At 34.9% G+C, this 72,089-nt stretch overlaps 2 protein-coding genes across 2 annotated transcripts; one reads left to right on the top strand and one right to left on the bottom strand.

The window, feature by feature from the left end:
• The first annotated feature begins 15,246 nt into the window (after nucleotides 1–15,246).
• On the top strand, nucleotides 15,247–19,141 carry LOC120085589 (Ribosomal protein S5/Elongation factor G/III/V family protein). Its single transcript, XM_039041645.2, has 2 exons — nucleotides 15,247–15,511; nucleotides 15,602–19,141. Exon 2 carries the CDS (start codon nucleotides 15,807–15,809, stop codon nucleotides 18,918–18,920), a length of 3,114 nt encoding a protein of 1,037 aa, XP_038897573.1. The 5' UTR covers nucleotides 15,247–15,511; nucleotides 15,602–15,806; the 3' UTR covers nucleotides 18,921–19,141.
• Nucleotides 19,142–35,916: 16,775 nt separating this feature from the next.
• Nucleotides 35,917–39,956, bottom strand: LOC120087310 (Exostosin family protein). Its single transcript, XM_039044274.2, has 3 exons — nucleotides 39,156–39,956; nucleotides 38,109–38,362; nucleotides 35,917–36,633 (listed from the first exon to the last, which is right to left on the bottom strand). The coding sequence occupies exons 1-3, from the start codon at nucleotides 39,832–39,834 to the stop codon at nucleotides 36,082–36,084; spliced, it is 1,485 nt and encodes a 494-aa protein (XP_038900202.1). The 5' UTR covers nucleotides 39,835–39,956; the 3' UTR covers nucleotides 35,917–36,081.
• Between the last annotated feature and the right edge of the window lie 32,133 nt (nucleotides 39,957–72,089).

Genomic DNA, 72,089 nt, shown 5'->3' with positions numbered 1-72,089 from the left:
TGTAATTTAATATTTAAATATTTTAAACTCTCTAATTTCGTTTAATTTCGATTAAACGTTAATTATATCGAATATAATTATGCAAACCCTAATTTGAAATTGAACATTTCAAATTCAAACTCTAAATCTATTTTGAACATTTTAAATTAAAATTCAATTTGAACATTTCAAATTGAAATCTTATTTTTTTTTAACATTTCAAAATCACTCAATTCACTAATCCAAGGTGTTCATGTTATACGAGGTAGTAGAGGGACCTTATGGACCTACAGATCATGAGCTCCAACAATTTGAGATTAATTGGCTAAACTCTTTAGACTGAATTAATCAATATTCGTTAACTACTGAGACACACCACTATAGCTCGATAATAAAACTCTCCTCACTGTAGATATATTTCTATCTACTTGATTTAACCATAATCAGTAACTTGCCCTTTCACAGGTTGCTCGTAATAATGGTTGGGCCAATTGTTGTTTTACCCTCGAAATTACATCTTGCTTCTTAAGTTTCACTGATCTTCTAATGAATAATTGGTTTGTGATCCAATCACTAAACCGAATCCCTCTCGAGCTAATGAGAGGGTGGGGCCTGTTGTTCAAGACCTGGATTCAGTACTTAAGAGAACAAGCTTTCTCCTATCCCTTAATTGGGTAATTGTAAATTCCGTCTTGCACCCTAAGTCCCCAGCTATCTACCCGATCTTACCCATAAAATGAGAGGTTTATTGAGTCGGTGCTATTGAGCCAATCTTCACCTATGTAAATCTAAGGATAATCCTAAATAAAAGGAATTCATAGTTAGCTCAGGGTTAAGGTTGAGTCTATTGGGGTTGATGCCCGAAAGTCTCGTGTCCTGTAGTTTGTAAACAGTATATACGAACACCAGTGATTGTTAATATATGATATTTACTTCACATCTTGTTGTTTTGCTCGGTTATTTGTTTTATTTGCTTTACCACAAACCAATAAACATAAAATCCCTGGTTATCTATATGTGACTCAAACATGTATGTGGTGACATACAAGTGGATGATTTCTTGAGTGATAACCAAAATGGTCTGTAGTATATGGATATAGGAGGGAAACCTTATCCTGGTAATGTTACGAACGCGGCCTGCTTTGTGGAATGGTCACAAATGTTGTGACTTGCCACAGATGGTCTGATCCTGATTATTCGTGTTGGGGACATGCGAGCGGGGGCGTCCTATACAAAGAGTTTGTATAAGACTTGACCACGAAGTGTCAATGTCTCATTATATAACACCGTTCATGACAGAGACTTCACTTCATTAGGATGACCATAGGTAACATGACCTCAATCCTGAGTGAGTTGGGAACTCCTGCCATTGAGGGCAGTCCTTTGATTTGTATGGGTGCAAGTGGCCAAGTTGTCAATTCAAACCTACCATTTTGAGGATTCGTCTGATTTGGGAGCTAGGAACTCAGCTACACAAGATGGAATTCACTCCTTCCCTGAGGAAGGGGTAAGTAATAAATGGCCCCCTTAAGGGCTGATTTCGGAGCTTGAACGATGTGGCGCCGCACACCTTTTCTTGGCCCGAGAGGTGTTCACACATAGTTGGACTATGTTGTATTGTTCATTAGAGGAATCAGTGGTACTTAAGGAGTGATATGTAACTACAGGGAAAAAATGGTAAATATGCCCAGCTGTACTTACGAGCATCTGTGAAGAGTCATTGTACTTACGAGCATCTGACATCGTGGCCAAGAAACATGAGCCTATGGTCTTAGCCCGTATGATCATCGAGTTCTTGTGGGGGATGTTTGGACAACTGTCTGAACAGCTAATGCATGAGGCTTTTAAATGCATATTCAATTCCAAAATGCAAGAAGGCACCTCTGTTCGTGAACATGTGCTAAACATGATGGTCCACTTTAATGTAGCGGAGTTGAATGAGTCTACCATTGATGAAGGCAGCCAAATTAGCATAATCCTGCATTCATTGCCGGAGAGCTTCCTGCACTTTGCTAGCAATGTGATTCTTAACAAAGTGAAATATAACCTTACAACTCTCCTCAACGATTTGCAGACATATCAATCTTTACTTAAAAGTAAGGAAAGGCAGAAGGGTGAGGCAAATGTTCCTTCATCTTCAAGGGCGTTCCATAGAAGTTCGGCCTCAGGAACGAAGTCTGCACCTTCTACTTCTAACTCTGCAAAGGGGAAGAAGAAGAAGGGTGGTAAGGGAAAAGGGAAGGCACCTGCTAACCCACTGCCTATCGCCCCGAGGAGGCGTCCACCAGTTGCTAAGGGAAAATGTTTCCATTGCAATCAAGATGGACATTGGAAGATAAACTGTCCTTGGTATCTGAAGGAGAAGAAAGCAGCCAAGGCTAAGGCCAAGGCGAATAAAGGTAAATGTGATTTACTTGTGCTCGAAACTTATTTAGCGGAGAATGATAATTTAGCTTGGATAATTGATTCAGGTGCCACTAACCATGTTTGTTCTTCTTTTCAGTTGATTAGATCTTGGCGACAGCTGGAGGCTGGTGAGATGATGATGCGAGTAGGTACCGGACACGTCGTCTCAGCTGTGGCAGTGGGAGGACTCCAGTTGACTTTACAGAATAGATTTCTAATTTTAAATGATGCATATATTGCTCCTGAACTAAAAAAGAACCTTATTTCTATAAAGTGCTTATTGCAATGTAAATACACTGTTTCTTTTAATTTGAGTAAAGCGTTTATTCATAAAGATGGTGTTTTTATTTGCACAACAAATATGGAATCGAATTTATATGTGCTAAGGCCGTTAGCCATTAATTCCCTCCATAATACTGAAATGTTCAAAACTGTCATAACTCAATCAAAACGTCAACGAATTCCTCCAAAAAAAATGTCCAACTTTTGCATCTACGTTTAGGGCACATCATTCTCAATAGGATTGAGAGATTGGTGAAGAATGGACTTCTAACTGAGTTAGAAGAAAATTCTTTACCTGTGTGCAAATCTTGCCTTGAGGTAAGATGACTAAACGACCTTTTACTGGAAAAGGTTTTAGAGCCAAGGAGCCTCTTGAGTTAGTACATTTTGACCTTTGTGGTTCTATGAATGTGCGAGCCCGAGGTGGCTATGAGTATTTTATCAGTTTTACTGATGATTATTCCTGGTACGGGTATGTTTATCTTTTGCAACGGAAATCTGAATCATTTGAAAAGTTCAAAGAGTTCAAGGCTACAGTTGAAAACGTATTGGATAGACGGATTAAAACACTTCGATCATATCAAGGTGGAGAGTTTTTGGACTTTGCATTCCAGGACTATTTGATAGAACGTGGAATCGTTTTTCAACTCTCAGCGTCAGGTACACCTCAGCAGAATAGTGTAGCGGAGAGGAGAAATAGGACCTTGTTAGACATGGTTCGTTCGATGATGAGTTAAGCTTCCTTACCAGACTCGTTTTGGGGTTTCGCAGTGGAGACTGCAGTGTACATACTCAACTGTGTTCCCTCCAAGAGTGTTGCCAGAACACCTCTGGAGTTGTGGAACAGGCGTAAAGCTAGTTTAGGTCATTTCCGCATTTGGGGTTGCCCTGCACATGTGCTTGAGGCTAATCCCAAGAATTTGGAACCACGGTCGAGGTGATGCCTCTTTGTAAGCTACCCCAAAGGTACATGAGGGGGTTATTTTTATGATCCAACGGAAAATAGGGTGTTTGTTTCAACAAACACTACTTTCCTGGAGGAGGATCATATAAGGGAGCACAGTCCACGAAGCAAAGTCGTGTTGTGTGAGCTTTCCAATGAAACTACTGAAACTCCAACAAGAGTTGTTGAAGAGCCTGCTACATCAACAAGAGTTGTTGATGGGAGTTCATCCAGTAGGTCGGTTCCACCTCAAGAGTTGAGGGAACCTCGATGTAGTGGGAGGGTTGCGAACCCACCTATTCGATATCTGGGTTTCACGAAAATCCTTGCTATGATAGTAGATAGCGACATTGAGGATCTTTTATCTTTTACGAAGGAAATGGAGGATGTTAATCGGGATGAATGGGTCAAGGCCATGGATCTCGAGATGGAGTCGATGTACTTAAACTCAGTATCGGATCTTGTAGATTAGCCTAATAGGGTTCGCCCTATAGGTTGTAAATGGATCTACAAGCGCAAATGGGGTGCTGATGAGAAGGTATAGACCTTCAAGGCTCGACTTGTGGAAAAGGGTTATACCCAGGTAGAGGAAGTCGACTATGAGGAGACTTTCTCGCCTGTTGCCATGTTAAAGTTGATCTGCATCCTCATGTCCATTGCAACTTATTATAATTATGAGATCTGGAAAATGGACGTCAAGACGGCCTTTTTGAATGGCAATCTTGAGGAGACCATTTATATGGTGCAGTCTGAGGGATTCATAGCCCAAGGTCAAGAGCAAAAGGTTTGCAAACTGAATCGGTCCATTTATGGACTGAAACAGGCATCTCGATCTTGGAACATACGATTTGATGCTGCGATTAAGTCGTATGGCTTTGAGCAAAACGTTGATGAACCTTGTGTCTACAAGAAGATCATCAATGCTTCAGTAGTCTTCTTAGTGTTGTATGTAGACGACATCCTACTCACTGGGAATGATGTAGTTCTACTGACTGTAGTTAAGAACTAGCTAGCGACCCAATTCCAAATGAAAGATTTGGGAGAGGCTCAGTTTATTCTAGGTATCTAGATCTTTTGGGATTGTAAGAACAAAATGCTAGCATTGTCTCAGGTATCGTACATTGACAAGATGTTGCTCAAGTACTCAATGCAGGACTCCAAGAGGGGCCTACTGCCGTTAGGCATGGAATCACTTTGTCTAAGGAAATGTGTCCTAAGACGCCTCAAGAGGTTGAGGAGATGAGACGGGTCCCATATGCGTCTGCCGTTGGCAGTTTGATGTACGCGATGCTCTGTACTCATTCAGACATCTGCTACGTTGTGGGCATAGTCAATAGGTATCAATCTAACCCAGGTGTTCGTTGCTATCGTGATTCGAGCTAGGAGTGTATTGTATAAAATAATTTGGAAAAATAAGTTCTAAGTATGAATGATGCATTGATGCTTTGATGCGTTGATGTATTTGTAACGCGTTGGTGCGTTAGAGATGTGCAACAGAACATACGACACTCCTCTATTGACGTTCAAGTTTTCCTAAATCAGACCCAAGTATAAATCCAATTTAGGTTCCTGGTAAGTCCAGGGTCGAACTAAGGGATTCAGATTAAGCTAACGTAGACCTTGAATTGTAGCTGTTGTAGGGATTTCCTAAGTGTATGAAGAAATGTGTTATTTATACTAAGGTGTTGTGTGTGTGCAAAAAGATACAAAAGGGTTGAGCAGAGAATGATGAATCGTGTGGAAATGGATTTTAGTGCAAGTGGTATGCGTCGATCTAAGATGAATGTACACGAACTAGAATGTGATGGATGAGATGATTTGTTTATCTTTGTTTATGCGTTAGACTCTTATTCAACACTTCTCAATGCGAATAACATACAAAACTTATCTCTACGGTGCATGCGTCAAACACAGGATGCAGAAAAACACCAGTAAGTCTATCTCTAGAAGTACTAGCATTCTAACTCGATGCTCGCTTACTTATTCTCTCGAATGGTTTAAGCTAAAGATGCTCTTACCAACTAATTTAGTGGTTTAAGCGTTTGAAATAGAATTTTGCATGAAGTATAGATGCATCCAACATGAACAAGAAATAAACAATAGCAAAGTGTGATAGATCAAATATATGAATTCATAAAGAAGTAGATTGTCTTTACAAAAGCAACACTTAATCAGATGAAAGGATGAAAGCGATAAATAAGATGAAAAGAACTGAGTTAAGCCGCAGAGTACAATCTCTCGTCCTCTTTGGCTTAATTCTAGTTGTGCAATATCACTTGTATAAGAATTTGACGAAGTGTCTCTCTCAAGCTCGGCTTCCTTCGCTCCTTGATCGGCGGTGGTAGTGGTTCTCTTCCCTTCTGCTCTTCTTGGCACCACAACACAACTCTAAAGATCTAAAACTACAACTAAGCTAATACCGCGAGTTGGAACTTGAAATTTTTCTGAACTTCGAACTCTGGAGGGATTTCTTCTATGTATAGGCATTGGTCTTTTCCAGCTTAATGATGGGCAGCATTAAAGTCCATGCCCTGGTCAGTCGCCTGACACTCAGAAGATTTTTAGACGCTGCCCGCTGCAGGTGCCCATACTTGCAAGTGGTGATTTGACACAAACATGCTAAATCAATGAATCTTCCTTGCGTTGAATCCTTCCGACGCATGGCCCATGCGTTAGCCTTTGCCTGCGACACTTTTCTTAATCATGCATTAGCCTCTTGTTGAAATCCTGCAATATAATCGTTAATGCCGCAGTATTTTAGTAATAAACATTATTTTGCATAAGTTTGCTAATGTTTGAGTAATTCCATGTGTTTCTTCTAAAAATGAGGAGAATTTATCATTAAAAATCTTAATTGTTCCAACTTAAGAGCCTTAATAACTTGTATTTCTGCAAGTTATCACCAAGCCAGGGTCACTGGACCGTAGTGAAGAACATCCTCAAGTATCTTCAGAGAACGAGGGACTACATGCTCGTGTATGATTTGAGGGATTTGATCCTTACAGGATACACGGATTTTGACTTTCAGACTGATAAGGACTCTCGTAAGTCCACACCAAGGTCAGTCTTTACTCTTAATGGAGGAGCTGTAGTGTGGCGAAGCACTAAGCAAGGGTGCATCATCGACTCCACTATGGATGCGGAGTACATAGCGGCTTGCGAAGCTGCTAAAAGGTCGTCTGACTCAGAAAGTTGTTGACAGACCTGGAATTTGTTTCAGATATGTTTAGGCCCATTACCCTCTATTGTGATAATAGTGGGGCAGTGGCGAACTCCAAAGAGCCAATGAATCATCGGCACGGTAAACACATAAAGCGAAAGTATCATCTAATCCGCGAGATAGTGCATCGAGGGGACGTGATCGTCACGCAGATTGCTTCGGAGCACAATATTGCTGACCTGTTTATGAAGGCTCTCACGACTACAATTTGAGGGTCATCTACGGAGCATGGGTCTACAGGATCGCCTGCGGCTGAACTAGGGCAAGTGGGAGATTTTATTATACTGGGCTTTTATGCCCTAGTTTTTTTTTTGTACTAAGTTTTTTGTATACCCCACATCGCTTTAGGACAAGTGGGAGATTGTTGGGGTTGATGCCCTAAAGTCTCGTGTCTTGTAGTTTATAAACAGTATGTAGGAACACCAGTGATTGTTAATATATGATATTTACTTCACATCTTGTTGTTTTGCTCGGTTATTTGTTTTATTTGCTTTACCATAAACCAATAAATATAAAATCCCTGGTTATCTATATGTGACTCAAGCATGTATGTGGTGACATACAAGTGGATGATTTCTTGAGTGATAACCAAAATGGTCTGTAGTATATGGATATAGGAGGGAAACCTTATCCTGGTAATGCTATGGACGCGGCCTGCTTTGTGGAATGGTCACAAGTGTTGTGACTTGCCACAGATGATCTGATCCTGATCATTCGTGTTGGGGACATGCGAGCGGAGGCGTCCTATACAAAGAGTTTGTATAATACTTGACCACGAAGTGTCAATGTTTCAATATATAACACCGTTCATGACAGAGACTTCACTTCATTAAGATGACTATAGGTAACATGACCTCAATCCTGAGTGAGTTGGGAACTCCTGCCATTAAGGGCGGTTCTTTGATTTGTATGGGTGCAAGTGGCCAAGTCGCCAATTCAAACCTACCATTTTGAGGATTCGTCTGATTTGGGAGCTAGGAACTCAGCTACACAAGATGAAATTCATTCCTTCCCTGAGGAAAGGGTAAGTAATAGATGGCCCCCTTAAGGGCTAATTCCGAGGCTTGAACGATGTGGCGCCGCACACCTTCTCTTGGCCCGAGAGGTGTTCACACATAGTTGGACTATGTTGTATTGTTCATTAGAGGAATCAGTGGTACTTAAGGAGTGAGATGTAACTACAGGGGCAAAATGGTAAATTGGCCTAGCTGTACTTACGAGCATCTATGAAGGGTCATCGTACTCATGATTGGTTATATCCGATGGACATAGAAATATATATGTGATAAGAAGAGTTCAGCTGTTGGTCTTTAGTGGAATCACTGATAGTTAACGGATGGTGAATCTCATGGCTAAAGAGTTTAGTTAGCTATTCACATACCGTTAGAGCTTTGAGTCACAGGTCCATTAGGTCACCTGGGTAGCTTGGATAAAGTTGAGAACCAGTGTTTGGGTTAATTTGAAATGTTCAAATTGACAAGAGAAAGTTCAATTATATATGATATAATTGGACTGGTTAATTATATATGATATAATTGGCTAAATGTATGAGATACATTATTTTGGAGGAAATATGATTTATATCAAATAGAGGAGAAAATATTATAGTAGATATATGATATCAAACTATAGGATATAAATATAATATGATTATATTTATTAATTAAATTAATTGATTAATTATTTGATAATTAACTGATTAATGCACGTTCGAACGTGGGAAGTGGGCTGCGAAGGTTATTGTAACCAGCTATGAAAATCGTTTTCATTTTATAATTTCAATCGTGCGTTCGTATCGCCTGCGCCCAAAAGAATCCGTGAAAGAGCGATCGCGAGAGCCTATACGATAGAAGCTCGTTCGTCTAGTTCATGCATTCTCTAAACAATCGTATACATCTTTTCTAAACGATCGATCAGTTTTTCCTAAACGATCGTGTAGCTCTACTATACGATAAGCATATCCACTATACGATAACAAAGTTCATCTCCCACTTGCTTATCGTCTACACGACGTCTTCTCCTCCGTCCTCTACGAAACTCACCAGAGCCCACTCTTTGGGTTTTTGACACCGAGGATACCGGGGTTTCTCTTGTGGTGGTGTTGTCCCCGCGGTATTGTTCGTGTACATTTGGATCGTGTTGTTACAGTCGACAGACTCACCGGGTGCTGGTAGATCGGTGGGAGGTTTTCTGTTGCTTTGGGTTCACACATACGAAGACAGTCTTCATTTAGTATGAACATTTTTCCTTGTTAATGTTTGTATTCTGAGCATGCCGATTATGAGTTTAATATGCATAACTGTTTGTATGGAATGTATATCGTTTATGTTTCGGTCCCTGTGAAATCGGAGCGATCTAAGCCCGCTCATGAAACTCTCGGTATGAGATCCTTCAGAGTTATCTAAGTCATCTATTCAAAATAGTCAGAATTAAACAATAAACAACATTATAAAGTATGGGTGACTTATTTCTTGGTCTAATCTTATGCGAACTCATTGCATAGGATGCCCCCACTCCTCATGTCAACACATGAATGAATCAGGATCACTTCGTTTGTAGCACTTTACAACAAATTGTAATAATTACTGAGTGGACCACATTTGATAGTGTTACTAGAATAAGGTACCAAACCTTATTCATATACAAAAGACCGTTTTGGCTTTTTACTTGAACTTGATCCATCTTTATGTCTCCACATAAAGTTCAAGTATTCATATAATAGCCATGGATCTTTAGTTTACTGGATTTAGCAATTTACATATTCAACAACAACTTTATTAAATAAATGTCAATAACATCTTTTATTGATTATAGAAAATGTTTAACTTTACAAATTGCGAGTTTTAAGACATACCCAATAAAGAAAGCTTGATAAAGATCAACTAAATGTTTTTATGTACGACATATATATGTCCTATGCCCAGTCATACCACATCAGAAGCATTTCTGTTCAACATTTCTTAAATTCTTATCTTGTGGAGTTTTCCTTTATGATCATCATTTCATGTGGTTCTTTTGAAATTCGGATGATTATAATGACCATCATGAAATGAATAATTATTTATTCCTCTTCATGATCATGACCCCAACCAAGATCACGACCTCAACTAGGATTATTAAAATTTATAGCATTCAGTTTAAGGAATGGTGTTGTTTCCATTGGTCGAGATTCATGATTTTTCATAAATAAGTCGTTATTTTGTCCAGCCACGAGAAGACATGAAATTAATTCAGAATGCTGTATAAAACCTTTGTCTCAATATTGCTGTTGTAGGAGCATATTCAAAATATGAAATATGGAAAATGTCTTCTCTAACATATCAACATTAGTAATTTTTCCTACACATAACAATAGCTTTAAACTAATTTTAAATAATGCAAAGTTGTAATCACTTACCGATTTAAAAATTTAGAGCCTCAAATGCATCCATTTATAACGAGGTTTAGGAAGAATAACTGTTTTTTGGTGATTATACCTCTCTTTCAAATTCTTCCACAAGATATGATGATCTTTTACTATTAGATATTCCATCTTCAATCTCTTGTGGAGGTGATGACAAAGGAAAATCATAGCTTTTTCCTTTTCCTGACTGGATATGATATTCTCTTCTTTAATTGTCTCCCCAAGGTTCATGACATCCAGGTATATTTTGGCATTAAGCACCCATGACAAATAATTATTACCCTTAATATCAATGGTGGCGAATTCTAGTTTAGTAAGATTTATTATGGTACCACTATCACAAAACATTGTATTTATATTAGAAATTTAATATATATAAAACATGCAAAATAATTTTTAATTTATTAATTATAAGAAAGAGAAAAAAAAGACCAACCTTTATAACCTACATTCAGCGGAGGAAATGTTAGAAGCTCGTTCTGATAACATGTTGTAAATTTGAGGAGCAAAACAAGGCATCAAGAAAACATAACCGAAAATATAATATAATTATAAATAAAATAAGACAAAATAAATAATAATAAAAATGAAAAGTGGAAATATAAAAATGATAGAATTTCCTTGAATTTTCTCTCCAAAAATCATCACCAATATTTTCCACCAATGTGCATTTTTTTTAAAACCCACCATATGTCACTATTTATAGGCAAATTGGCAAAAGGATGTGGCACTACATGGATACTAATGGGCTATCTAGAGCGTTGAGTTGAGATAAGATGTCTAGTGTAACGACCTGACCCCCTAGGACTCAAGTTAGGCCGTTACTAAACACATGCATGCATGGAACTTAAAACAACATCCTTTTATAGTGAAATAAATGCTAAATAAATAAGTTGAACTCAAAAGACCTTCATTAAATTCAGATATTAAAAATAGATGATAGGGTACCCATAAATCATAAATGATATAAATAGGTCTGAAAATAAATCTTAATAGTAAGTTTCAAACATCAAATTGAAAGTTGAAAAACATGGAAAGAAATCTAAATATCATGAATAGAAGCATAAAACTGGTCCCCAGTGACTCGTTCAAGGATTCCTCTTGTCATTCGCCAGTGCGTCCTTGCCCTTACCTGAAACATAAACACGAGAAAGGTTGAGTATAAAATATTTAATATGTAACCCCACTACTGGGGTCGGGCTAGGCATCTATGTCCTTTAGATGCCTACCTCTGGTGGAACATAAAAATTGCTCTAGTCCTCATGGGACACATACATACATGCAAAACTAGTTTCTATCCTAATGTAGTTAAGTATGCCCACTACCTTTGGTGAATCCCGAAGGAAACACAATATCTGGTGAATCCTAAAGGAAACACAATCTGGTGAATCTCGATGGAAACAAAATACCTAATGGGCATCTAACTAATCAGTAAAGACACTATCACAGTCTCAACATCACATTTATTACAATATGATTTTATAACATACATATACACCTTAATATCATGGCTATACACCATGCATATATGCCTCTATATCCTCATATCAAATACACCCTTAGTGAATCAAGTATCATCTCTTACTAGCATGCAAGTATCTACGTGCACAAATAAATCTTTCAGATTCTCATACAAGAACGTATATCGGTCATACTATACTATTCGTTTATCATGTTTTCATTCTGTCATAATATTCATCTATCATGCTGGCATATATCTAGTGTCTGGCCCGTGGGCAGTTCCAGTAGTAAGATTACTTACTTTGATATTAGGTTGAACCAAAAAGCAATTGAATCTTTGTGAAATTCTTGAATCCTTAATCGAGCCAAATATTTGAGCAACTAATCCCTTTTAATCTCCACAATCTTTGAATTAAATCCTAGTACATAAACCAAAATAAAATTTAACCTTTAGATTCACATCTAAGCGTTTAATCACGCCAAAATCAGCAACAAAACTTAATAACTTAATTCGTATAAATTACATTCGAACTAAACAAATCACAGAGCCCCAAATCTTACCAAAATTCTTGTTGAAATCACCTTAACTTTGCTTGACATCATGCTAACGACCTTTTAAACTCCTTCAAACTTTCAAATTCAACCTCCAAAATCATGATTGAAATGATTATTAAACACGTTATTTATTGGGTATTCAAGATCCTCAACAAAACCATGAAAATCATTTAGATCTTATCCCAAAACTACGAACCTCACGACGACGTTCGACACAGGACAACGACTGGATGAGAGGAAGACCAACGACGAGCAGATCCGACGACATGAAGGTCGGAGCAGCGCGGTTGCAACTTGACAGAGGAAGAGATGTGGACGTCGACGGTGCGGCAGCCAAAGTTCGTCTAAACCAGAGAGAGAGTGAGAAAGTGGGGGTTTGAAAATTTCATATTTCTTTTCTTTTTAATTCTCCACCACACAAATACATAAGTAATATATATATATATATATATATATATATATATATCTTTTTCCTTTCCTTAATAAACATATCACATCAAACTCAAATCTTTCACTTCTTCTCCAATTAATTAAATAAACCTCAAACTAAATTCATCAATTTTAATTAACTTTTTTCCAAAAATCCTAAATCCCAAAATTAAATTCTAACTTTCCAAATTAACTTAAATTCAAATTAAAATCTTTTTAGATAGATTTAATAATTTCCAAATAAACCAATTATCTTTTCCTAATTCTTTACTTGAATTTTGGATTCAAGTTACAAAATTAAAGAGGGTAAAATTTTAAAACCATAATTCCCCTTTTCTCTTTCAAATTTCACAGAACTCAAAATTTCTTATCCAAATAATTCAATTATCCCATCCAATTAATTTAAAACTCTACTCAAAGAATTCATATAACCAATAGAACTTCTTCAACCGTAACAATTTGATTCCAAATTCCAAAGATTAGGAAACTAAAACTCAATAATTTGAAATAATTAATGTAAATTTTCCTTAAAAAAAATCGAGATGTTACATCTAGAATTTTTATGTCTGTGGAGTTCATATGTTTGTGTTTTGGGATGCATAGTTATTTGAACTGAGTGTTTGGGGTGTAGAGTTGAGTTTATATGTCTGTGTTTGGGTTGTAGAGTTGAGTTCATATGTCTGTGTTTGGGGTGTAGAGTTGAGTTCATATGTGTGAGGTATCTGGTGCAATTTTTTGGACTCTAAATAATCTGCTTTTATTGCTTGAATAAAATATTGATTGCAATTCTTTCTTTGTAATGAACAACAATTAACCCACTACATTTCTTACACAATATGGTAATATAAAATGAGAAACCAAAGAGAAATCAAAACTTTTGATTCCTAATTTTTCTCTATGAATTTTATCATCATCTTCTTTTTTTTTCCTTCCTATTGTTGCTTTGTATTTTTACTCTGACATGATTTTTTTAAAATTGAAAATTTCTCATCTTCTTAATAGTTAATGGATGCCACCACATTTCTTCAATAATTTTACTTTCAATTCCTCCAAATTTAGAGGATTATCAAGAACAAATATTCATTTTTCACTAATTCTTTTCATAAAATGTTCCAGGAAAAAATAAATCTCCATTTTATGGTTTTTTTTTGTTATATGTTATATACTTTTAGTTTTCAACTACATACATATTTTTCCAAATATTCTAAAACTCATTTGATATGTGAATCCAATTAAATAAAAATATATTTTACAAAATTTTATATATAAATTTTTCACTTAATGTAGACAAAATATCATTATTTATGTAATCAACAACCCTACAACATACAATCATCCGTCTTATAATATTCAGAAATGATTTTCAAAGTTGATTATTGAAAATGATTTTCGCTGGAGTTTGTAGTCGGAGGTGGTTGTCGGAGTTTGACATTGGTCGCATGAAGGTGGTGTTGGAGTTGGTTGCTGGAGTTTGTCATTAGAGGTGGTTGTTGAAGCCCGAAGTTGGTCATTGGAGTTGCTCATTTGAAGATGGTCATCAAAGTTGATAATTGAAGGTATTTTTGTTAGAGGTGGTTTGTCGGAGTTTGACCTCGAAATTTGCTGTTGGAGGTGGTTGTCAGAGCTTGAACTTGGTTGTCGGAGTTAGTTGCACGAAGGTAGTTGTCAGAGTTGGGTCACTGGACTTGTCATCAGAGGTGATTGTTGAGGCTCGGAATTGGTCGTTGAAGTTAGTCGTATGAAGGTGGCTATTGGAATTGTCATCAGAAGTGGTTGTCGGAGCTCAGAGTTGTCATCAGAGGAGGTTTTCGGAGCTCGGAGTTGGTTATTAGAATGACAACGATAATCGTCGACAGTGGCCGATAGATGGAGCCACTAAAACATTGGAAGAAAGGGAGAGTTGGTAATATATACAAACTCAACTCCACCAACATTTAAAGTTGGTGAGCCAAACATTGAGTTGATATAATATACTATACCATCTCAACTTAACTCAACTAATGTTAGTGAGCCAAACCCATAAAAGTATGAAATTGTAGGAAATATGGACAACATGTATAAACGCCCACGCGGTTAGTGGGAAAATGTCATTTGGTTTTTGAACACTAGGCATGAGCATCCATCTAATACTTATATTGTAATATTTATAATACATTCCTCTTTCTAATCGTTTCTCTCTCAACTTAAAACTTTTGTCCTTTTTTTTTTTTTTTTTTCTGGATTCAAAATTTTTATAACTTTGTTATCTCCAAAATATTTATTCTACTTTATTGTTTCTCCATAAATTATTTGTGCTAACATTTTCCAAACTTTATTTTATAAATTTACTTAGAATTTTAGAAAAAGAAATTGAAAACTCAATTTTTGTTTATAAATTTGTTTCCAATTTTATTTATTTATTTAAAGTTTATTTTACTTTCAAAGTCTTGTATCTCATAATTTTTCTTTTGCTCTTGTATCTAAACTTGGATAACATAATTTTTTTTTTTTTAAGAACGTAAAGAAATGCATGAATATATACATATCTTTTTTCCATTATACATGCATCTCACCCAACCACCGAAAAGTACATACATATTTAATTAATGATATAAAGAAAAAAGAAAAAAAGAAAAAAACACCCTAAATTCTACTCTCCCTTCTTCCAAACCCTTTTTCTTTCTTCTCCCTCCCATTGCCGCCGGCGGCAGGCTCAAAACCTTTTAACACAATTCTCATTTACCCTTTTCCATCTTCTCCACATCTCCATCGGCATCGCGCCGCCACGCACGACTGCCCACCGTTCTTCTGCTTGTCGCCGACTGCTCACTGCATGCCTCTGCTCGACGCCAAGGTCCCGCTACCCCAATCTCCTCCCCCTACTTTTTTTTTCTATTCATACCAAACACAGGGACTGATTTTGAATGCGTTCTGATTTATTCAGGGTTTCAAACAGAGGGATAGCCTGTGTGCAGCAACAGGATAAAACGCGCAGCTCATTCGCTTTTGTATTTGGAGGTCTGAGAAGCAACACGAGGGAACAAGATAAGCAATAATCTGCATATTGTAGAGTAAAAGAGAAGAATTTTTTGTTAATTTGATTTGTACGGATTTGTAATTTTAGGGTTCCCCCCTCAGCTCTAGATAAAATGGGTGATCTCGAAACTCAAAGAATTAGAAACATATGTATATTAGCACACGTCGATCATGGCAAAACGACACTTGCCGACCATCTTATCGCCGCCTCGGGGGGTGGTTTGATCCACCCAAAGATGGCGGGCCGCCTTCGTTTCATGGATTATCTTGATGAGGAACAAAGGCGGGCGATTACTATGAAGAGCTCTTCGATTGGTTTAAGGTACAAGGAATACTCTATCAATCTCATTGATTCGCCTGGCCATATGGATTTTTGTAGTGAAGTGTCGACTGCTGCTAGATTGAGTGATGGGGCATTGGTTTTAGTTGATGCTGTGGAGGGTGTGCACATTCAAACCCATGCCGTTTTACGACAGGCTTGGATTGAGAAGCTTACGCCGTGTTTGGTTCTTAATAAGATTGATAGGTTGATATGTGAGTTGAAGTTGAGTCCTATGGAAGCGTATACTCGTTTGTTGAGGATTGTTCATGAAGTTAATGGGATAATGAGTGCATACAAGTCCGAGAAATATTTGTCCGATGTGGATTCAATACTTGCAGGTTCTTCAGGTGATGTAAATGACGAGAACCTTGAGTTTGTTGAGGATGACGAAGAAGATACATTTCAACCACAGAAAGGGAATGTGGTGTTTGTGTGTGCTTTAGATGGGTGGGGTTTTGGAATTAATGAGTTTGCGGAGTTTTATGCTTCAAAGCTTGGGGCCAATGTATCGGCATTGAAGAAGGCGTTGTGGGGTCCACGGTATTTTAATCCAAAGACCAAGATGATCGTTGGAAAGAAGGCCATGGCTGGAGGAAGTAAAGCTCGGCCTATGTTTGTACAATTTGTGCTTGAAAGACTTTGGGAAGTTTATGGGGCTGCTTTAGAAACTGATGGGAATAAGGAGGTACTTCAAAAGGTTAATAGTACATTTAATTTGAATATACCAGCTCGAGAACTTTCGAACAAGGATCCGAAGGTGGTTCTTCAAGCTATTATGAGTCATTGGCTTCCTCTTTCAGATGCAATATTGTCAATGGTTGTAAACTGTATGCCTGACCCAATTACTGCCCAATCATTTCGAATATCACGGTTGCTTCCAAAGAGGGATATAGTTGATACTGGAGTTGACATCAATGTACTAACTGAAGCAGCTCTTGTTAAGAAATCCATTGAAGCTTGTGATTCGAGGCCTGAAGCTCCATTTGTTGCTTTTGTGTCTAAGATGTTTGCAGTTCCAGTTAAAATGCTTCCACGGAGGGAAAACTATGGTGAGAGTACTAATATTTCAGCTGAAGATGGTGGAGATGGTGAATCAGATGAGTGCTTTCTTGCATTTGCAAGGGTATTTAGTGGGGTTCTTTATTCTGGACAGAGAGTTTTTGTGCTTTCAGCTTTATATGACCCGACAAAAGGGGAATCAATGCACAAGCACATTCAGGAGGCTGAATTGCATTCATTTTATCTAATGATGGGCCAAGGCTTGAAACCAGTGACCTCAGTAAAAGCAGGAAACCTTGTAGCAATTCGTGGTCTTAGCCATCACATATTGAAAAGTGCAACTCTTTCATCCACAAGAAATTGCTGGCCTTTCTCAAGTATGGCATTCCAGGTTGCTCCTACTCTTAGAGTTGCACTTGAGCCATCTGATCCTGGAGATATAGGTGCATTGTTGAAAGGCTTAAGGCTTTTAAATCGAGCGGACCCTTTTGTAGAGGTAACTGTTTCAGCAAGGGGAGAGCATGTACTTGCTGCAGCAGGAGAAGTTCATCTCGAGAGATGCATAAAGGATTTGAAGGATAGGTTTGCCAGGGTAAGCTTGGAAGTCTCTCCACCTCTTGTATCGTATAAAGAGACGATTGAAGGAGAGGCTTCTAGCGTGTTGGACTATTTTAAGGTGTTGTCCGAAAGCACAGACTGTGTTACTAAGAAAACCCCAAATGGTAGATGTACCGTCAGAGTGCAGGTACTGAAACTTCCACCTGATCTTGCTAAAGTACTTGATGAAAATTCTGACGTATTGGGAGATATTGTTGGAGTCAAATTGGGGCAGAACTATAAAAACTTGGAAACAAAGAGATCAAGTATGAGGGAAAATGAGAATTTAATGGAAGTAGTAAAAAAACTAATAGCAGATGCAACATGTAGTGATATATCTTCAAAGGATGACCATGAAAGCAGTCGGGCTGACAAACACAATGCACTATGGTCGAAACTTCTTAAGCGAATTTGGGCACTTGGACCACAGCAGATTGGTCCTAACATTCTGATTAATCCAGATCCCAAAGTAAAGGATCCTGATTGTTCTGTTCTTATTCGGGGCTCACCTTATGCATCACAGAGATTGGGTTTTGTGGACGATTCCTTAAATGGTAACTTGGATCCTGAAACATCGTTGGAAGATGATACATCTTCTGCAGCATCACCGGAAGGAACTCAGACACTATGCATGGAAGCAGCATCTCTCGAGAACAGTGTTCTATCTGGGTTTCAGCTCGCTACATCAGCTGGGCCCTTATGTGATGAACCTATGTGGGGGTTGGCATTTATTGTTGAAGCCTCTATTTCTTCATTGTCTGGGAATTCAGATGAATTTGAATCTCCCTTTCAACCAGAGAACAATGCTATCTTTTCTGGTCAAGTTATGGCCGCTGTAAAGGATGCCTGTAGAGCAGCTGTACTTCAAAAGAAACCACGGCTTGTTGAAGCCATGTACTTCTGTGAATTGAATACTCCCACTGAGTATTTGGGTCCAATGTATGCTGTACTTGCACGAAGGCGAGCCAGAGTTTTGAAAGAAGAAATGCAGGAAGGTTCATCTTTGTTTACTGTGCATGCATATGTGCCCGTTTCAGAAAGCTTTGGTTTTGCAGATGAATTAAGGAGATGGACTTCTGGAGCAGCAAGTGCTCTTCTAGTTCTTAGCCATTGGGAAGAATTATGTGAAGATCCTTTTTTTATCCCCAAGACGGAAGAAGAAATAGAAGAGTTTGGAGATGGTTCAAGCGTGCTTCCTAACACAGCAAGAAAGCTCATTGATACTGTAAGACGGCGCAAGGGTCTTCCAGTGGAAGAAAAAGTTGTACAACATGCAACAAAGCAGAGAACTTTGGCCCGGAAAGTATAAAGATATTATTTGATTGTTTGTAGGAGTACTATAAGGCAATACATCTTTAGATCCTTATTTGAACATCATTTCTCTCTTTCTTCTTCTTTTCCTTTTGGGTGCCTGGAGAGTAGTGGGTGGACATAGTAGATGATACTTGTTGATTGTAAAATTATTGTTTGTGGAACACTTCCAACTTCCAATACGTTTTCATTTATAAAGTTTTGATCAGTTTTGAAACACTTTCAACTCCTCTCTCTTTTTTTTTCTTTTTTTTTTAAAGACAATTCTTTTTATTAATATTGTTTCCTTCAATACTATATAATTTAAGCATATGTTGTAACATCAATTTTGTTTCTTTTCCATAAGATTTTTTTCTTTTGTTAGCTAGGAAAGGTACAAAAGAAAAAAGAGGAGACAAATATTATCTCACTCCAGGCGAATGGAGTTTATAACTTCAGTTGGCATCTATCAAGGAAATTATAAATCCAATCTTTTTTATTTATACAGTAGCCATAAAATGTTCCTAGGCTTCAACTTTCCTGACTGACAGATTCCTGCTTACATGAGAGATTTTCAATCCTAATCCAAGATACTTCGTTTGTATGCGACCTGGTCAGTCTGGAGTCTGCTTCAAAATAATTTTTGGAGGTTGCTTCCTGGTATGTGGCCATCTGAGTCTTACTGAGGTTCGGAGTACAACACCTTTACCAGGTTGAAAGGTATAAATTGCGTTCATTTATTGCTTATGTTTGGAACATGTGTTCTTATTCCTTGGTTTTCTTTTCTTTTCTTTTTTCTTGGTTTTGCATTTTTTGTTTTGAGTGTAGTTGTGATATGCAATTGTAATTACAAATGGCTGCATTGTTTGTCCCCTCGTGTTTTTATAGGTTAATTTTAGTTACCAATTTGTAATTTAATTTTTCTGTGTTCTTTGGAATGGCTGCTTTCTGTGATGGCTATTGGATGCCTATAAAATTTATGTAAATAGAGAGAAACATTAGACAATTAGTACGAGACAGTTATTACATCAAAGAAATTTCTTGTTTAATATCAATAGAAGAAAACGTGAGATATTTTAAAGGTTTATGAAAGAATGATCGATCCAACAATGCTAAGCTAGATAGTCTTTACTGAGCTCAACAGTATGTTATCTTGTTCTCTATCACCCATTTAACGGCACATTGTTTTTTTTTTTGAGAAACTTGGTCTCCAGTTTGCTAGAAAGAGGGTTTGCAGAAGGACGATCGAGGAGTTATTTCATTTTTTTTTTTCCACCACTCCGAGTGAAATTAAGGTGTCTGCGGGAAAGCTAGTGTTTGTGCGGTTTTGTGGGTACTTTAGGAGGAGGAATAATAGGACCTTTAGAAGGCTTGATAGGGATGCGAGTGATGTTTAGTCTTTCATGAGGTTTTATACTTCTATTTGGGCCCTATCGATTAAGATTTTTTTGTAATTATTCTCTAGGTTTTATTTTACTCCAGTGGGGGAGCCCTTTCTTTTGTTACTCTCTTTTTATATATAGAAAACGTTCCTTTTGTATGTTGCCAAAGCATACCAGAAGCATGCTGTAAATTTATGGTGCTTTCCTATTTATTGAAATACATTTGATCATTTGATGGACTCTGCATAATTTCATGTCTTCAATGTGTTAGGAAATCCTTCCTAACAAGTGCAATACTCAAGAATATAGAATAAACTCAATAACAATTCAATTATAGAATTATAGTAAAATATATTGCATAATACTATAATGTTGCAAGCAAAATAAAATTACCCAGTAGAACAATGTCAAACCAGCACTTTCAAGAGGGCTGGAAATCCTCTCCCAATATTTCCAAAACTAGGAAATCCCACTAAATTCTTCACACCCTCCTACCACTCCCACTCCTTCTATTTATAGCCATATTCACTAACTAACTTCCAATCTAATTACTCTTATACCCCTTACTAATACTAATACCAATATTCTCCTAATAGTCCTACTATTTCTATACAAGGGGCCTTACACAATGTTGTTGCTGCTGCTCAACATTACTTTTTCTCTTTTTCTTCCTTTTCTTTTTCATTTCATTAAATTGATTTTTAAAGTAAAAAAACGGAAATAGGTTGGTTATACACAAGTAAATACACATTCTTCTAGTTTGTACTGGTTTCACAATTTCTTTTTCTATCAGAACGATGATTAGTGCCGACAAAGATAAAAAGTCCTGAGAATTCTGTGTTTGTCTTTGATAGAAGAATATGTGCTTTGTGGGTTACTTTTGTTCCTGAGGCTGTTGGCAGAGGCCATTGCTCACTATTTGGTTAATACTCTGACAACTACCTTAGACGGCATATATCCTGTAATTCTGTGTTTATTTACAGTTGAGTTCTTTGTTTTACTGCAGGTTGTGGGTGATGATCTTGTTTCTGATATTGCTCCTGGTGCAGTTGCAGCTGCCCATAGACGACATGATGCTGAGTTACTGCCATGCACTGCATTGTTCCAGTCAGTGGATCCTTCAGAGTCTGGATCTTCTTCTGAGCAGTAGTCCACAATTGGACTTTACCCTACCAAGCAGTTTCTATATATGTAGCAACAAATCAGCATTTGTATATTTTCAGATTTGAGGTAGGTAGCTAAATTCAATTATACTTTTGAAATATGACTATTGCCTTTTGGTTTGGATATATAGCTAATTAGTTATAACTTATAAAGTTCACTTTTTGTTGACATTATTACTCTTTATGCATCACTTCACTTATTTTTTCACGGGTAATTGTGTTAAATGGTAAAACTACTGAAAATATTTTCAAGTATAGCAAAATGTCATTGCCTAATGTCTATCGTGGTCTATCATTGATGGATATTGAAATTTTGCTATATTTGTAAATAAGTTGGTTTATTTTTTTTATTTGAAAAATATTCATATTTTCACTGCATTAAGAAAATTGGACTTGGTAGCAAAATTGAGCAAAACTGAAAAATTAAAAATTATGGCAAACTTTTGTGTCTTGTTTGTTGAATTTTTGGACCTCATCTTTCATCCCTATGAGAACCCTGCTAAGATCCATAGTTAATCAATTGAAAAAAAAAAAAAAAAAGAAAGAAAGAAAAACCCCAATCTCTCAAGATTCTCAATCCCTATCAATTGGACTAAATTCTCGAGCTTGGCAACGAGTACTGTCAGAAACATTGTTGGAGTAGTAATCTATTGGTGGCTAGTAAAAAAGTGTAGAATTTCAGTAATATTGTTGTCAACGACTAGGCCTTCGATGTCTACTTTAGTATCTTCGGAAGCTTTGAGTTCAGTGTGTAGGTTTCTTCATCCACTTTGGATAAAAAGATGTAGAAGCTTTGAATTCAGTGAGTATGGGCTTAATTTTTGTGAGGTGAGTTTTGAAATCTTTGAGGTTTGAAGCATAAGTAGAGACGATTTCTTGAGTGGGTGTGTTAGGGTTATGAGAAGAGCACATGTTAGTCTGGAGGAACAGTGATTGGAGGGTCATTAGGGCCTCGCCCAGGGAGTTAAGAGGCATTGGATAAACAGTTGAATAACGTAGTTTCGTCGATCCAAACCGTACGTAAGCCCTCCAAAATGATGAAGTAGAAGGGTTATTTGTTTCTTTAGATTTGCAAGTTCGTCAGTAGAAAGAAGGTTGGGATGTTGTTTCTCTGCCTTGTTTCGGGCAAAGGTTTGAGCGTCTTTGATAGTGATTTGATAACAAAAGAACAATTGATTTTTAAACAATCATGATACGTTTAGTTTCGAAATTTCAAATATGATTTTTAAATATTTATAAGTTATTTTGAATTATTATACTTGGTTCCATAAGTAATTTAAAATTACTAACTAAAAATGGTATTTATATTTATAAATTTATTTAACTAAATTATTATAATATATATATTATTTTTGGGGCATTTTTAATTATAAAAAAAATATTTATACTTTATAACAAAAAGTTCTAAAAGTACAAAACAATTTATTTTTCCATTTAGTTTTTATACTTTCAATAAATTTTATAGTTTTTCAAAGTTAATTTATATGAAAATTGGTTAAATAATAATAATAATTTTCATAAACAAAATACTATGTAATTATAGTTTCACAACTTATGATAAAGACTAATTTTTTAAAAGAAAAATAAAAATAAAATAACTCATGATGACTAGTTTTAAGATTTATTGAAATTATATGAAAAATTTGTTATTAAAAAAATTACACTAACCAATATGGAACAAAAACTCAAATTACATATAAACCAATATAATATTTTAACCCTTTGGAAAATTATCTGAGGGGATGAGAGGGTTTTAAATGCAAAAGACTTTTAAAGCCATAATGGTCCAACCACATCAAAAGTTTGGTTTTCTTCGATGGTCGATGGGCTTTAAAAAAACCGAAAGGGAAAAATCACTTAAGTTAGTGATACTTCAAAAAGTAATTTATAGTGATTTTTTATTTTCTAAAATCAATTTTATTTTTTTACCAAATATAATTATTTTAGAAAAAAGCAATCTTGACATTGGCAAAAGTGATTTCAGCCATGTCAAAATCACTCCCAAACACAATTTCAACATTTGAAAAAAAAAATACTTTTTTGGTTCTTGAGTTTTAATAACCCGTGTGTTTGGTCTCTCATATTTTAAATTAACCATTTTAGTCCTTGAGTTTTCAATAATATGTTGAAAAGGTCATCTAATAAAAGAAATCATTAAATTTGAAAAAAAAAATGACTAGATGGTGAAGTGGCTAGATGTATTTGAAAAAACTATTTTTTTAAATCTTTTTCTCTTCCCCTTAATTTATAGTTTTTTAGAAAATAGTTTTTTTTTTCCCTAACTCATCTCCCCACTTCATCAACTAGTCTTTTTTTCAAGTGTAATGATTTTTTTTTAGGTTTAAATATTATTTTGATCTCTGAACTTTAAATCTTGTTATGTTTTAGTTTTTAAACTTTCAAATATGTCTATTTTAGTGCCTAAACTTTTAAAAATTGTTGAAATTCTATTATCTCTTTGAGGATGAAATCTGTTTAAAGATGAAATTACATATAGCATGAATTAATTTTTCTTTTAGCCTAAAGCTAATATTTCTGTCTAGAATCATTCAAGTTTGACTTGATCGATTTTGCTAGTGGAGTGATTCGAAGATCAAGGATTGATAAGAGCCACCAGCCTTATTTGATCCCTGGTTTTGTTGATCGTCTAAGTAATGGTCTTCTCTTTCCATTTTACCCACAATTTTAAATAAACCGCTTCTCACTTCTTCTTCAAATTTTGAGTTTCTCGTATGTGTGTTTCTTCTTATATTACCAAAATATTAAAAACGGTCTAAGTTTAAAATTTGTGAAGCCATTTAAAAGTACAAATACTTTAACATTTTGTTCAATTTATAAGCATGGCGGGAAAGAACATGAAAAAACGCATGAAAATGAGTGGTCATTTAACTAAAACAGAGTTGTATCGACGAAGATATTATCATAACCAAATTAACGTTCGAGCAGTAAAATGTGCACAATCATTGACCTCATGCAAGCGCTTGTTGTCCTAGAGTATATGGTCGTTCAGCTGCTACTTTAAAATTTTATTTTGGTTATATCTTCATCAGTATAGTTTCATTTTAGCTAAATGACACTTGTTTCCATACGCTTTTTTGTGTTCTTTCCAAAAATACTTATAAAAAGAGAAAAATTTAAAAGAATATTGAATTCTATGAAGGAATTGGAATTCCCCACAGCAGAAGCAATTGGACGCATTAATCTCTAAATTTCCTTTTACAGAATGGAGAAAATTTAGATTGATGGAAACCATGGAAAAACATAAACCTAAGCATGCTTTCCACAGTACAAATTAGAGAGGAAGGAATTAAGAAATCATTTACCCGTTGAAGACCAATTCTTCGTATTCCTCTCCAATTCACGTCATCTTCTCCCAATACCACGAACACCGCAACCGGACACCACCATGGGCATTCTCCGTTATTCTCAGGGATGGGAACCGTGCAGAGTTGTGGGCTTGCACATAAGTTTGGCAGGAGGGAAAGAGAAAAAAATGAGAAAAATTGAGAGAAAAAAATCTTCTCTGTAAACTACATATAGAGAAGGAGAAGAACCAGAGAATGAGTGAGAGGGAGAGAACTTTTTTTCTCCTCATTTGTTATGTGAGAGAATGAGAGATTAAGGGGTGAGGGAGTTGTAACACCTTCCCCTTTATTAAATTTGAAAAATTAAATTCAAATTCTAAATTTTAATTTAATACATATATTAAACCTATAGTTAAACTATATTAAACCTATATAAATTTTAATTTAATATATATTTAAACTATATGGATACCACATATAAATATGACTTATCGTTAATATTATATCATATATAACATAAACTATAGTTTATTGTTCTCTCAAATAATCTAAGGTATTAATATGAATCAAATTCTTAATCGAAGATATAACCAAAACAAAATTAACGTTCCCTTAGCAAAAGGTATGCGATCACTAACCTCATATGCGCGATCCTTGACCTTGGGTGCTCAATTGTTGAGCTCCTGTTTTTTAATTTTGTTTTGGTCATATCTCCGTAAATCTAAATGACCACTTGTTTTCATAGCTTTTTTCGTGTTCTTTCCAACAATACTTATAAAAAGAGAAAAATTTGAAAGATTATTAAATTTGAATGGCCTTAGAATGTTTAAACTTAGACAAATTTGACTTTTTGAGTATTAAGGTCAAAGATTGTTTAAGTTGTTCAATTTACTAGCATGGGTAGAAAGGACATGAAAAAACATATAAAAACGAGTGGTCATTTAGCTAAAACAAAATTGTATTCACATAGATATGACCAAAACTTGAGGTTAGCAATCATGCAACCAAGGTCAACGCTCGCGCACATGAGGAAAGCAATCATGCACTTGAAGTAAGCAATCGTGCACATGAGTTCAACAATCACGTATATTTTGTTGCACGAACGTTAGTTTTGTTTTGATCATATATCTTCGTCGATACAATTTCGTTTTAGTTAAATGAATACTCGTTCTCATATGTTTTTTTCTTGTTTTTTTCAACCATGTTTATAAATTAAGCAAAATGCTAAAGCATATTTACTTTTAAATGGCTTCACAAAGTTTAAACTTAGATAAGTTTTGGTATTTCATGTATTGGTAATATAAAAAGAAACACAGATAGGATAATATAACGTGAGTATCATACTCTCTTTGTTCACATAGTAAATTTAGAATAATTAAAAAAAATTAAGAAATAAATAAATAAATAAATATATATATATATATTTGCTACATTTGCAGATCTTAAAACCCATTATTGGATTTCCAAAAATCTTTCCTTTTTTTTTTTCCTTCTACCTGTTGCAATTTCCCATTATAAATATATATAAAAAAACAAAATTTTGAAAATCACTTAGCTCCGGTTTACTTCAGGGGATGAGGATCGCTAAATACCTAACAAAATTTTTATTACATTGATTGTGGAATTTTTTTTTGAAATAATGTTTTTTTAATAAATAATGACAAAAATAGGATTGGAGGGAAATAATTTCTAAGAATAGGTGTTTTGGGAAAGTATTGACAAAATTAGGGTAGTGGAATTGTGTATCGGGTACACGATTTCCATGTGGCATACTCGTGTACCCGATACACGAGTACCATTTAATCCAATCAGCTGACCATGTCAGCTAACTAGTTGACCGGTCAAGCGAACTCGTGTACCCGGTACACGATTTGCTTATAATTTTTTTTCTTTTTTTTTTTAAAGTTTGTCGACTATTGTTTTTTTAATTGTTAAACTTAATTATATATTTAATCTACAATGAAAACAACTTGCACTTATATTAAAAAAAAAAAAACCATGATATTAAAAAATATTTACAATTAGTTCTTTAATTTACAATTTGAAAATGATACAATGTAGGATTTTAAAACGACTCCCCTGGCCCTTACTCCTCATGGGGGTTGTCTTCGTATCCCTCTAAATTAGGTTCACCCAGTTGTCGCTGTCGTCTACGACGAATACGTCTTCAATCGGTGTCAGCAACATTGAGTCGTCTTGTTTGTTGAATAATACCTTTTACGTTAACCAATGTTTGCTGACACATTGAATCCAATTCTGGTAAGTTGTTTTGCACTAAATATTGTTGAACACCGCCAATAAAATTATTCTGTACAATAAAAAAAATATTAGACAATATTCATATCATACATATGGAAAATGTTTGATTTTAAATCTCTTACCATGTAGTAATAGTAAGCACCGTTAGGTGAGATAAATCGCCTCGTGATCGAATTGTACCAGGGAAAGTAGTCGTCTGATACAGCTGACCCATTTCTTAATTCTCCCTGTGCACAACGATCATGTCGTCCATGCCAGTAGGATAAATATTCCGCATGGATTTGACGCCAGTCTTGGTCGTGCTTACCTCTTAAATCGATTTGGTGTAGTGTTGGGAGTGTATAGGACAATGAAGGTATCGTTTGTCGCAGACCGAACTATCTCAACACACGATCTGGATGATGTCACTCTACTATATGGAAGCATATAAGAGGGCTAATAGTCAACCAGATGTCTTTACCATCATGACAATAATCAGGTAAGGATGACCAAATCTGTGTGTATGGCGTCCAAATAACCTGACAAAAAAAAAAAATAAATAATAATAATAATAAGTATACATATAAAATATTTTAAATATTCATTTATATACATATTTACTACCTGATTGTGCATCAACATGTCGAATATTTTTCTGTACACGAGCAACATATTTGCTGACTGTTCAGAGGCAGCTAATATACCACTCCATCTAAAATTATAAAAAATACAATTAATTTATATTCTTACATAAAATGGTAACGAAATAAATATATAAATGAAATAATACCTGGCACTAAGTGGACGATGATCTGGGGCCTGTAGTTGGACTTGTGGCGCTATAATTGGAAATCGATCATAAGCCCATACTTGTAATAGTATCAGTGGCCCCGCTATTTCCAACGCTTGTGCATTGGAAGCCCAAAAAAGTTCTCTGGACAACCATGCACCACCCCACGAGTACATACCAACGTGCTCGAAATTAGACAATAATGGGAGGAACATGAGATGCATCAGAGTATTTGACTTGTCAGCAAATAAAAATCCTCCAATAAGCTGCAAGATGTATGCTTGTGCGTACCTATGTACGCTGATTCGTCGGCATCAGGAGGTAATTCTGGAAACTGGGACGAAAACCAAGGGATACTCAATCTTGATCCCTTCAGATCCTCTGATATCGCCTAAGAGCTCTTCACAAACGTTCTTCCAGTCATACTGTAGTGAACCTGTCAATGGTTGCTCGTCCACTCGTAACCCAAATTGTATGGCAACATCCTGCAGCGTAATCGTACATTTCCCACAATGCAGGTGAAATGTGTGGGTCTTTGGTCTCCAGCACTCAACTAGAGTAGTAATAAGGTGCCAATTAAGCTGGATGAAACCAATTTGTGCAACCCCAAGAAACCTGCCTCCTGAACATATGAAATAATGTGGTCATCAAATGGGATAGTATGTTGTGTAGTTGTCTCCCTTCTCCGACAACTCAACACTATAGTGGAAGAACTATCCCATACTGTCTGTGAACAATGCGTGTTTTGTTGGTACAACTGTACAGGATTAGAAGGACCAGGCTCCATTACCTAAAAAGTTCAAATTATATTACATAATAAAATCAATGACATAAAAGATACATAAAAAATACAATTACATAAAATAAATTTATTACATAAATTAATTATAAATACATAAAGAATACAAGTACATAAAATATACAATTACATGAAAAATATAAATACATAAAAAATACAAATACATGAAATATACAATTACATGAAAAATATAAATACATAAAGAATACAAATACATGAAATATACAAGTAAAAAAAAATACACCTAATAACCCGAAGACGATGAAGCACCCAGTGTACGGTGTGGACAAGTGCGTCTGTTATGCCCTTCTCTTTTACAAATTGTACATCGCACTTTCTGGCTTGCTTTTCTCCAATCCATTTCATTATGAATGCACATACTTTTTGGCCGACCTTGTTCTCTTAGTAAGTCTGCATCTGGACGAACTTTTGTAAATGATAAATTCTGGCCAATAATTTGGGTGTTGAATTGGATGGAAGCGGCCTTCATAACAACGCTTGAAATTGGACAATTTGTAGCATTCATCAATAAGTGATAGGTATGCCATATGCATGTAATTACAAACTGCAATTACATGAGAGCATGGAATCTTGAATGATTGCCACTTATTGTAAGAACATGTCCCTTCTTTCAAGCTTAAAACTTGGGTGTGCTGTCCTTTGTAGGGAGAAATCATACTTATGCCAGTTTGTACTTCGAAAGTTTGACTTTCCCTGTCAATGGATGTCACCGTATGTGCCAATGCTCGTTTTTCCCACCTCTTCAGTTTTTTTAGGGCATATTCTGTATATATATTCCCACGATCGAGTGCTTCACTGATTTCTTATCTCCGGCGTTCAAAATACAATATTGTGCGATAGAATGTTAGCCTAACCAAAGAAGTAATTGGTAACATTCTAGCACCTTTGAAAACATCGTTCATGCATTCAGCTGCATTGTTGGTCAGCCACCCATAGCGGTACCCACCGTCATGTGACTGTGTCCATTTTTCCAAGTCAATGAAGACTTTCAGGGTGCAATTTTTTTAATTCTTTCACGCACCGAATCAACTTACGCCTTTGGTGTTGATTTCCGGCCTTAAACACTAAATTTTTTAGTTACTTTGATTTGTATTTTATATTGAAATTACTGACAACATGGCGAAGACAATATCGGTGGTACGCTCTGGGTTTACTTCAACTAATTTCTTCATTATTAATTGCAGCAAGAATGCCCTTATGTCTGTCAGAAATCAAGCAAATACCCTCTCTTTGGGTAACATATTCACGCAATGTCCACAAAAACCACGACCAACTGGACGAATTCTCACCTTCTACGATAGCAAAAGCAAGAGGAAATATATGTCCGTTTGCATCAATAGATAAGGATGTTAATAATTTCCCCTTATACTTTCCGTAGAGATGAGTTTCATCAATCTGGATTAATGGCCTACAATGGTTGAACCCTTCTCTTATAGGACCAAAATACCAAAAAACTCGTCTAAAAATAGTCGTACCTGACACATCAGAGGGAAGGAAAAAACAATCTATTCGTGTTCCTGGATTGTAATGAACAAGAGCATTCAGCCAATACGGAAGCTCCGAATATGATGTCTCCCAATCGCCAAACACAGCAATTAACGCTTTTCTCTTGGCTTGCCACACCCGTCTGACATTATAGCCATATTGTTTTTTAATGGCTTCTTGGAGTAGGGCCACAAGTACTCCAGGATCAGCTCTAACCAAATTTTGAATCCAGCTATGAATGATCCTGTGTCAATTCTGAAAACAAACATGAGTGTTCTCCTTGAAGTTTTGTGATTTCGAACATCCCATGAGTTTTGCGCCAACATGCCCATAGCCTCCAAGCACAACCGTCACTCCATGATTTACATTTAACATACCAAAAATCCTGATTTGATTCCACTACGACGTATTCTGTCACACAATATTTTTTTAGAGCAAGCTGTAAATCTTCTTTGGTATTAAACAACATTCCTTTTTGTATTAACTACAGTTATCTACTCTTACATTCCTTTCTTCCAAAGTAGACCCTAGTTTCATTTCCCAATCTATTTGGGTGAACATTTACAGTACCAACTCAAGATCATGTTCACCACTACTGTCGTTTCCAAATAATTCATCAACTTCAACGTCAATGTCACCATCTCCATCATTTCCAGGTTCAAGAATTACTAAATCTTCAGGATGCATTGACATATTTATTATGTTTTTTTCAACTGTTATAGTTGACAAAAAATATGTTAATATGTCAACCCAACAAACTCCAATTTCTAAGTTTAACATATAAGATCTAAATATTATACATTTAAATCAGACCAAATCTAAGATTTATAAATTATATATTTAAATGAGCCCAAACAAATAAAAAAATATAAGATCTAAGATTTAAGATCTACAAACATATACGTATAAGATCAGCCCAACAAATACATATAAGATTTCTAAGTTTAACATACATATATTTCTAAGTTTAAATCAGTCCAAACAAATAAAAAAAATACAAGATCAGCCCAAAAACATACATAAAACTAAATCAGCGCAAAAATATATACAGATAAAAAACATACATAAACTAGATCAGCCCAAAAACATACAAATAAAAAAATATAAGAATTTTATTGATCAGTCCAAAAACATACATATACATACAGATAAAAAACATACATAAAGTCAGCCCAAAAACATACAAAAAAAACATACATAAACATACATAAACTAGAAACTAGAGAAAGAACTCCAAAAACATACATATATTTCTAAGTTTAAAATATATTGAAAAACAACTAGAGAAAGAAATATACCACAAAAGCGAGCAAAAATCGGCAATCAAAGAGGTAGATTTCGATGAAGATCAAATGGAGGACTGAAAATCGAGCAAAATCGGAATTTTGGAAGATTTTGGTGAGGAAAATTGAGGATTCGGTGAAATGGAGGCCTCCGTGAGGAAAATCAACAAGATTTTGGAAAGTAGAAGGCAAAATAGAGGAAAAAATCGAAAGCAAAACGTTTCGGTGAGAGGAAGAAATCGGTGAGAGCAAAACGATCGAAGGAAGCCAAACGGTTTCAGTGAGGAAGAAGAAGGGGCGGGCGGACATTTTAATGCGATGAAGTCGTGTACCAAGTACACGACTTAGGGTAATCATGTATCGGGTACACAACTTATGGTAATCGTGTACCGGGTACACGATTTCCTCAGTCAAACCTACATGACTGCCACGCCAGACTGTGCATGCCAGGTGGCTAGGTACTCGTGTACCCGATACATGATTTAGGGCTTATTGTGTACTCGGTACACGATTTAAATACCTATTTTTGGAAATACTTTCCCTCCAACCCTATTTTTGTCATTATTTATTAAAAAAACATTATTTTAAAAAAAAATTCTTTATTGTGTTTACTAAAATGCATAAATGAAATAAATTGATGAGACTCATCACCAATTTGAAAATCATTACTCCGTTCCTTATTCCTCTCCTTAATCTTATCCATCTCATTTTCATTTCTTATTTTTGGATTCTATCCCGAGACGACTTGAGATCACATGAGACTTTAAGCAAAACTTTGATAGAGAGACCTTCGTATAGAAAATATTATCTAAAATTTATTTTTCTTGTTTTTTGAGATGCAAAATTATGAATTAAATTTTATAATCTAAGTTCATTAATATATCCTTTTAAGCTGAGAACTAAGATTTTTCCGATCACTAACTCCTTTATTAGCCAATTGAACTATATTAGATTTAATACCAAATAACTTACAACAAGAACAATAACTTTACTGAAATCCTGAGTAAACTAGTCCTTCTTTATCATGTTTTTTGCCATTAGATAATTTTTTAGTATAATGAATATTAGAAAAATGTGTAGAATTTTCATCTTTTGGAAAAATTAAATGATTTTCTCTAATAGGACATTTTTCTACTAATAAATCAATTAATTTAGAATCAAAATCTTTCCATCTTCTTGGATCATATATATTATATTCAGAATGCACCATACATGTCTCATTATCATTACTAATATCATCATTGTTTTCTCTTTTTTTACTCAAATTTATTTGATTATACGTTTCATTTTCAACCATATAATATCTACTATTTTGTTTCATATTTGTCTGTACCTATCATTTTTTCCTATTATTTAATCAGTTTTAATTATTTTTATTTCCAATAACAAATTTATTGAGAACACATTTTTTAGATTTAGTCAATTTTTCTGCTCTTCTTTTTGTATTGAACTTTTCATATCCAAATTCATATTTTTTAGTAGACATATTGGTATTCAAAGTATGCAAATAAATCTTAGATGTTAAGGTATTGAATAATCAATAATATGAAATATTTTTTTCCAACAAAAGGCAAAAGAATTTGAACAAAGAAAAAACTAAAACTTTGAATAAACTGGATTAACTTGGACTTGTGAGACCACACATAATATTGATGAAAATTTTAGAGTTGAGAGAGATTTAGAGTTGAGAGGGAGAGAATTCAAATTAAAATGAGTATAACCTACCATACGTAATATATTTATGAGAGTAACTGGAAGGGTTTTAGTTTCAAAAAATAATAGAAAAAAAATACGAAAAGTCTTCAACTCTTCCAACGTAAACTTATGAGAGTTTTGAGGGGTTATATTAATTGTTGAGATTTTTAAGGAAAATTGAAAGGAATTATGAATAAAAAGATAAAAGGTTAATAAATTTGAAATGTCAGCCAATCAAAATTGAGAGAGTTCAACTCATTCATTATGGATTTTTTTTAGTAATTTGAATTTTCAATATTATAAGAAAAATGGATTTTTACAAAAAAGAAAAAAAAAATCCTCTTTAGGCCATATTTTAAAAAAATGTCTTTAAGTTTGAATTTTTTCAAGAAATGGTTTTAGTATTATTTTTGGACAAACTTACCATTTTTTCTTATTTTTATTTCCGATTTTTATATATATTTTCCTATTTACGAAGCTTTCTTAATAATGAAGAGACAAATTGTATTTATGGAGAGAGAAAATGCAATTAATATTTTTTTTAACATTTTCAAATGGAGAGAGAAAATTTGAGACTTTCCCCTTTATTTATTTTAATTGGAGAGAGAAAATGTATTTCATGAAATTTTATTTTCCATTTTTGTTGGTTTCATATATTATTTTTTTTCCGGATTAATGGTTATTTAAAATATACCTTAGAATATTTTGTTAGGTATTTGAAAATATTCTAACAAATATTTCAAATATACCAAAATATATAAATTAGAGATTGATTCAATTCTTGACATAAATCACCATTTCGTTTTTCATATTGATTTTTTATATTATGTGAAATATTTCATTGTTTGTTCACTTGTGCATGTAATATATTCCATTGTTTATTTGGAAATATTCTAAAAAACAATACGGGTAAATATATTTGATATCTACTCAAATATTCATGGTTATTTTTAAATATACCTTAGAACTCAAATATGTTTTGATATGTATGTCAATATATTTTATTGTTTATTTGATGTATATATCACAAGTATTATGATATATATGCACTTCTATTTAGGTATTGATATTCCGATGCTCTGATGTGTATGTCTTTATACCTTGAAACATTATTTTAAATGTTTGCAAATGTTCAACCAATTTATGAAATATACTAGTAAAATGGTAAAACATTTTTAAATATTCAGACTTTTTTTAAATATACTAGTAAAATGAGTTATACATATATACCATAGTTTAGATTCATGGTTATTTTTAAATATATGTTTGAACACTCGCATTTAGATGTTTGCAAATATTATAAACAATATATGAAATATACTAACAAGATTGGAAAAGAATATATATAAATCATAGTATACATATAAAAAAAAACCCACCCTATATATCACAATATATATCGAAAAATAATATATATATCACAGTATATATAAAAAAAACACCCTATATATCGAAAACAAAAAATACCATACGATAGTTTATATATATATATATATATATATATATATATATATATATAAACCCAATATGACAGTATTTATCATAATATATATAGAGAAAATCACCCTATATATCACCGTCGACCATCATCATCTAGAACCCCATGCAGATGGTTCATCCCGCGTTGGATTTGCTCGCCCCACGCTGGAAAAATAACTGCACATTGGATCTGCTTGCCTACGCCGGAAAAATCACCCCACGCCGGATCTCCTAGCATAATGCAGGAAAAAACGCCCCGTGCCAGATGCGTTGGATCTGCCGGAAGATTTGCTCCACGCACCAGATCTGAAGAAGAAGGCGACGACAGCTGATTAGTGGCCCAAACAGAGGGAGATGACGACTGGATCTTGGCAAGCACGTTGTTGACAGTGACAAGGTGGATGGAGGGAGGGAGGCGGCGACAGAAAGATGAGAGAGAGGGTTTTGAGAGAAAATTTGAAGAAGATGAAGTGTGAGTTGGATATGAAAACATGAAAGAGAAAAATGAAATCATTAAAAAGAAATCATTAATGGAGTGTGGGTGGGATATATAAAGTTTTTTTCTCTTTTGCATTTTTTATTTTCTTTTAATACTTAGAGTGTTAAATAGTAAAAGACAACTTACTTTCTTGGAAGTATAAAGTTCGCTATGATATTTATGAAAAAATGGAAAGTTCAAGACATAAATGTAGTATTGGGTTATAATTAAGACTACATGTGCAAAAATTCTTAAGAAAAATTTTATAAAAAATAATAAGTATATTATTATATATTTTGAATTTAATTTCATTAAACTTAAGTTATATATATGGCTTTTATAGCTTAAATCCGCCCTAGCTTTGCCACCTTTTTTTTTTTTTATTATTAATTACTCAACATTCTTACCATTTTCCTTTCCTCTATAAATAAGACTCAAACTTTTTATTGATTATTTCACCATTTTTTCTCCCTCATATACATTATTTGAAATCGTGTCCCTTTTTCTCTCTTATATACATTATTTAAAAATTTAAAATAAATATATAATTAATTAAATTTCACAATTTTAATGAGTTAAAGTATAAATGTTGAAAATTAAAGATCAAATTGAAACAAAACTCAAATTTCAAGAGAAATTATAAAATTTTAAAATTTAAGGACTAAATAGAAATCAAACTCCAAATTCAAAGACTAAAAACATGACATTTTAAAACTTAAAAACCAAAAATAAATTAAACTCAAAATCTAAGGAGTAAAATGCTAGTTTCCCCTAAAATCAGTATGAAATGAAACATTTTTGTTGCAAGTAGAATTATGAAATGCCAGAACATCAATTCCAGTGACTCAAACCAAGAAACCTCTTCCTTCCCCTTGAATATATGTCAACTATCTTCAGTTTGAAGGAGAATAAAACCACTTAAAATGGGATATTTTCATTATAATAGAGATCTGCTACATTGATTTTTTAACACCAAGAAAAAAAAAATCATATATGGGTTTGAACTAATTAACCAATGTAATCTAACACCAAAATAAAAACTTGAAATTGCAGTGAATGAAATTAAGTACAATGGCAGCGAAGAGGAACTGACACACCCTCTGGTTTTCTTCTCTCCCTAGCAATGGCTTCTTTTATCATAGGCAGCTTTTGGTGGACTTTTCTCCATATGTGATTGACAGCACCATCTGGAGGAACTGGTCCAATACCACCAGGATGGCCATTTTCGTATTCGAAAACGGGTTGAACCCGAGCCATATATTGCCGCAATCTGTTCCTCTGCTCTTCTGGGATGGTTCTAAGGTGCTTCACAAGCCAGTTTGGTTTCAATGCATCACTAACAGCTACAAAAACAGAGAATTGTGAGTAATCCAGCATGTCTTCAAATGGAAGCTCGATGTTGTCGCTCACAACTACAGGTATACAAAGACTTTGGATAGCATCGAAAAGGCGGCACGATGTTGGGGTATCCCCAGCTGGGTGCAAGCAGAACTCTGATGATCTCATCCCTTTGATGGATTGCTCCTTACCTGTGGCATTTGGGAACCCTTCTTCCATTATAACACCAGGCTCATTAATCAGCAAGTCCCAGAGTTTCTCCCTGACAAGCCCTCCCTTTTATATGAAAGTAAGTAGAAAATATCAGCTTCAGAACAACTTAAGTAGCTGGAGCAGTTGATTTAAATATACCCACAAATTGGAAGTAATCAGTTTTCAAGAATTGTGTTTCTGTACTTCAGAACAGAAAATATAAGAAAGATAAGTTAAGTTCAGTCATTTTTAAGGATTTTCAGTTATTCTCCCTTTGACATCATGAGATTAGAATAAATGGTGTAACAAAATTGATATTTGTGAGGCTCTTGGGCATAGTTCCCGAAACAACTATTTTTTAGCATATTACCAAGTTTTCTCCATTAACTAACTTGAACACAGAATGATAACTGAACTCTGAATAAATCCATGAATATGCACCTATAAAACCTTATCAGAAACATTAGGATCTAGTCCAGTAAAGCCATGCTCAAACGAAGACTCAACTTAAAGCTCAATAAGAATCAAACTTTAATCTATAAATATATGGTTTAAGCTATCCCAGTTCATATGAGCACGAGCACGTGCACGGATATGTAAGAAATCTATATCATTGGAACAAATTCAATAAGAGAACTCTTCTACTTGTATCCCTAAGTGGAGACATCCTTCCCAAATTCTAAGTTGGAGTCAGCAAATTGGTCTTAAAAGAATTATCATGTTTGAGCATGTGATGGAAGCCTATAACAAAATAAACCGTCATTTCTCAAGCAGAATTCAGCTTTACAAATTTACAATAGCATAAAATAAAAAGTTATGAAATATTTTTTTGGGTTAAAAAAAATTTTTGGTCCTAAAATTTCATTGGAGTAATAATTTAGTCCTTGAAGTTTACTTTGTAATGATTTAGTAATTGTACTTTCATATTTGTAACGACTTAGTCCTTACTATGATAAATCTCATCAAAATAAAGTATTAATTATTATTACATAATAGCTTATTCTTTACGGTTTATAAACAAATATGTTCCCTAATAAATTTATATCTATATATGTAAGAAATTTAACTAAATCTTAACAATATCTGACGATATAGACTAAATTGTTACAAATTGTAAAGTATAGGAACTAAATTGTAACAAATTGTAAAATATAGGGACTAAAGGCTAGATTGTTACAAATTTGAAAATAGAGGGACTAAATCGTTTCAAATAAAAGTTCATGGACTTAAAAGTTCAAGGACTAAACTTGGTGTTATAAACCTGTTTTTTTCTATCCTCTAGGGTCATTCAAAGTTCAAACAACTTACATTTTGACTAATCACACAAAGAAACAACTAACTCTACAATATTAAAACACTCAGATGAATGGCTATCATGATTTGACATTACAGCCCCAAAAAGCATATGGATATGAGTGGCCTGTTATAATTACTAGGCCATCCTGATGCCGTTCAAAGATTATATAGACTGAATTTCAAATGAACTAACAGCAAATCTCCAGTTGACAGCATAAGAAAATATAAGACCTTAGTATTGAAATAAGATATTCAATACTAACCCGATGCCTATGTTTCGCCCCTTTGAAATAAAGCAAGGTCTGGCGCTTCTTGTTTTCTGATAAGTGCAGCCTAGGTAGTAAATGGGTATATGGAACAATCACATCCTTGAGTACTGAAACTTGAGTGTGCTGAATCATATCTGGTGAGGAACCGTTAGATGATTTCGTGTCAAGCCTGAACCAACCACCAAAATCTACCACAAGCAGAACAGCTGGAGCTATCTCGGCTTTGACATGCCACATCGCAACTGGGTCTGTCAAAGAATGCTTCAAGTTTTAACATTACCTGACAATCCAGAGGACTAAATCAAAAAATGCTAAAGCACGCAACATTATTAGTACTTGATAGCATCAAGGAGGGATATCTCCAAGAAGTCTTAACAAAAAGGTGTTTATTTGTAAAAGGATTGCTAATACAAATGATTAATCCTCTGATCCTCTCAATTTATCGAGGATTAACCTATTATCCTATTAACCAAACAAACTATCTTGCATGAAACTAGAAGTGATTAGAAAACTGCTAAAATTACAAAATTACCACTAATTACACTCCATCAATTTCCTACCTCTTGAAAAAGAACTCATCCTCATGTTTAACGATAATGAAGTAGGACCATTGCTACAAAGAACAAATCATTTCTTTTAATGATTGATAATACTCCAATTGAAAATGAAAATGTCTTCTTCAGCTTAATGAAGGACCACCTTAATAGTTCATCAAATTTTCCATTCCATAGACAATTTTAAGCTACTAACAAAATAGACAACCTAACCAACGAGAATAAAAAACCAATGACAAACTATAGTAAATTCAAACTTAAACTTAGAGAACTCCTACAAATGACACTGCACCAGTTCCATTCGCTCCATTCTTATGCTCTCCACTTTATTAAATGTCTAACAGGAAGATCTACTGAGTCAGCATGATAGATTTCAATCAAATTTTAACAACCACAGCAAGCTGAATCATTCTCATCCAGCCTTCCCTCTCTCACTCAACAATTCAAATGCTAAATTCTAGAGATCGAGATAAGAAGAGAAACATACCAGTGAGAACAAAAACATGGTCTCTCCCGCCAGACTTCTTCCAAGCATCAGTACTCTTAAGAAAATCCATCACATTCCTCTGCCGCTCATAGTCTTCATTCCCCACCTTCTTCCTGAACACACCCTTCGCCACTCCCAACTGCATTTCAGCACTCATGGTGGCGAAAAATGGCACAAAAACCACATCGGCTTCCTCAGCTACGAAAACCCTCTTGGCAAAAGATCCATCCCTCTGCGACTGTGGCGTCATCAGATCCCCCAAAATCCAATACTCCGCACTGTACTGCTTGATCAACGGATTCTCCGGATATGGAGGGAATTGGAGGGTTTTCTTCATCTGGGTCGATCTAATTTCACGATCAGCGTCGCTGCCAAGCCTGGAATCGGACTGGATGGCCCAATACTGATCCAGAAGGCCATAGTTGAGGGATCTCGGAAGGTCTGCAACGAAGACTTTGATGGATTGGTGGGAAGAAGGAGAGATGATTGAACTGAAGAGAGATGAGGAAGAGGAGGAAATGGGGTTGGAAGATGGAGTGAAGAGGAGGAAAAGGGAGAAGAAGAGGGTTAGGAGAAGAGTGAGGAGAAACAGAACTGGAACAGAGCAGAGAGAAGATTTGGTCTTTTGAGCCATTTCTGTTTTCATAATCACTGGGTTTTCTTTTTCCAGTGATTTCATTTTGGAAGTGAAATTCGATCGGAAAAAAGAACGAAAGGATTTTCGAACATAAGAATTTCACGTGGGATGCACGTGTTAAATAAATACTAATATTAAAAAAACTAAAAAAACTAAACTAAGAGTAACAGAGAAATAGACGGGTTTCTCACAAGGATAACTCAAAATTTAAGTCCAAATGGAATATTATCTATATTATAAATATTATTGAAAATAGATGTCTATTAGATATTCATGCTTAGTATCCATTGACCATGTGTTATGTCTTTATTTTTCAAAGTATTATCCATGTGTCTTCTAATTCTTAATGTCCATGTAATCCATGTTCTACTTGTTAAATTGTCTATAAATAGTGATCTTTGATGGGTTTTAAAAGACACACATTAGACAAATTCCATACAAATTGGAGAAAATAGAGAATTTTGAGATTTTTCTCATTTCTTATTTTGTTAATTTATTTTATCTTATTTATTTATATATTATGTTTTTATTTTATTTTATTACTATATAATATTTATTTTAATATTATATTTTATTATCATCTGTGTTCCTCAAACTCACAACATGTTATCAGCACGAGCTCCTGTCATTTTCTCTGCTAAAGGTAGGTCCTAAAGGTATGTCGATTTTTCCCTCTTCGTTATAATTAATAAATTTAATGTTATTTTGCATATTCAATATCTATTAAATTTCTAACATAAGTACAATATTTTGTGATAGTGCTGCCATGACAAATCTCATAAAATTAGAACTTGTCACCCTTGATATTAATGGCAATAATTATTTGTCATGGTACTTGATGCTGAAACCCACCTTGATGCTATGAATCTTAGGGAGACTATTAAAGAAAGAACTATGACATCCAGTCAGCACAAAGAAAAAGCTATGGTTTTCCTTCGTCATCATCTCTACGATGGATTGAAAATGGAGTATCTTACAATAAAAGATCCCGATATCTTGTGAAAAAATTTGAAAGAGGGGTATGATCATAAAAAAAAGAATAATTATTCTTCCTAAAACTCGTTATGAGTGGATGCACTTGAGCCTACAAGATTTCAAATCAGTAAGTGATTACAACTCTGCATTATCTAAAATCAGTTCAAAATTGTTGTTATGCAGAGAGAAAATTACTGATGTCAATATGTTAAAGAAGACATTTTCTACATTTCATGTCTCGAATATGCTCCTGCAATAGCAATATCGAGAGAAAGTTTTTCAACAATATTACATCCTAATCTCATGTCTTCTCGTGGTTGAACAAAATAACAAGTTATTGATGAAAAATCATGAATCTCAACCAATCGGAACAACACCATTCCCTGAAGTGAATGTTGTGAATGTTAATAATCGTAGTTTAGGTCGTGGTCGAGGTCATGATCATGGTAAAGGAAGAAATAATTATTATTTTTGTGGTGACCATTCTAATCATTCAAATTTCAAAAAAACCATGCAAGAAAAGCTCCATAAGATAAGAGTTCAAAGAGTGTTGAAAATAAATGCTTCCGATGCGAAATGACTGGACATTGGTCACGTACCTGTTGTATGTCAAAATATCTAGTTGACCTCTATCAAGCCTCTGAAAGAAAAAGGGAAAAATGTGGAAGCAAATTTTGCATACCAGGATAATGATATATTTGACACATCCCATATGATAATTTTAGATGTGGCAAATTTCTTTGAATCTCCTGAAGAGAAGATATATTAAGGAGATAGGATATATTTCATTGAAGCTTTTCTACACTCATGATCTTAAAGAAAATGACAACATCACTATACAACAAATTTGTTAGAAGGATAACCTGACAAATTTATTTACAAAGGCATTACTAGCCGTAAACTTTTGAAAAATTGATGCACAACATTGGAATGCGGCAATCGAGAGATCTTAAGTGATATTGTCGTGAGGGGAGAAAATATATTGTATTTTTTTTAAGGAGTATGTATTATATGTACTATTTTTCCTTAATTATGATTTTTTCCCATTGGGTTTTTCCTAATAAAGTTTTAACGAGGCATATTACATATATATATAATGGGCATTTAAGGGGGAGTATTATAAATATTATAGAAAATAGATTAGCAAATTCTATCATAGATTTAACAAAATTCATGCAATTAAGATGTTCCATAGTTCATTAAGGAAGTACCCTAATGCCCTAATTAGCCAATTAACTCTAATTTAGTTCTTAGTTGCTTCCTAAAGACATTCCACAATTAGTCCCTAAATTGCATTAAACTCATGGGTTTTCTTAATTATGACAATTTTTGAAATCAAAAGACTGAAAATTCAAGATTGATTGTATGAATGTTCTAAATTAGTAGGTTCTTTCAAGAAAATAGGAAAAGGAGTCCAAGTTTCTATCAAGATTACTAATTCTTGCAACCTAATTATAATTTTATTATAGAACCATATAATTTTGCATACAAAAATAATTAAATTTGAGTTGCCAATTCATTTTTAATCAATTTTATTCAACATCTCAGCAAGAACATTCAAGAATAAGTAATTATATGAAAGAATTCAAAGAAAAGTCTCAAGAAAATGTTAATCTACGTAATTCCTTGAGAAAAAAACTTACCTACTCATGGATATGTAAATTTTTCAAGAAATCCATTAAGAATTGCATAATTGGTACAAAGAATGAAGTAATTTTGATATAATCTCTCTAAAATTTACAAAGAATAGCTCTAGTGTTTGTGGAAATCAAAATCTCTCTCAAAAAATGAAGTTCTCCTCCTCTATGAAGTCTGAAACTGAAGTCTTTTTTATTGAAGAGGGTCACACTACGACCCTACAAATTTGCAGGTCCAACGCTCATTTGTGCAGGCGTGCACACACTTTTTATTTTTTCGTCATTCTCCAGAGTGTTGCAATGCTGCATAAAGCGTTGTGACGCTGCCCTGTTTTGTAGCAAAATGTAACATTCTGTCTTTCAGCGTTGAGCTAGCGTTGGCTTACGTTATGGAGGGAGTAATGCTTGAGGTATGCAGAATTGTTTCAGTTGAGGGGTATATTGGTAATCTTTCATTGCTTTTTTTTCTTAGTTGACTCTTTTGGTTAATTTGACTTCGTTATGCTCCAAACTCCTCGAAATAACTCCATGAGTTTCAGGATTGTCTTTTACCTACAAAATAAACTTTTTAAGCAAACAAATAGTGTATAATTGGGGGATTTAGCACTAATAAGATAGTTCTTTTCAAGACCTAACAAAATACCCCCAACTTAGCTCTTAGTCGTCCTGAGTAAGTTAAGTCTATAAATATGCATTCATTCAAGCAAAATATGAATTCGTCTATTCACTATTTATTCAAAGTTTCATTCATTTTTATTTTCATTCACTCATTCAAATGGTTTATTCATTCAATTGACTTATACATTCATTTGACTCTCATCTCAACAGTAAAGAAAGTAACGATACAGACATCTAATTAGAAGTTTAAAATTTTTTCTAACAACGAGTTAAAACTTATTTTTGAAAAGAAAAGGTCTTTTTCTTGAAAAGTCATAAAAGAAAAAACTACCAAGTTTTAGTTTATTTAAAGGTCAAACTAGTGGAAAAGTGACATTTATCTCCCAATTCCTTTTCGCCCTATACTGGCTTGGTTATCGGTTTAAGATATACCTGAACTGCATTAGAGAGAGGCAATTCTAAGGCAAGGGTACCTTTTTATACTCATGCACATAAAACTTAATTGACATTTCTTTTACTTAGAAGGATAGCTTTCACACTCACACCGTCAGGAACCTATCACTCTTTTCTCACGAGTCCTAACAGAAACACGATGAAATTAGCTCTTTTCACCTCTACCCATGCACACACACGTGTTAGTGAAAGTCATGTTATTTTGATTTTGTTTTGCAAGCTTGCTTTATTTTTTTGTTTATATGCTAGCAACTTTTTCTTTTCTTTTAGAAGGTCCTATTTTATCCTCTTTGTCTAGACTTGCTTCTCTGACAAAATGGTTGTTCTTAGACCAAAAGTTGTCCTATTGGGGTAACAAAGAAAATTAATTAGATTTTAAATTTCTAAAAGTTTTAAGATTCTAAATAAATCTAAAAATACTAAGTATTCGATTTTTTGTGAAATTAAAAGGAAAAAAACTTTTCTTTTGAAAATTTAGGTTTCAAAATTTTAAGAGGTCTAATTTTGTTTGTATCTTTATTTAAAAGAGTGCGTCATCAAAATTTTCATCGATAAGAAAGAAATGATTGTGTAGAAATATAATGAGAATATAAAACAAAATGAATGTGATTCTTTTATTTTGTGTTTTCATGTATTCAATCAATCATGCATTTGTTCATTTAGAGCAAAGTAGTCTTTTGGAGCATAGAAAAGAAGTATTGATTCACAATCTCAAAGTCATCATCATAGAGCCACAAACATATGGTCAAGGTATCAAAATAACAAAATGACAAAATCTAAATCTAACCCGAGTTCAGATGCTCAAGGGTTCTAGAAATGCATGTATATATCATTATAGAGCAAAAAATTATGTAGGGCTCATTTTTCTAAACCTAAAAAATTTTATATAAAAAAATAAAAAAACATGTAATGTTTCCCACCCCCAATTTAAAGATCGAATATTGTCCTCAATATTTAAAATATGAAAATGAGATCAAGAATAAAAAGTAAAGGATGTAGAGAAAAACTTCCCTAGTTTTTTGGATTGATTATTTATTTGCTTAAGAGAATTCCTTGTTTTTTTTTTTTTTGTTTTTCTTTTTTCTTCTTGGGATTACCTACAAAGAAAAAAAAAGAATCACTTTTTATTTGAAATGTTAAAAATAATACAAAAAATAAAAAAGTAAGAGAAAAAGAAAAGAAAAGATTTTGAAAATTGAAAAGAAAGAGAAAATTTGTCATGTTTTTGCAAATTTTTAGCGTCGCTTGCTCAACATTGGTGAAGATGAGTATCAAGTGTATGAGAGACTAGTCAAACACAAGTTCAATTGAACTTGGTTTACATGCACTTCGTTGTAAACTTTAAGCTTATGCCCGTTCACCTTGAAAAATTTTCCCATTTCGGGGAACATCACAATTTTTCAGTCCTTTTAGACCCTTTCTTCTAGGATTCTTGAAACAATTTTCTAAGGATTTGCTCTTCTTAGGAGATGGGAGAGCTTTGGGCTCAATCCCTTTTTCCCACACTTTAAAAATAGAGCAAAGATTAGAAGCCTAATTTTTGTTTTTGTTATTACAAACAAATTTTGAATTAGAATCATGAGCTGAAGGTTTTTCTTTCAAACGAACTTTATTTTGAGATTTTGAATCTATTTTTAAAGTATCAACATTTTGGCGAAAATTGTTGGAGGAACATAAATCATTATCTTTTGAAGAAGATTGATCATTTGTACAAATTTCAAGAGAAGAGTTAGAAACATGCTTTTTGTTTGAATTATCATGTTTGCAAAAATTAAGAGATGCATGAGAAGAATTATGGAAAATCCAATCAAAGTCATACTTGATGGAATGATCAACCAAACAATTAAAATTTTTACACAACATGGAATCTACAATTTCATCAATTTCATCATGTATATCAATGTTGTTGGGAAAATGTTCTAAAACCCGTAATTTGTAAACAATAAACTTATTCTAAAAATTCAATAAGTTGTTATTGAATATATGAATTGCTTACTTCATTTTAGAAATAAATCCAATAAACTAAAAGATCCATGACTATTATATGAGTACTTAAACTTTATGTGGAGACATAAAAGTGGATTAGATTCGAGTAAATAGTCAAAATGGTCTATAGTATATGAATAAGATTGGGTGCCTTATTCTGATAACACTATCGGATGCGGCCCACTCTGTAGTTGTTATAAGGAGTTGTAAAGTGCTACAAACGAAGTGATCCTAATTCGTACATATGAGTTTGCACAAGATCGGACCACGAAATAAGTCACTCTTACTTTATAACGTTGTTTACTGTTTAAAACTGACAATTTCAAAACAATGACATAGGTAACTTGACCTTAATCTTAAGCTAAATATGAACTCTTGTTCATTTGGGATTATCCTTAAATTTGTATAGGTGAGGGTTGACTCAACAACACTGGCTCAATAAGCCTCCCATTTCAGGGGTAAGACTGGGTAGATAGCTGAGGACAAGGGTGAAAGATGAAATTAACTCCTACCTGCTTTTAAGGATAGTAGAGAGGTTGTTCTCTTAAGTGTTGACTCTGGGTCTTGAACAAAGGGCCCCACTCTCTCATTAGCTCGAGAAAGACTCGATTTGATGATCGGATCACAAACCAATTGTTCATTAAAAGATTAGTAAGACTTAAAGAACAAGAGGTAATCTCAGGGGTAAAATAGCCTTTTGATCCAGCCGTTATTACGTACAACCTGTGAAGAGTTAACTTACTAATCATGGTTATATCGAGTGGACACAATATATCTACAGTGAGGGGAGTGCAACTACGGGCTTTAGTGGAGTGACCTAGTAGTTAAGGAATGGGGGTTAATTCGGTGTAAAGAGTTTAGCCAATTAATCTCGATTCGTTGGAACCCATAATCTGTAGGTCCACTAAGTCCCCCTACTAGCTCACAAACGGATTAGCCTTAGAGTAATGTGATAAGTTGATTTGAAACGTTCAAATTAGAATTAAGGAAATTAATAATTATATGTGATATAATTACACGTTTAATTTTAGAATTAAACAAAATTGGAGAATTGATTAATATTTAATTATGATTTAAATATTAAATTCATGAATAAAGATTCATGGTAATGGAATTGGTGACGAATTAATTTAATATTTGATATTAAATTAATAAAATTAATTATTATTTAATTAATTTATTAAAAAATTAATTATTGAATTAATTTTGTAAAATTAATAAAATTTCAATTTTTTAATTAAAATGATTTTTTATTTTGGAAATCAAAAATAAAAGAAGAAAATTGAAAATGGAAAAGTGGGGTTTTCCCACTTTAGGTTCAAGTACCTTAGTCATTAAACCACCAAGTTTTCAGGTCAAATTCACAAGCATGAGCTATGATTCATGCAAGGTTGTTAGTTGCATGAAAGCCATGCAATATAAAGCTGAAATTTTGAGTGGAATGGGCAGAGCAATCGTTGCTGAATGCAATTTATGTTTGAAGAAGTGTTCTTCATACTGTGTAATACCAGTAACCTCCTCTCCAATTCTTTTCTATTCAAGGTTGTTTTGAGCCACACAACTTAATCTAAGGTTCCAAGAGAATAGTAGGGAAAACCTTGTGGTGGTTCACAAACAAAGAAGAAGGAGATTGCAGTTGAAGATCATGATTCAAGAGGCATTTCGAAGGTTAGTGTTGAAACTCTATTTTTAGTTTATGAGCATGTTGAATTTGAAGCCAAAATTAATGAATTAGAATGCTTATGATCTTGTTTAGCTCCCGCTGCTTGCTTCCTAAATCCAACAAATGGAGTATTCTTCAGGAAATTTCATGGCATAATAAATGTTGAATGACTTTACTTATCCATCAAATTCTACGGACAAAGACCTTTTACCTATATCAATTCTAGTTTTTTGTAGTTTTCACGAAGGATCTACTAAGTAAGATAGTAGAAAAAGAAGTGGATTAAGGTTCATCCATGTTTAAGATATTAAAATCAACGGGAAAGATTAATTCACCAACTCTTAACAAAACATCCTCTACTATGCCTAGGGGTTGAATATATGATCTATCGGCCGTTGTATGCAAACATTCATTTTTTGTAGGCCATTCAACTTAAGGTCTTCATAAACATGATATTTATTGAAGCACCTAGATCTAGCATAGCATGACTAATAATCCTTTCTCCTATCTTGTAAGGTAAAGTAAATATTCTTGGATCTCTACATTTTTTAGGCATGTCATTTTTCAATAAAGCAGACACATTTTTACTCATCGTGACTCTCTCCTCTTCCTTCCCTTTTCTTTTCTTAGTACATAAATGTAACAACCCAGATTTGTACGCATACAGGAAATTAAATGTCAAATATTAAGCAGGACGAAATTTTATTTAAAGGGGTGGAAATTTAGAATGGAAAAAAAAAGGAAATTTATTCATTATCCAAAAATAATGAATCAGGGAGGATTAATTGGAAGTTGGACGCTAGCTAATTCAGGAGACAACGGGCAGTAGATAACTTTTTGGTTGGGCACTGCTCATTGGAAGAATTGGAGGTGAATTAATTGCCCATATACTCTTAAAATTTGAAAAAGTTAAAAAGAGGAAGTGGAATCCACAAGCAGTGAAGGCAACCACGCGTGAAAACTAGCGAGATTGGAGAGAAAATTGGAGAGAGCGAGAGTAAAGAGAGCGTGATTCTCAGCGAGACAGTAGGAGAGAGCGGGAGCGGGAGCGAGAGTCGCGAGAGCGAGAGCGAGAGTGAAAGTCACAAGAGCGAGAGCGAGAGTCACGAGAACGAGAGTGAGAGTCACAGCAAGAGCGAGAGTCATGAGAGCAAACCAGCGAGAAAGCTGAAGAAAGCGAGATTCTGAGAATAGAAAGAGCGAGATTTGGACAGAAGCATGGATTATGCGTTGAATTTGGCCACAATCTTATAAATCAGACATGGAAAAACCCTAAAATTGAATACAAACAAAAAAGAATGATGACGTAAGGGCAAACGTTAGCCAAGATTAGGTGTCTTATTGAGAGGAATCCTTAAACCCTAAGTAATTTTAAAGAAGCCATCTGTAGGATGATTTGTCACACTGAGAAGAGTTGAAAACTACTATAAATAGGACCCTTTGCCTGAAGATTTAACCCATTCTCAAACAAATCTTAGTAACAAAGAATCGTGTGAAAGAGTAAGTGTGAGTGAGGAAGTTCTGTGAGGCTAAAAGAGAAAAGCTCGGGTAAGGTGTTGCCCAAATTTCCTTCTAGTTTAAAAAGGGAAAGCTCTACTGATCAAATCATAAAGAATAATAAGGAATAACTAGATCACAGTCAAGGTAAGTAGTTTATCTCACCTTCTCTTTAAATGTTCTATGGTAGTGTACCTTTATTATGTTGCATGATTATGTTAATTGTTATATTGCATTACATATTTAGAACACGTTTCTCTACAAGGGACCCCATGCATTATGTTTGTTCACGATTACGTTAAAATCAAGTTTTAATTAGGTGTAAGTTATGCTTCCAGTCTAATCTTACGTTTATGTTAATGATTGATGTTGATGTGACTCTGGCCCTACTGACTACATGACCGCTAATCATCAGATGGGTTAGTTTTATGTTGGAAGCATAACCGACCACCACATGTTATTATACGTTTTCGGTCCCAATCATACGTTTTCATGACATGTTGCATGTGATTGTACATTTGGTCACTACCTTAAGTGAGAACTACTTACTGGGTATATTAAATACTCATCCTATTTTTACAGACTTTGTAGGTAAGGACACAACGTAGGTGGCAGAATTGGACGTCGCTCAAATGGCCAACCATCAAACTCACTATTATAGGCACATGCATTTTGTACCACCACACTAATGTTTTATGGATCCTGCCGTTTTGTAAAATAAACTTTTTATATAGTTTTCTACCTAATTAATAAAATCTTAGATATGTTCTTTTGAGATTTTTACCAAAACTCATCTCATAATAGAAAAGTCTAAGCATGCATGTCATAGTGGTCGGACCATAGTATGTAAGGATCCGGTCGTTACAATAAATCTTTAAAAAAATTAGCATACCTAGGTATTTTTTGAATAGCGTTAAGCAAATGGATGTTAATTTGTACCTTTTTGAACATCTCAACAAGTTTTAAATCAACATCTTCTCCTTTAACCTTAGCTAGTCTACTGGGGATGGAGGCCTTAGGTACATACGGTTCTATCTTAAGGGGAGAGTAGTTATATACCTCTCGAAAGATGGAAATTTCCTCAGGTTCATTTACCTTATTTTCATGCTCATTTACCTTTTCTGGCTTCTTGGGAGATGATTGAACTGGGTTAGCACCTTGAGAGGAGGAAGGAATTCCTTACTTCTTCTAAGAGTAATTCCACTTACATTTGCATGCTCCAGTTGAGCGGGGAGCTTGTCGGATGATTTACTCTCAAGTTTGCTTACCACAGTTTTAAGTTGCGTGATTTATGTGCCTAAGTTTGAAAAGCCTTGTCTAGTCTCTTGTTGAAAGGATTTGGTGTCTTGTTGAAGTTGTTTAGTTTCTTGTTGAAGTTGTATGTTGTCCTTTTGCAAATTGTGGAGTTCCTGTTGAAATTTTAAGGAGTGTTTAGCAAGGGATTTCACTACGTTTTCTAGACACATACCTGAGGCGCTTGATGAAGATTGATTATGGTTCTCGTATTGCCTTTGAGATCCCTATTTGAAATTGGGATGATCTCGCCACCTTTGGTTATAAGTTTGCACATGGAGGTCATACTTCCTCTGAAATCCTCCAATGGCATTTACTTGGACTTGTGGCCTCAAAAGTATGTCCGGCTAATCCATATGCTCCACATATTTTGACTTGAGGAAGGCCTCATTGGGAAACCTGAGTAAAAAGAGATATGAGGTTAGATACTTGTGACCTTAGCTCAATTACTTCACTAGATTCACCATGGTTCATATGAGTTGACTTGCTTCGGTTGGTGTTTTGTCCGCTAAAGCTCCATCGCCGGCCGTATCTATATTGTTTCTCTCAGACGGAAGTAAACCTAAGTGAATATATTGGATTAGATACTGTTCAGATACTTGGTAATGTGGAAAAGAAGCACACAATTTCTTCTTCAAACCGCTCCAAGTAGTAATGGAACCCATCGATAGGTAATATAGCCAATCTTTGGCCACATCCTTCAATGAAAAGGGGAAGGCCTTAAGATTGATCTGCTTCTGTGTTACCCCGTGTGGGCTCATTTCATCACATACTAGATGGAACTCCTTCATGTGTTTATGCGATTCTTCGTCGGTTTGCCCTCTAAAAGTAGGTAGAAGATTAACAAGCCCCAGTTTGATCTCAAATGGGATAGTCGTCTCCAGATACACGATGTACAAAGGTTACTGATTAAAGTCTGGCTCTGTTAGTTCTCACAAGGTTTGTTCCCTTGCTTCACCCATATTGTTTAGTTGAGGTTGTTCTTGTTCTTGATTCAACTCTTCAAGTTCTTCTTGCTCTCTTCTTGCTCTTTCTCTTCGTAATCTCCTCTCCTCAAGGTTTATATCTACAAAAAAATCACAAAGAAGACTCTTAAAGGAGTAGGTCACGCACAAAAGGAAAGCTTAATCAGACCAACTATTTTTGTGTTATTCTTTTATTTTTTTTTTAGTATTTTTCTTCTTAAAAGGAATTCAAAATTATAAAAGGTCAACTGCACGGTTCCTCAAAAAAGACACCAATTTGTTCGGGCAAAAAACAAGTATCGTTAGTTCTATCTAACCCAAAGTAAATGAAATTTTTGATACTCAAACTACAACTTAAAAAAAATAAAGTTCTAGTGTTCGTGGAAATTGAAATCTCTCTAAAAAATGAAGTTCTCCTTCTCTATGAAGTCTGGAACTGAAGCTCTTTGTATTGAAGGTTGCAACCCTACAAATGTACAGGTCCAACACTTATTTGCGCAGGTGCACACGCGTACTTTTTATTTTTCCGTCATGCTCCGGAGCACTGCAACACTGCGTAGAGCATTGTGACGATGCTCTGTTTTGCAGCAAAATGTAGCATTCTATCCTTCAACATTGAGCTAGCGTTGGGTTATGTTATGGAGGGAGCATTGCGATGCTACAAGTAATGCTTGAGGCGTGCAAAATTGTTTCAACTAAGGGGTATATTGGTAAGCTTCCATTGTTTTTCTTCTTAGTTGACTCTTTTGGTTAATTTGACTCCATTATGCTCCAAACTCCTCAAAATAACTCCATGAGTGTCAGGATTGTCTTTTACCTACACAATAGACTTTTTTAAGCAAAAAAATAGTATATAATTGAGGGATTTAACACTAATAAGATAGCTATTTTCATGACCTAACCACTCTACACCATCTTCCATACAAGAATTTTTCATTATGGTAAAAGCCTAAATTTCCGTAAACATTTTTTCAAGATATGCAGTATCTGAAAGGAGACACTCAACCTTCTCAAGTTTAGCTTGAAGAGTTGACACGTTGCCTCTAGAAGATTGAAGCTCTGTTTGTGTGTCAGAAATGAGACGATTGAGGCGAGCAATATGTTGGACTGAGCTTGGGTTATCTCCTCACAAGGGACATGAAACTCCATCAAGTAATTAATATGGTTAGCCATGCTCATGGTGGACGTTGCAATACGAGAGAAAGATCGAGGAAAGAAAGACAGAAAAGACCAATCAAAGTTAACAAACTAGATGGCTGACCCCACACAGGCAAAAATTGAGGCCGACCGAAGCAAAATAAGAAAGTAAAGAGAGAGAAAAATTAGCAAACCTACATTAGAAAGTCATTTGGAGTCCTTTTAATAGCTTCAGTAAGGTCATCGTATATGGTTGGTGGCGAAGAACGTCGAGATCCGACACCTTGCCAAAGTGTCAAGCTTTGGGCAAGTAGCTTAGTTTTACACCTAACCCCGAGAATCCACAAGAAAAATGAAACAAGATATTCTAAAAAACATGACTCGTCTTGAGGAGGTGGGATTCACTGTCAAGTCAAGTAGATTGATGACCCATTGGAGAAACAGGGTAGGGAGGGAGATAGACAAAATGTTACTCAATAGGCTCGCCTGATTTCGTTTACGCCGGATCTCAATCATCAAAGCAGTACGAGGCGACATATATAAAGATAAAAGCAAGAGGTTAAAAAAAGTCGAAGGTCGAGGTCGAGTCGAGGCCATAGGTCAGAAAAGGTTAGACCGTGGGGAGAAGTGAGGCCAAGAGACACAAGAACGTGTTGTTGAACTAATGTTAGGTCGAAGCAACGTGATTCAGGGAGACGACAAATAGATTCAAGAAAGGAAGCTATGCTAGAATATCCTCTAAGTACATGGGATTGCATGCAATAAAAGAAATAATGTTTGAATTAAGGAGTTAAATGAAGCGATTCTAGACAAAAGAAAAGGGAGTAAGAAGGGATTATTATATTCTTTAGACTCTGTTGGAATCGTATAGTGGGAGCCCTCTGGCCAAGAGAGAGCCAATTATTGTTGACACAAAACTAATTATTTTTCTAGGTTTTCATGGAAGAAGGGTCATTCACAATGATTCCTTCTTTTTAGCTCAAGTGATAAAAGTATTCACCAATTCTTGGGTTGTGGCTTAAAGTATAAAAAGACATGAAAGTTGTAGCAGACAAAGGGGAGCCATCACCATATCGGCTCCAAAGGATGTAACCACCAAGTAAGTGGCTCCACCCTTTAGGAACAATTTGGTAGGGGCAAGTTGAACTAAAGTAAGGAAGTTTTGAAGAAAAATACGTAAGAGGAGGCAGACATCAAAGGAAAACATGGCCAGATAAAAAGACATCTCACTTGGAGGAGGATTAGCAATACATTCATCAACTTGAGGGATCCTCACATGAACATCGTCTGGAATGCTATAATCAAGTCTCAATTTCTCAAGTTGACACTGTTGGGTTAATGCTCTAAAATCTCGTGTCCTGTAGTTTGTAAACAATTTGTACGAACGCTTGTGATGTATAATATACGATATTTTACTTCACTTCTTGACTTTGCTTAGTTGTTTGTTTTATTTTCTTTACCACAAACCAATAAACATAAAATTCCTGGTTATTTGTATGTAACTACAGGGGCAAAATGGTAAATTGGCCCAGCTGTACTTACGAGCATCTGTGAAGGGTCATCGTACTCATAATTGGTTATATCCGGTGGACACAGAAATATATCTGTGGTAAGAAGAGTTCAGTTGTTGGTCTTTAGTGGAATGCCTAGAAGTTAACGGATGGTGGATCTCGTGGTAGAGTTTAGTCAGCTATTCACGTATCGTTGGAGCTTCGAGCCACTGGTTTATAAGGTCCCCTAGGTAGCTTGGATAAAGTCAATAATTAGTTTTTGGGTCAGTTTGAAATGTTCAAATTGACAAGAAGGAGTTCAACCATAATTATATATCTATAATTGACTAAATGTGTGAGATACATTATTTTGGAGCAAATTAGGTATAAATATGATTTATATCAAGTAGAGAAGAAATTACTATAGTAGATATATGATAACAAACTATAGGTTAAGAATATAATATGATTATATTCATTTATTAATTAATTGGTTGGTTATGTGATAATTGGCCGGAATTTCTTCTAAACCATGCGTACTAAACGATCGCACGCGTTCTCTAAACTATCGATTAAGAATATAAATGATTTTTTTTCATTTTGCAAAAAGTTCGAAAAAATTGCTCAAGATGTGAAAACGTCATGATCGCTTAGCTGAGAGCCTATATGATAGTGCCTTATCGCTTAAACAATCGCACACCTTATGTACTAAACGATCGCACGCGTTCTCTAAACTATCGCTCAATTTTCCTAAATGGTTGCTTAGCACGCCAAGTTTTCTAAACAATCGCTTAGTAAAACCTACACGATCATGTAGCTTTCTCTAAACAATAAGCATCTGCTATACGATAGCCTTCTCCCACTTGCTTGTCGTTCTACACGATCATCCCTTTCCTCCTTCCTCTACCAATTCCATCAAAGACTACTCTTTGGATTCTCATTTTGAGAATACCAAGGGCTCAGTGGTGGTGTCGTCCTTGCTCCTGCTTGTTTGTGCGCTACCGTTCGTGTAGATGATCGTGTTGTTGGTAGCCGACTGTTTACTGGGCGATAAAGACTGTAGAGGTTTTGCTTCCGCTAAATTGAGTTCGACTGAAGATAGTCTTCAACTGGTAAGTTTACTCAATCTATTGTTATTATTATTATTTTTATATATTTTTTTTTTGTGAAAGCATGTCTATAATTAATGTTAAATTGCATACCTGTTTGTTAGAATGTGTGTATGGTAATTCGGTCACAATGAAATAGGAAAGATCTGAATGCGCTCATGGATGCTCTTGTTTAAGAGTTCCTTCAATTGGTATCAGAGATAGGTTCTGATTTTTCAATTTCATTGATGCAAGAATTGCATATACATTCATGGTGGGTGTATATCTGCTCTGTTTAATTATTAAATTGTTATGGATGTGCGGATTAATGGGGTTTTCTGGGATGTATCCTCGGTTTGATTTAATTCTTTTGCACTTTTGGTTGATTGTAAAGGCCTCTGCGTTTTTTTGAGCATAATTAATCGTTATCGAGTCTGTAATTCAAAATCAGTTTAAGTCTTGAGTCATTCATGAAGAAGTTCGGAGAAGGATTGCTGTTCTTCAAGGAAGAAGACGATCAAGAGTTGATTGGGTCGTGTAGACGATGGGGTAAGCGATCGCTTAGTATCGGATGCTCGAGTATCATTTAATGTGCACGTGCACTAGATGATCGTTTAGCTCAGTAAGCTTCATCGCTTAGTAACTGACTAAACGATCGCGGGAGCAAATTGCACTGTAAATTGTTTACCTTTCACCGCGTTAAACGATCGCCTCGCCTAGGCGATCAGGCTTCACAGCCTCGTTGTCCTCTAAGTGATCGTTTAGCTTTTGTGCTATCGTCTAGTGTGCGTTAAGCGATCGTTTATCAGTGGCGTTTACTAAACGATAGAGTTCTCCTGTCAGTTCAAGACCCGGTTTTCCTGTGAACTGGTTTACTCGATGGAAAATGTAATAGATAAAGTTATTTCATTCTGGTTTTTGTAAAGGTTCATCCCAGTCCATTAATCCTTGGTTTTTTACATGAGATGTATAGTTTTTTATATGTCATATGGTATGTACATATAGTAAATCCCACCTTAGGTTATGCATTGGTCATGAATCATGTATTTATTGTAAATGTTATAATTTAGAGAAGCATGATTTAATTATGTAGGAGCATGCTCATGCATCATATAATATAAGAGTTATATTTATGCATGCATAAAAAGCAATGACATGCATCATCTTTACATTATAATTGTTATAGTATAAGGGTGTATGGAAAGCATGTTTGCTTGATTATTACGCTTATATAAAAGTTATGTATAGTAATGACTGGACATTGCATGAAGCATGACACATAGGTTTCTTTATAAGCATTATAAATACCTAGTTGTGTGCGATGTATTTTAGTTGTTTTGTTTTAAAGGTTAAAGAGAAATTAGAACTAAAAGCGATAAGAAAGACATGCATGCTCACTTAAGTTTAATTCATGGTTTTAAAATGTTTAAAACTTGGATGACATAAAGATCACGGTTCTAATATGATTAGCAACCCTTAGTCTTTAATCTTTTAATCAGTTTAATAGGATTAAATTGACTAATAAAAGGTTAAAGTGTAGCAAATCTATCTATAAGAGACCTTTTGACTAAGGCGGGTTCTGTCTAGGCTGGGGTATTTAAGTTGACGAAAACGTAACACCCCTACCTGGGAACTTACCTGGAAAGGTGAATTAGATAGATTTGATGCATGCATGCAAGTTAAGGACAGTCCATTAAAGTGTTTAAATGTGACTTTAACTTGTTCATATTTCATAGACAAAAGTTGTTTATGAGTGGTGGTTTTAAAAAGATGACTTAAACTAAAATTAGTAGCCGGATTATCTAGGTTAATGAATCCCTAGGTAGAACATTCAGTGGAAGGTACTTGGGGCATATGATGCTTCACTTAAACCTTTCACATTTCTTCTATATAGTCCATATTGTGAGACCTACCCTCGGCCTCGTGGCACCTTTGGCGTGTCCCCCTAACAGATGATGTTTGGGTAGGTCAATATCAAGGTGGATGGAGAGAGTGTTCATAGTAAGTGGGAGGGGGAAGTGCAACAACATATCCATGGTCTCCCTCGTTGGATTGAATAAAGTTACTGCACATAACTTCGAGGCACACTGGGAGTGTCCCCCTATAGGATGTTAGTTTTGTACGTTTCTTTATTTGATCTCCTGTAAGAGGATAAGGTTACTTAGTCTCTTGTTCTAATCTACTTCTTCCCTACGGTGGGCTCATTAGGTCGGGACTCTGGCACCGAAAGCGAGGGATCATAGTTATGCAGAATTGTTAAAAGTTAACAGTTATGGACCAAATAAATGGTGGCTATTACGTTCAGTTCCAAGAGTTGGTTCTATCTAATGGTTGAGAAAGTCTCATCCCAGCGAAAGGGCATCTGATCGCAGTGACGTTTGTCCTGCCTCACTACGGCATCATTGCAAAATAGAAGTCTTTCACTTAGGATACTTGAAACTGTTTTGCCAAATTAATTGGTTAAAATGTGGTTTAGCAAAATCTAATTAAAGTTTTGTTCGTATTTTCAGCAACAAGTTTTTGAAAAATGGCCACAACTACTTTAGCTTTGCTAAGCACCAAAAAATTAACTGGCAATAACTTTTCGACATGGAAACACATGATCACGACGATACTTATCATCGAGGATCTTTTTTTTTACCCTTACAGAGGTCTGTCCTTCTATTCCAGCTCTGAATGCCACTCGAAATGTTCGGGAGGCATACGAGCGATGGACACGGACGAATGAGAAGGCTTGAGCCTATATATTGGCAAGTCTTTTTGAAGTCTTGGCCAAGAAACATAAGCCCATGGTCTCAGCGCGTGAGATCATGGAGTCTCTGCAGGGAATGTTTGGACAATCGTCTGAACAGCTTATGCACGAGGCTCTTAAGTATATATTCAACTCCAAAATGGAAGAAGGCACCTCTGTTCGTGAACATGTGCTTAACATGATGGTCCACTTCAATGTGGCAGAGTTGAATGAGTCTACCATCGATGAGTGCAGCTAGGTTTGCATAATCTTGCATTCTTTGCCAGAAAGCTTCCTGCACTTTGTTAGCAATGTGATTCTTAACAAAGTGAAATACAAGCTTACAACTCTCCGCAACGAATTGCAAACCTACCAATCTTTACTGAAAAATAAGGAGAGAAAGAATGGTGAGGCAAATGTTGCTTCATCTTTCAGGACGTTCCATAGAGGTTCGACCTTAGGAACGAAGTCTGCACCTTCTACTTCTAACTCTGCAAAGGGGAAGAAGAAGAAAAGTGGTAAGGGAAAAGGGAAGGCGCCTACTAACCCACCGCCTGTCGCCCCAATAAGGCATCCACCCCCGATTGAAAAGGGAAAATGTTTCCACTGCAACCAGGATGGACACTAAAAGAGGAACTGTCCTCGCTGATTGAAGGAAAGGAAGGCCGCAAAGGCTAAGGCCAAGGAAGATTAATGTAAATATGATTTACTTGTCCTTAAAACTTGTTTAGTGGAGTATGATGATTCTGCCTGGATAATTGATTCGCGCGCCACTAATTATGTTTGTTCTTCTTTTCAGGGGATTAGATCCTGGCGATAGTTGAAGGTTGGTGAGATGACGATGCGAGTAGGCACCGGGCATGTCGTCTCAGTTATGGTAGTGGGAGGGCTCCAGTTAGCTTTACAAAATAGGTTTCTAATTTTGAATGATGTATATATTGTTCCTAAACTTAAGAGGAAACTCATTTACGTAAAGTGCTTGTTACAATGTAAATACACTGTATCTTTTAATGTAGATAAAGCATTTATTCATAAAGATGGTGTTAATATTTGTACAACGTATTTGGAAAGTAACTTGTATGTGGTAAGGTCATTAGCCATTAGTTCCCTCCATAACACATAATTGTATAAAACTGTCGTAACTCAAACTAAACGTCGACGTATTTCTCCAAAAGAAAATGCCCAAATTTGGAACCTTCAATTAGGGCACATCAATCTCAATAGGATTGAGAGATTGGTGAAGAATGGACTTCTAAGTGAGTTAGAAGAAAATTCTTTACGGTGTGCGAATCTTGCCTTGAGGGTAAGATGACTAAACGACCTTTTACTAGAAAAGGTTATCGAGCCAAAGAGCCTCTTGAGTTAGTACATTCTGACCTTTGTGGACCTATGAATGTGCGAGTTCGAGATGGCTATGAGTATTTTATCAGTTTTATCAATGATTACTCTAGGTATGGGTATGTTTATCTTATGCAACAGAAGTCTGAATCCTTTGAAAATTTCAAAGAGTTCAAGGCTGAAGTTGAAAACCATTGGATAGACGGATTAAAACACTTCGATTGGATCGAGGTGGAGAGTTTTTGGACTCGACATTCTAGGACTATTTGATAGAACATGGAATCGTTTCCCAACTCTCAGTGCTGGGTACACCTGAGTAAAATGGTGTAGCGCAGAGGAGAAATAGAACCTTGTTGGACATGGTTCGTTTGATGATGAGTTACGCTTCCTTACCAGACTCATTTTAGGGTTTCGCAGTGGAAACTGTGGTATACATACTCAACTGTGTTCCCTCCAAGAGTTTTGCGAGAACACCTTTGAAGTTGTGGAACGGGCGTAAAAATAGTTTGCGTCACATCCGCATTTAGGGTTGCCCTGCACACGTGCTTGAGAAAAATCCCAAGAAGTTAAAACCAAAATCAAGGTTATGCCTCTTTGTAAGCTACCCCAAAGGTACACGAGGGGGTTATTTTTGTTGGATCAACACCAGCACGCAGTGGAAGAAATCAGGATCCATAAGCATTCTAATTCATTAATTTTGGTTGAAAAGAAACATGCTAAAAATAGAGTATAATGGGTTTCATGAACATACCTTGGTCGAACCAACGAAATCTCCATTTCCAGCTGCAAAATCCTCTAAATCCTTGTGTAGACCCTCACAAGATCTTTCCTACTATCCTCTTGGTGCTCTAGATTGAGTTATGGGACTTAAAATAAACTGGAATCAAAGAGAATATGGAGAAAACTCACTGAACAGAACCCATTGAAGAATACCTTCTTCATCCGAATTTTTCAGCAAAAATTCAGTCGGTTCTCTTGTCTTTCTTCACTCCAATCTCTTCAATATATTGCAGACTATCCTGCAAAGAGAAGTCCTGCATGGGATGCAGTTCATGCTTGGAGTAAATCAAAGGAGAAAGTGGGTTCCTTGTAAAATACTTTGAAGATGAACTTGAAAACCCATTTTCAAGTTTTGTGTGATTTTTCCATTTCCAAAAATCTATTTTTTATTTTAAAATCATATTTTATTTCTAAAATTAAAATTTATTAATTTTACAAATTAATTTTCTAATAAAATTAATAAATAATTATTTAAACAATTTAGATAATTCTAATTAATTTAATATCTAATATTAAATTAATTTTTACACAAATTCATCTTCATATATTTAAATCATATTTAAATATATTTTCTCCAATTTCTTTTTATTCTAATTTGAACGTTTCAAATTAACTTATCACACTACTCTAGCTATCGATTTCCGAGCTAGTAGGGGGACCTCATGGACCTACAGATCATGGGCTCCAACAATCCGAGATTAATCGACTAAACTCATTAGATCGATCCAACCCCCATCCGTTAACTAATGGGTCACTCCACTAAAGCCCATAGTTGAACTCCCCTCATTGTAGATTATGTCCACTCGATATAACCATGATTAGTAAGTTAACCCTTCACAGGTTGTTCGCAATAACGACTGGGTCAAATCTTTGTTTTACCCCAAAAATTACCTTTTGTTTCTTAAGTCCCCACTGATCCCCTAATGAACAATTTTTTTATGATCCAATCACAAAACTAAGTCCCTCTCATGCCAAATGAGAGGGCAGGATTGTTCAAGCCCTAGAATTAGCACTTAAGGGAATAACCTCTCTACTATCCCTAAAGCGGGTAGGAGTGAATTCCCTCTTACACCCTATGTCCCCAGCTATCTATCCAGTTTTACCCCTGAAATGGCAGTCATATTGAGCCAGCGCTGTTGAGCCAACCCTCACCTATGAAAATCTAAGGGCAATCCCAGATAAATAGGAGTTCATAGTTAGCTCAATCTTAAACAGTAAACAACGTTATAAAGTAAGAGTGACTCATTTCGTGGTCCAATTTTGTACAAACTCTTTTGCACAAGGACACCGCCACTCCTCATGTCCAACATGAACGAATTAGGATCACTTTGTTTGTAGTACTTTACAACTCCTTGTAACAACTACAGAGTAGGCCGTATCCAATAATATTACCAGAATAAGGTACCCAATTTTATCCATGTACTATAGATCATTTTGACTATTTACTCGAACATGATCCACTTTTATGTCTCCACATAAAGTTCAAATACTCATCCAATAGTCAAGGGATTTTTAAGTTTATTGGATTTCTATTCAAGCAATAGATCTATTCAATAACACCTTTATTGAATTTTCAGAATAAGCTCCATTGTTTACATACCACGAGTTTTAGGACATAAAACTCAACAATTTTTATGATCCGTCAGAAAATAGGGTGTTTGTTTCCACGAACGCTACTTTCCTGGAGGAGAATCATATTAGGAAGCACAGTCCACGCAGTAAAGTCGTGTTGCATGAGCTTTCCAATGAAACTGCTGAAACTTCAATAAGAGTTGTTGAAGAGTCTGCTATATCAACAAGAGTTGTTGATAGGAGTTCATCTAATAGGTCGGTTCCACCTCAAGAGTTGAGGGAACCTCGAGGTAGTGGGAGGGTTGCGAACCCACCCATTCCCTATCTGGGTTTCACGAAAATCCTTGCTATGGTAGCAGATGGTGACATTGAGGATCCGTTGTCTTATCAGAAGGCAATCGAGGATATTGACTGGGATGAATGGGTCAAGGCTATGGATCTTGAGATGGAGTCGATGTAATTCAACTCAGTATGGGATCTTGTAGATTAACCTGATGGGGTAAGACCTATAGGTTATAAATGGATCTACAAGTGTAAAGGGGTTACTAATGGAAAGGTACAGACCTTCAAAGCTCGACTTATGGCAAAGGGTTATACCCAGGTAGAGGGAGTCGACTATGAGGAGACTTTCTTGCCTGTCGCAATGCTAAAGTCGATTCACATTCTTCTGTCCATTGCAGCTTATTATAATTATGAGATTTGAAAAATGGACGTCAAGACGACATTTCTGAATGGCAATCTTGAGGAGACCATTTACATGGTGCAACCTGAAGGATTCATAGCCCAAGGTCAAGAGCAAAAGGTTTGCAAGCTGAATCGACCCATTTATGGGCTAAAATAAGCATATAGATCTTGGAACATACGGTTTGATACTGCGATCAAGTCGTATGGCTTTGATCAGAACGTTGATGAACCTTGTGTCTACAAGAAGCTCATCAACGCTTCAGTAGTCTTCTTAGTATTGTATGTAGAAGATATACTACTCACTGGGATTGATGTAGGTCTACTGACTGTAGTTAAGAACTGGCTAGCGACTCAATTTCAAATGAAAGATTTGGGAGAGGCTCAGTTTGTTCTGGATATACAGAACTTTTTGGATCGTAAGAATAAAGTGCTAGTACTGTCTCAGGCATCGTATATTGACAAGATGTTGCTCAAGTACTCAATGTAGGATTCCAAGAAGGGCCTACTGCCATTCAGGCATGAAGTCACTTTGTCTAAGAACATGTGTCCTAAGACACCTCAAGAGATTGAGGAAATGAGACGGGTCTAATATGCGTCTGCTGTTGGCAATTTGATGTACACGATGCTCTGTACTCGTCCAAACATTTGCTATGTTGTGGGCATAGTCAGTAGGTATCAGTCTAACTCAGGCCAAGGTCACTGAACCGCAGTGAAGAACATCCTCAAGTATCTTCGGAGAACGAGGGACTACATGCTCATGTATGGATCTAGAGATTTGATCCTTACTGGATACACGGGTTCTGACTTTTAGACTGATAGAGACTCTCGCAAGTCCACTTTAGTGTCAGTCTTTACTCTTAACGGAGGAGTTGTAGTGTGGCGAAGCACTAAAGCGGGGGTAGCATTCCGGTCTTAAGCAAAGCTGTCCAGGATGCATCGTCGACTCCACTATGAAGGTGGAGTATGTAGCGGCTTGCGAAGCTGCTAAGGAGGCCATATGGCTCAGGAAGTTCTTGACAAAACTAGAAGTTGTTCCAAATATGTCTAGGCCCATTACCCTATATTGTGATAATAGTGGGGCAGTGGCGAACTCCAAAGAGCCTAGGAATCACAGGCGGGACAAACACATACAGCGGAAGTATAATTTGATCCACGAGATAGTGCATCGAGAAGACATGACAGCCACGAAGATTGTTTCGGAGCACGGTTGCTGACCAGTTTACGAAGGCTCTCATGACTACAGTGTTTGAGGGTTACCTTCAGAGCAAAGGTCTATAGGATCGCCCGCAGCTAGAATAGGGCAAGTGGGAGATTTTCTTGTACTGGGGCTTTTATGCCCTAGTTTATGTACACCCACTTCTCTTTAGGATAAGTGGGAGATTTTTGGGGTTGATGCTCTAAATTCTCGTATCCTGTAGTTTGTAAACAGTTTGTACGAACGCTTGTGATGTATAATATACGATATTTTACTTCACTTCTTGATTTTGCTCAGTTGTTTGTTTTATTTGCTTTACCACAAACCAATAAACATAAAATTCTTGGTTATCTGTATATAACTTAAGCATGTATGTGGTGACATATAACTGGATCATGTCTTAAGTGATAACCAAAATGGTCTGTAGTATATGGATATAGGAGGAAAACCTTGTCCTAGTAATGCTACGGATGCGGCCCACTTTGTGGAATGGTCACAAGTGTTGTGACTTGTCACAGATGGTCTAATTCTAATCATTCGTGTAGGGGACATGCGAGCGGGGGCATCCTATACAAAGAGTTTGTATAGGACCTGACCACGAAGTGTTAACATCTTGTTATACAACACCGTTCATGATAGAGACTTCACTTCACTAGGATGACCATAGGTAACATGACCTCAATCCTGAGTGAGTTGGGAACTTTTGCCATTGAGGGGGGTCCTTTGATTTATATGGTACAAGTGGCTAGGTCGCCGACTCAAACCTACCATTTTGGGGATTCGTCTGATTTGGGAGCTGGGAACTCAGCTACACAAGATGGAATTCACTCCTTCCCTGAAGCAGGGGCAAGTAGATAGATAACTCCCTTAAGAGCTGATTCCAGGGCTTGAACGATGTGGCGCCACACACCTTCTCTTGGCCCGAGAGATGTTCACACATAGTTGGACTATGTTGTATTGTTCATTAAAGGAATCAGTGGTACTTAAGAAGTGAAATGTAACTACAGGAGAAAAATGGTAAATTGGCCCAGCTGTACTTACGAGCATCTGTGAAGGGTCATCGTACTCATAATTGGTTATATCCGATGGACACAGAAATATATCTATGGTAAGAAGAGTTCAATTGTTGGTCTTTAGTGGAATGTCTGGCAGTTAACAGATGGTGGATCTCGTGGCTAAAGAGTTTAGTCAGCTATTCACGTACCTATGGAGCTTCGAGCCACAGGTCCATAAGGTCCCCTAGGTATCTTGGATAAAGTCGAGAATCAATTTTTGGGTTAGTTTGAAATGTTCAAATTGATATGAGGGAGTTCGATTGTATATGATATAATTGAACTAGTTAATTATATATGATATAATTGACTAAATGTATGAGATACATTATTTTGGAGCAAATGAGATATAAATATGATTTATATCAAGTAGAGAAGAAATTACTATAGTAGATATATGATAGCAAACTATAGGTTAAGAATATAATATAATTATATTCATTTATTAATTATTGGTTGGTTATGTGATAATTGGCCGGATATTTCTCCTAAATCGTGCGTTAGTGGGAAAATCATATTCGGTTATTGTAACTGAAGAATAAAATGAAAATTGTTTTCATTTTGCAAAAAGTTTGAAAAAATCGCTCAAGGTGTGAAAACATTACGATCACTTAGCTGAGAGCCTATACTATAACGCCTTATCGGTTAAACGATCACACACCTCGCGTACTAAACGATCGCACGCGTTCTCTAAACGATCGTTCAGTTTTCCTAAACGATCGCTTAGCGTGCCAAGTTTTCTAAACGGTCGCTTAGTAAAACCTACACGATCGTGTAGCTTTCTCTAAACGAAAAGCATCCATTATACGATACCCTTCTTCGACTTGCTTGTTGTTCTACACGATCATCCCTTTCCTCCTTCCTCTACCAATTCCATCAAAGACTACTCTTTGGATTCTCACTTCGAGAATACCAAGGGCTCTAAGTGGTGGTGTTGTCCCGGCTCTTGCTTGTTCGTGCGCTGCCGTTCATGTAGACGATCATGCTACTGGTAATCGACTGTTTGCTGGGCGATAAAGACTGTAGAGGGTTATCTTCTGCTAGATTGAGTTCGACTGAAGATAGTCTTCAACTGGTAAGTTTACTCAATCTGTTGTTATTTTTTTGTGAATGCATGCCTATAATTAATGTTAACTTACATACCTGTTTGTTAAAATGTGTGTGTGGTAATTGAGTCATAATGAAATAGGAAATATTCGAACGTGCTCATGGATGCTCTTATTTAAGAGTTCCTTCAGAGACATAGTAATATGGGATGGTAGACCTAAAGTTTTAACTTTGTTACCCATCTCTAATCTCTTGATATAAGGTGATGCTTCTTGGAAAGAACATTTTGATTGATCATTATTGGAATATTTGTCGTAGTCATCAAAGGTATTTAGGCTTAAGCTACTACTACTAGCCATTTGATAAAATTTCTTCAAGTACAACAAGAGAGGAGTAAGAGAAAAATGATACCAACCTTAGATAAAGATAGAAAAAAGGTGAGTAAGGAAGATGTAAGAGAATTCTAATGTTTAAGAGGAAGATCATGAAGCTAATGGATGAGAAATAAGAAGGTGATGTTGCATGTAGGGTCGGCCTTGGCTCATTGATTGAGGTTGGACTTTTTGTGCTAAAAATTTTCTTCTTGCAAAGCTTGTGTCAATAAGAGGAGGATGATTAGACGAGACAAGTTTGTGAACAGTGCTTGGCCTCAGTACTAAGGCCGAGGCCTTTTTTTTAGCATGCCTCTACAACATGAAGGGTGGCAATATGTTTTGTGGATTTTGAAATATCTAGTAAGAAAAAAGAGAGGAAGATAAAAAATAGAAGAAGTTATGAGATCCTTCAAAAAATGGTGTAACAACACTATTTATTCAAAAGTAGATGGATTCCCTCACATGACATGAAGAGAGGGATTCATGAAGGAGAGTCAAATGAACAATGCTGAGGTCGAGGCTCTGGTCAGGCATGCCCTTGCAACATGCAGGGGATGGTGTGGAGTTCAGGTTTGAAGTGATTGATGATGGAAACAAGATAAGGATAAGGAAAATTATGAGATTCTCTTCAAAAACATAATATGACAACACCATGTAAAGATTGAGGGATTCCTCCACATGGCATGAGATGATGGTTCGATAGGGAAAGGAAGAGAGGATTCTCTCTAAGCATGCAAGGTGAGCATGGGAGGCAGTCGAGTTATGGTAGGCTTGGGTCCGAGGTTGACCAGAGCAGATGAAGCAAGTGAGCGCCCTGGAAGAAACAAGGAAGTTGATAGAAGAAATGGAAGCTACACGATGAGCATTGACGGCAGAGAAACATTTGAAAGAACAAGCTACATGAAAATTTCATTCGAAAAGTGATGACCCATCTGGGGAAATGGGTGAATTAACCATAATTTTTCTCTCAGGGTGAGGAAGGATACTAGGAAGTTGGTTGGACCTTAATAGGTTTGCTCAGATAATATTTCAAGTTCGCTCATGACCTGAGGCCCACCTAGGGTCAGTAGAGTAATGACCCATTGTCGGGCCCATCCTTGGGGTGAGCCTGGCCTGATTTGGCGCATAACTTTGTTATGAAATGGAGAAACACATGAGAAGCCAATTGGTTTTAGGGTTTTCTAAAACGAAAAGAGCAGTTCATATATTCAATAACAACTTTATTGAATAAACCTCAATAACAGTTTTATTGTAAACAGAATAAGTTTAAGATTACAAACTGCAAGTTTTAGGACATACAACCCAATACATTTAATACTATAGGTTAAAATTAATGTGAATGAAATTCATATTAAAACTATAGGTTAAAATCAATATGAATAAGATTCATATTAAGAACTATAGATTATGTGAGAGGATGTGTTTTGAATATGATTCAACTGAAATTAAATATGTGATATTTAATTAATTAATTAATTAATCAATTGTTTATTAATTAGTGTTATATATATTGAATTTAATTTAATTTACATATATGCATGCATACATATATAATAATAATTTTATTTAATAATAATAATAATAATATTATAATTATTATTATTAATACATACATACATACATACATTATTTATTTCGAAAGTGGTGGATGAGCGTTGTAACTCTCTCTCCAACCACTTCATCTCTCACGTAAAACAAAAGAGGAAGAGAGATTCACGAGTGAAGTAGTTCATTCCAAGAAAAATGCACAGAGAAAAATATAGTTTTTCTATGCAATCTTCATCTTCCTCCTAAGAGTTCTCTCTCACAAAATTTACTTCCCCTTCCAAACAAAGGGGACCACACTTCCTTGATCTCTTGTCCTGAGAATAGTGAGGATTCCAAGTGGCAGTGTCCTTCGATGGCTTATTATTAGTGGAAGGTCTTGTTGTTCGTGTAGAGAAGATACATTATTCGTTTTCTTGGAGAATTGCACTAAGGAAAAGGCTTGGAGTTTTTTCTTGAAGAATTGTTCTTCGTCAAAGATAATTTTCTCAATTCTTAGAAAGTGTGCTTAACCTTTACTGTTTTGTTTTAATTATGTAAAATTTCTTGTCCCAATTCAAAGACAAAGAACAATAAAATGCTTCTGCATTGATATTCAATCCCTTCAAGGAGATAACAAAACAGTGGGCCTACTGGCTTCAGCTCACCCGAGGTTGAGCCTATGACAGATGACCCAGTCACTGAGTATAGTCCAGTATGGCCCAAAGGCATGAAGACCAGGCCCGAGGAGGCCGATCTGAACCACTCGATCTCGATCTGAACCAAACCTACCCCTTACCAGCATATAGTAAACCCAAATCAAACTAGGAAGCAAGAAAAGAGAAATTGAAAAGGAAACGGGATGCAACCAAAAGCTATAAATAAAGAAGAAGAGAAGCACATAGGGCATGTAAGTTCTCTGTCTAAAATCAAATACTACTTGTGTCTTCCAACCTTTTGAATTTAGCATCAGAATGGGGGTGGCCTATACCACACCGATGTCTACTTTGTTTACAGGCAAGCTCTTCCCCCAAAATAAAAATTTAACGTTGCATTGTTATCACGTTGACATCAAGTGCATTTAGCTGGATCAAATTCTAGCATCAACAGTGTAAGTTTAAAAGCTCAATTTTTATAGTTCAATTTTTACAACTATGTTCAATTTTAAGATTTGTATAAGTTTAAGGACACAATTTTTACCATTGAAAATTTAAGGGTATAATTGCAACAATCACCAAACTTCAAAGGTGATTTTTGCAATTTAAATCTATTGAAGCTCTTCATGGTCTACGATTTCAGTAAATTTGTTTCTCTTTTTTATTTTACATGACTAAAGGCTACAACATAGTGGAAATGTTCAAACTCCATTTGTTTACGTTAGAAATTTAACTTCATACATATTTTTTTAAAGCTAGTAGACCTCACCAAAATTTTAAAGCATGTTGATATGACAAGAAATAAATGGAGGTAGGAAAAATATGTCCACAAAATGTAAGAAAAAAAAAAGGGAAATTCTTGTTTTTAACTTAAAAAGTTTGTCATTTTACAAAATTAACATTTTTTTCTAACTTCTTTCTTACTTTTTCGATTTTAATTAGAGGACTCTACATAATTAAAAGTCCATTTTATCTCTTATTTAATTGTCTTCAATTTTACCTATGCCTAACTTATCTAACACCATTTTTCTGATCCATTTTCAGTTTTAAACCTTAAACATTAGTAGATTTCCATTTTATTTTCACAAAAAATGTCATTTGATGATTTTTTAAAATAATAATTAGAAGAAAACATCTCTCCAATTTAAATCTATTTTCTATTAAAAAAGAAATTATTTCAAATGGTAAAACTATTGAAAAAATTTACAAGATATAGCAAATTTTTCGAATTATCAATGATAGTTTATCAGTATCTATCAACGTCTATCATTAATAGTTTTAAAATTTTGTCATATTTTATAAATATTTTGTTTTATTTTTCTATATTTAAAAATAACGCTTAAAAAAACATGCCCTATCTTAATTAATGACAAAGATTTTATTTGTTCTTTCTTTTGATTATCAAGTTCACAAGCCACAAAATCTATGTAATTTATACAAAATAATCTTCAAATTTAGAGTATGTTTTAATTCTGTTTTAATCTTCATTTTTTTTCTTCAAAAACTTACCCTTTCTTAATTAAAAAAAATCTTACAGAAAATTCTATAAGAATTGGAAAAGGTAACATTATTATTATTATTTTTTTTAATTTACCCATTCTTAGTTTTTTCTTTTTTTTAAAAAAAAAAAAAAATCTTACAATTTTCTCGTAAGTGAATTGGAACTTACATTTTTCACTCTCTAAAAAAAAGTACCATTTTTCAGAACCTCTAAACAACAAAATAAAAAGATACATGTATATTTCAAAGGCATCATAAAAAAGAAAAGACAATAGATTTTCTAAAATTGAGACCCTCAAATATAACAATTTTCGTGAAAACAAAATATCAATGAAAATGTCAAAATTATTGACAAAATGTCATATCGATATTTATTTCTTCAAAAGCTATAAAAAAAAACAAAATTTGAAAAGTATTTAAATGTTAATTGTTTACTATAGTAGTGATATTCTTTTTTTTTATTCATAATTTTTTTATGATTTAATATCAATTCACTTCTTATATATTTGTCAACCCATAAAATTATGAAAATATCAATGAAATATAAACATGTCGATAGAAATTTAATTACCACCATCTAATTGAAAGTTAAGACTGTTGCAAATATAACAATCAGATTCAAAGTATTAGCAGATATAGCATAATGTAAAAAAATATACAAATATGACAAGATTCATATAGACTATTAGTGATAAACCATATCAATGATAGAAGTCTATCAGTGGTAGATCATATCGCTGGTAATAGTCTATCAACGATGAAAGTTTATCACTGATAGACTTTGCCACATTTGTAATTTTTTTAAAGTATTGTTATACACTTGATTATTATCTTTAAAAATGTTACTTATTACAATTATCCTTCAAAACCATAGTTGATAGTACACCAACCGGAGCACAAAGGGAAAAAGATTTAACTACTCCCTAGATTAAACTGTTAGAATAATCGAACCTAAATATGTAACAATGGAAAGATTTTGCAACCTACAAACATTTAAGATATCTTTCCTATCATTTCAACATGATTACGAAGTAATTTTGACATAGCTTATAGGATAATAAAAATTTATTTCGATCAATTAGAAGCATCATACAAAATTTTCTGTGCTTGGCAATTTACCATGTCATAAGTGATTTTGGAAATTCTAAAGCACTTAAAAAGGTGGCTTTAGAAATATGACTAAAGAATACTTAACCCCACTCTAAATAAATATATTTGAACTTATTGCGAATCTCATTTATATAATAAGGCCACACACCAAACAATTAATCTCGAGAAAACCATTCAATCCCAAATCTCATTCACTTCTTTGAATTTTCTATCTCTGTCCTGTCGTTCTTCTCTTTGCCACTTTTTAGACCATAATATGTTTAATTAAAATATGAATTAGTTAGGTGAATTAATAATTTGTCACATTCGGTTATTTTATTAGATTAAACCATATTATTTGATCTAATTAATTAAGCCCTTAGATTCAAAACCTAATTGAACTAGTATATAAAAAAACCTTAGGGCTATGGTCCCTAATATATCAAAACAATAAGCACTAAGTCTTTCTTGAATCTCATCTAGAGAAATCCCACTAAAGGCATTCAAGTTTTGGTTGAAGAAGACAATAACCGTCTTATAATTACTGTCAATTTTGCAATGGAATCCGGTAGGTTATTATTGAAAATTTAGCATGAATGATCCTAGGGTTATATCTATTCAATATAGATTTAAAGTAATTATGCTAACAAGTGGTATCAAGTATGCATTTCATGTTGGATTGTTGGTTTATTTTTGTTTTCATTGGGCATGAGATTCAATCCTTAATTTCGGTAAAATTGATTAAAGATTAAACAAAAAAACTTGTAGGCGGTGGTTTCGTCGTTTTCGATTGCGTATTGCCGTTTTTTGGGTTCTTGCCGTCGAAACATCATGTCTACCACTAAAAAGTTATGTTAATACTTAATTGATTGAATGTGTATTTTTAAAACTCAATTGTGATTGATAATTTTGGAAATTGGTGATTTTTTTAAAATGTTAAAAAACTAATTGAATTCAGTGAGTTTATTTTTTAATAGTTTGATACTATTGAACGAAATTGGTGGTTTTTTTTAAGATTAAAAAACTAATTGAATTCAGTGAGTTTGTTTTTAATAGTTTGATAATATTGAATTTTTCAACTATTTGGATTTTGTCTATTGAATTTCTTGCCAGCATTTCTAAGTTTTATTGATTAATTTGGTGAAATTCTTGGCAAGGGTTCTTAGTTCTTGAATGATAAGTTTGTGAATTTAAATCTAAAATTTGATTAATAATTCAAGTTTAAACTAATCATTTGTGGATTTTAGTTTAAATTTGGTTAAGCATGTTGTGGATTTAAGTTTAAATTTGATTAATCATGTTGTGGATTCAATTTTAATTAATCATATTATGGATTCAAGATTAATTGATCATGTTGTGGATTAAATTTAAATTTGATTGATATTTTGGAGAATTTAAATTTAAATTTTCACATGTTTATGTTGCTTCAATTGTATTATGTGTATGCAATTATTGGGTGAATTTTGATAAAGACTATATGGGGTTCTTCTTCTATTATTTTTGTACAATAATATTATTATATTATTGTGTCTTATATCATGGATTGAATTGGTCAAAATAATATGTTACCAAAGTAGCCTCTGTTATCTAGATTAATTTAATTATAAAATATAAGGTGTGCATATTCATGGATTTATGTAGATAATTATCGGCCCAAAGGAAGATAATTATTTGGCCAAATTGTGGATATGCATGTGGTAGTGAGTAAGTAACAATTATAAGGACTACTCATGTGAAAAATAATCGGCCCAAAGAAAGGCTATTTTTTGATCGAGTTTATTGTCAATACTTTGATTACCGCATTGAGAGTACCATTTACAGTTGGTGTTTTTGTCCAAAGGTTGGACATCAATGTTGTGCTAGGTGTCTTGTTAAAAGGGGCCCACCACATATATGAACTTATTTTGTTATTTTTTAATTATGAGTATATGTTTTGTTGTTTATTGTTTCCGT

This window comes from Benincasa hispida, chromosome 9 (genome assembly GCF_027475165.1).
Source record: "Benincasa hispida cultivar pf3 chromosome 9, pf3_genome.v1.1, whole genome shotgun sequence".
Taxonomy (NCBI): Eukaryota; Viridiplantae; Streptophyta; class Magnoliopsida; order Cucurbitales; family Cucurbitaceae; genus Benincasa; species Benincasa hispida.
The sequence above is the reverse complement of the archived record's forward strand: the minus strand, read 5'-3'. Positions and strand labels throughout refer to the sequence as shown.

What these genes read in the sequence shown, in the direction of transcription:
- LOC120085589 (XM_039041645.2), top strand. Translation starts at nt 15,807, where the DNA reads ATGGGTGATCTCGAAACTCAAAGAATTAGAAACATATGTATATTAGCA.
- LOC120087310 (XM_039044274.2), bottom strand. Translation starts at nt 39,834, where the DNA reads ATGAAATCACTGGAAAAAGAAAACCCAGTGATTATGAAAACAGAAATG. An exon ending in CCATGTTTTTGTTCTCACTG is followed by an intron (nt 38,363 to 39,155) that starts GTATGTTTCTCT and finishes ATTCTTTGACAG; the next exon opens with ACCCAGTTGCGATGTGGCAT. An exon ending in GGGCGAAACATAGGCATCGG is followed by an intron (nt 36,634 to 38,108) that starts GTTAGTATTGAA and finishes TTCATATAAAAG; the next exon opens with GGAGGGCTTGTCAGGGAGAA.